We start from the raw sequence: 70984 nt of genomic DNA on the forward strand, positions 1-70984 counted from the left end.
TCGATTTGTTCGATCATTTAAAATTGTGGAAACCATTCTCAGCGTTCTGGGTTCATTAAAAAAACAGGCTGTGGGTCAGGATTGACCAGGGGCCAGAGTTTGTCAACACCACCCTCTCCCAATGCACACGCACCTGTGCACACATTTCAGACTCCAGAAATGGGGCTGAAACTCCTTTTGTTAACTGAAGGCTAGATTAGCTCCAGGGGTGGGGGATGGAAAGACCAATTATTTGTTGAACGCCTAGCACGGTGACTTAGGCCTTCCTGATTTTCTACTGGAACAGTCCTAGGAGACGTTACATACACACGCACACTTTTCCTAGAGGAGGTAGGAGACTCAGAGAGAGGAACTGCTTTGCCTAGATCTGGTTCCCGGCGAGGATTTGAACATGGGTCAGTCTTCAGAAAACCTGTAGTTTTCCAGGAAGGAACGGGGTTGATGGGGAAGGTGGGAAGGGCAAGAGATACTCTGAGAAGAGGGAAAAACACAAGAAGCAGGAGCTTTGGGGTTACAGGGAACAGAGCTGACCTGGGCTGGAGCGTGGACCCAAGAGTGAGCATTTACGGCTCTGCTACGCAGCAGCCCTTGAGACCATCCCTCATCAACCCAAAGTGACTGGATGGTGTGACCCCAGACTGGTGGGGGAGCCAGCAGTCCGAAGCGGACCGCTAAAAATCGAACTTAATTAAGGCCAGACCATACAGCAAGTCACCCGCCAGACAAGAGCTACAGCTCTACCACAGCTGTTCTAAGAGGCAAGTTTAAGTCCATCCAAGTTTCGATCGACTTCTGGCATTTTTCCTCCCCCTTTTAACAAATACGTAATCCCTCTGTAAAGACTTGGGAAAAATACAGATAAGGACTACAAATGAAAAATTGTCCATGCAAATAATCACACTTCACATTCCTGGGGGGATATCCTTTAAGTTTTTCTGGTCTTTTAACTACACGTTTTGAAGCGGGCACTATGCTATTCACCGCTTTTTGCACCAAACATATCTCAGACTTGTTTCTAGGTCATTTCCCAAAGTCAAATCTACAAATCGTCCCCCCCAAAACAAAGCAGAATGACCGTCATCAAAAAGGCTGGTGCAAATCGTCGCTCCGTCCGCGCCCCAGGTGTTAACAATACCCATCCGATCCGAGCGAGGTTTGCAAAGAGCTCCAGTGGGAAAACCTGCTCCCCTTGCCAGGGAATCTCAAATTTATATAATCATGGGATCCTTCCTTAGGAACTTTTATAAACCAAACCACCAAGCCCAGTTTTGCAACTAAATCTTTACAAACACGAATGGTAATTCCTTGGACATACAATTGCTTTGTCAAGGATGCAAACGTTACGGTCTTCTTTTTTCAGAAATGGGTATTGTCGATAAAATTGTCTTGCGTTTGCATGAGAAGGTGAATGCTACATTTCCATTCTAAGTTTACTCCATTAATAATTAACGGAGACACTGAACCAGGCAAGCCTCTCCTAGACGCTTAATATCCCGTTTCTACTCTAACACCGACATGAAAAAGCAGCTGGAACTCTCATATACTCCTGGTGAAAACGAAGTGGTACTTTGCAGAACTGTTGGCAACATCTACTAAAATGAACACAAGCGCACTCCACGTATTCCTTTTCTGTGCCGTACAACCCATCACCACAAACTTAGCGGCTTAAAACAAAACCATAGTCAACTCACAGTTCTGTAGATCAGTCTGACACAGGGTGGCTGGGTTGTCGTCGCCTGTCCAACGCTGAAATCAAGGTGTTCCGAGGACCGAGTCCTTACCTGGAGTCCTCGGGGAGAAATCCACATTCTAGCTCCTTCAGGTTGTTGGCAAAATTCAGGTCCTTGAGGTCCTGTTTCCTTGCCAGTGGGCAGCTGAGAGCCACCCCCAAGCTCAGCTCCCAGAGGGCACCCCGCAGTCCTTGCAGTGGGACCCCGGGTTATGATTCCAGCAACGATGCCGGAAGGATCCCTTACGTCCAGCGTCTCCATCTCTCTCCCCTGCTCCTCACTGCAGAGGAACTCTCTGTATTTAAGGTGGCTGGTGTGATTAGGCCCACCTGGCTGTCTCAGTCTCATAGAGCCCACCTGGATAATATCCCTGTCATTAGGGCATGGAATCGGGTGGCTATTTTGGTATTCTGCCTGCCTCCTCCCATAACTGAGTTCCAGTCCTAGATCCATATCCAGCGGAAATGCTACATAGTTTTCTCCAAAATGCAGACACAGAAGGCTAAGAGAAACACGATTCATAGTAGCCAAAATCTAGAGAAATTCTTTAACAATAATAATGGTATATTTTTATAAATATACAGTGTGGAGTAACCAGGTCAGTATTTCATGGGACTAAGTGAAGGGGACCTAACGGAGCCCAGAAAATCACAGAAAGCTTCCCGGGGAAAGTATAGCTTTGACTGCAAAGAATGAGAGTGAGTGATGGGGTAAGAGTGGGCAGGACTGGCTCTCCAATTGAAATAATAATAGGAAAAGAGGTAACACGCATGTAAAAATTATGAGCAGATGGGTATCATGAATGGACAGCAAAATTGGGGGGGGGGCAATGACATGCCCAGAGAAGTAGACAAGGCTCAGAACATGGAGAACCTTGCAGACCACATTAATACGCCGGACCTCGGGGCGCCTGGGTGTTTCAGTCAGTTGAGTATCTGACTTTTGATTTCAGCTCAGGTCATGATCTCAGGGTCCCGAGAGGGAGCCCTATGTTGGCTCCACACTGGGCATGGAGCCTGCTTAAGATTCTCTCTCCCTCAGCCCCTCCCCCAACTCCTCTCCTGTGCTCTCTAAAAAAACAAAGACTGATGGCTGACCTTAATCCTGCTGCTGATGGCGACAGAGGAGGAAGACCTTGCAAAAGAAAGGATATGGACATATTCATAATCCGGATCATGACACTGCAAAGTGGAAGGTGACATTTCAAGAGGAACATGAGGACACTAGGTCGGTTAGGAGGCTATTCAAGGAGTACAGGTTAAGAGATGGGAACCTGAGTTGTGGGAGTAAAAGGAGCAGGAAAGTTATAAGAAGCCTGGAAGACCTGTATCCACCTCCATGCCCTAAATCTGAGTCCTACGAACGTTTTTGTGGTTTTGAATTCCATTAGCTCTCAGGAAGACATGTGCCAATCCTAATTCGCATTAGCAACATGCCCGTCTCTCCCTGTTCTTGACAGAATGGGTGCTTGAAAAAAAAATGTCACCACTTGCATAGGCAAATAACTGTACCTCATTATTTTATATTGTATTTTTGGTCAAAAGCATTAACATTTTTTAAATGTGCATTGACTGTCATTTTGTAAAGTATCAATTCACATCACTTGCTAGATTGTTCTAAAGGTGTTCGTTTCTTCCTATTGTGAGAAATTATAAATTAAAGATACTAACCCTTTTGAAGTGCATTTCCCCATATCCACACCTTTTGAAGTGCATTTCCCCATATCCATACCTTTGATTTTGATCCATGCCTCTTTGTTGAGGCTAATTTTTTTTTCATTTATAATAGTTTCACGTGATAAGTTAAATCAATTCCTCTATTACTGGTTTCTACCTTGGGATTTAGGCATTTGAGTTCTTCCCCAATCATGATTGGTGAATCTTTACCTATATTTTCTTTAGGTACTTTAGTCATTTTATGTAAATCTTTAATTGATATAGGATTTATTTGGGTATGTATGATACTGTATCTTAATATTTTTCCAGATAATCATTTGGCTAAACAAAATGGGTAATTCATGTTTTTCCTGTTGATTTGGAATGCCACTCTTATATATTAAATTCTTATGTCTTCAAAACAGGCTGTAATTCATGAGCCAAATTCCCCTACATTACTTTTCTTTTCTAAAATATTCTCAACTGTTCTTGCAAATAAGGGTTAAATGAGCTTCCTAGAGTGAACTGAAATGTTTCTCATCATTTTCTATGCTCTATGTTCTAACAGTTTAAAATCTAAAGGAGATATTGGTTCCTTAAAGCTTTGAAAGATCTCGTTTATAAAATTTTCCAGGTGCTGAAATTCTCTGACATTTGTCAACTTCTTTTATAGTTTTTGGTCCATGTAATTGTACCACCCATTAAAAGTGTTCTTTGGGGGGGGCGCCTGGGTGGCTTAGTGGGTTAAAGCCTCTGCCTTCAGCTCAGGTCATGATCCCAGGGTCCTGGGATCGAGCCCTGAGTTGGGCTCTCTGCTTGGCAGGGAGACAGCTTTTCCTCCTTCTCTCTCTGCCTGCCTCTCTGCCCTTTTGTGATCTCTGCCTGTCAAATAAATAAAAATCTTAAAAAAAAAAAAAAGTGTTCTTTGGGGGGTGCCTGGGTGGCTCAGTCCATAGAGCATGTGACTCTTGGTCTCAGGGTGGAGCCCCACACTGGATGTAGAAGTTACTTAAAAATAACATCTTCTGGGGTGCCTGGGTAGCTCAGTGGGTTAAGCGTCTGCCTTCAGCTTGGGTCATGATCTCAGGGTCCTGGGATGGAGGCCCCCCCCCACCCCGTTGGGCTCTCTGCTCTGCAGGGAGCCTGCTTCTCCCTCTCTTTCTGCCTGCCTCTCTGCCTACTTTCTCTGTCAAATAAATAAATAAAATCTTTTAAAAAAAAGTTAACTATTTGTTTAAAAAAATAACATCTTCTAAGAAAAAGGCAAACCTTCTTTAACTAAAAGAGCCATTTAATCAAAATGTCCAAAAATATTAATGTACTATACCTATAGCTAATTTCTTTCTTCATTCATAACATGCATTCAGATTTTCTTTTTCTTGTTTGGCTTTGTCAAAAGTGTCTATTTTATTGGTCTTTTCAAAGATACACTTTTTTGGGTTACCTATCAACCCATTTAAATTTTATTCGTTCCTCATGCTTTTCCTAAAATTTTTTTTCCCCTTATGGCTTCTGAATTGCTTGGTTTATTTTTATTTTGTTCATGGATTTAAGCATGTAAGGCTCTAAGTTTTACTTGAGGTAGAGCTTTGGGATTTTTTTTGGATTTATAATTTCCCCTATTTTTATTGTCTTAAACAGTGATTATAATTTGTATTTTTGTCTTTGACCTATGAATTATCTGACAGCATTTTAATTTCCACTATTTAAAAAAATTATCATTTTGTTATGAATCGCTCACTTTATCGCCTGTGGTCAGAAAATGTAGTCTACAGTGTGTTACTTATAGTCTTACTATATCCTCTATTTTTGTCCAGGTTCCATGGATATTTGAAAAGAACATGCATATTATAAAAATACTCTTTCTCTTCCTTGGGTAAGACGGTGGTTTTCATGGAATCCTCCTGCTGGTTTTTTTTTTTTGCACTTTTTGCTTTGCATATTTTGATGGACTGCGACTAGGCGTGGTTACATTTTCAATCGAGAATGTGCCCAAAGTAATTTTTTCCTGAAATTCTATTTTTTTAAATAAAGATTTTTATTTATTTATTAGACAGAGATCACAAGTAGGCAGAGAGGCAGGCAGGGGGGTGGGGGAAGCAGGCTCCCCGCTGAGCAGAGAGCCTGACACGGGGCTCGATCCCAGGACCCAGAGATCATGACCCGAGCCGAAGGCAGAGGCTTTAACCCGCTGAGCCACCCAGGCGCCCCCTTAAATTCTATTTTTTCCTGATACCATTATGACTACTCTTGCTCTGTGGATTCTTTGCCTCGTTTGTCTTTATCAATCACTCTGTTTCGCCAGTGTCGTTTCATTTTTAGGGGACCCTCTCGTGAAATGCGTGTGCGGGCGTGTGCACGCACACACACGTTTGCAGGTGCACACACAGGCAGGACTTCATTTTTGGATCCAAATTGAAAATCTGACTTTAAATAAGGGCGTTTGGGTGACGCGCGGATTCTGTGTTTCTTCTTATTTTGTCTGTTTCTTGTGTCTCCCTTCTTTTGCTGGGCATCGATCCAGACTAATTTGTTTTCACTTTCTACAGACTGTGCAGGACTTGACTGTCCTTCCCCTTTTAGGTCTTTCGCTTCCCGATTATTCCTGCCCCTACCCAAGCAGATGTCTCTTTTCACCATTCTCATGTAACGGCTCTAATAAGCCACCAATAATTTCAGATTCCTAAATACAGTGAACGCTTCCCTTTTCACGAGCACTGGTCTTACTACACTCTCCTCGTGACATTCAACACATCTGATCACTCTGGCCTCCCCCTCTGCCCCTTAGTCTAAGACCCTGCCCTTTTCTAGATTTTGTCTGCTGTTCATTGCCATCTTTCTGTCCTCCCCTCCCCCTTCTCTCTCCCCCTCCGCCCCCTGCCCACTAGGCGCGAACCCTCCCCTTTCTGTCTATATTCTACCACCGGCGAGTTCCTCCACTTGTGACTTTAGTTACTCTCAAATATGCCTGACTTCCAAATCTCCGGTCCAGATCACTTTTTCGAGCCCCAAACTAATATACGCCATCATTCTCTTGACATTTCTGTGCGATGTCTGATGGACACACCAACCTTGACATGTCCAAACGTGGGTCCCCAGTTTGTCCCTCATGTGGACCCTCTCCTTTCCTCCATCTGATCGAATGACATGAACAGCGACCTTCTTGCTGCTCAGGCCATAGCCTGAGGCTCATTACTGGACCCTTCTATCCTTTACCCCTGACTCCTATCATCACTAAGTGGTTCTGCCTCCAACATATTTTTTGGGAATTATTTGCCTCTTCCTACCTCCACCGCTAACAACCTGGTCCGAATGACCATCGCCTCCTGTCTGGACAAATGTAACAGCCTCCTTGCTAGCCCCCAAGCTCCATTCTTGCCTCCCTAACATCCATCTCCCACCCAGCACCACAAAGAGCTTGCTGGAATCCGTATCTGAATATAGCATTCTTCTGCTTTAAACCATCCCCCGAATCCCTTTGCCCTTAGAATCAAAATCAAATACCGTATAATGATCTGAAGCGCAAAGTCCCCCCCAAAACATGACCTGGCCCTTGCCAGACACCCCACGTTCCCTTTCCTTTCCTTCTGCTTATTTCCAGCCTCCCCATCCTCCTCCGTTTCCTCCAAAGTCCCGATCGCGTTCCTGTCGGATTCCTCCCACTGGCTCTCATTCCTCCACCTTCCGCAGACCTGACTTCTTCATGTCATCCAGACCCCAGCCCAAATATTTAAGGACTCTCAAGGGGGCTCAGGCTCATGTCACCTTCCCCCCACACTTAGGTCATATGACTCTTGTTTTCATCACGTTCTTCTCACGATCTGAAATGATACGGAAAATTTATTTATGTGTTTCCATTCACTGACAGTATAGCCCCCCTGACTGCAGAAAGCTTGTCGGTTTTTCTTCAGCCTTGCGTCCGCAGTGTCAACAGTGCCTGGCGTTAATAGGGGCTCAGCAAAATGGGTCAAAGGAAAATGACTCTTAATAAATCCCACTGACCTGATGCAGGCATAGAATGACAGAGAATTGGATTCAGCAGATCCAGTTGTCTACACCTGTCTACACCACTTACTAGACGTGTCTTTTAGCCAGTTATCTGACCCTCAGTTTCTTCGTCTGAAATAGGAGGATAACAAAGGCCTCTACTAGATGGGGCTGCACAGAGCTACTACGTGGATTAAACGAGAAGAAAGACCTAAACACAGTACATAGTAAGGGCTTAATAAATTGTAGCTAGCTAGTGTGTATCTATAGAAATTACACACACACACACACACACACACACATTTCGTTCACTTCATTTAGTGTAATGGTTCTACCGTCCTGTCTTTGAGACCCCGTCTAGTGTGTTCTTAACAACATTGTATCTCAAGAGCAGAGTCTGAGTCCCTAACGTCCTCCGCCCACTGCCTAGCCCACCCCAGCACAGTTATGAGCTTTTATAAACCTCTTTAAATGATTTAGCTGAAAATATAAACATTTTCCTCCCGTATCATACAGCGGTTTCAAGCAGCCTACATTCCTTCTACTTCCTCAGAGGTCTGTGAACAGTAAATACACACAGGTCTCTACAAATATCACACACGCTGAACGACAGAGTAAAATCATCTTTGGACTTACCGTAACAAATCCTGCGGGCCCACGCGGAAGCGGCAGCCCCGGTCACGGCAAGGCACGCCCCTCTTACAACACACAGCGGCAGGGACAATTCCATCTTTGTCATTTATTCCTTTTATTTGGACAACGTATATACATATGTACAAAATACCTACTGTCAGAATCCTCTTTTATAATTTCATTTGATTTACAAAAACGGAACAACAAAATAACTTAGGTCACTAATACTGTACAAAAATAAAACTGATTAAACAGTTGTAAAGATCAGTATCTTACAGTGTTACAGATCATTCATCTGCGGTGAAAGAACATCTCGGTCTATCCAGAGTGATGAGCGCTGTGCTAAGTCTACCTGCAAAGTGACGAGTAATCAATTTCTGTAACATGACTACCAAACATAATTCTCAAAAGAAGCATGATGTAGAGCCAGACCTTAAAGCCAGGGCGTCATTCCAAAGCGGTGAAGGGCTTTCTTCTTCCCTAACCAAGGAGAGGAGTTACCTTAACTCTAAAACTATTAAATTTTCCAGAATATGACAACTACTTACAGTATTAGATAAAACGACTTGTCTTTCTTTTTAAACACCTGCAAGAGTCTTTCAAAAAAATTCAGTTTGGTTAAAAAAGTAAACAAAAATTACTATCCTGCATTTGGATTTTTACAAGTTAAATCCATGGTCTTTTTAATATAAAAAGTAATTGCTTCATAGTTTTAGTGTTCAATGAACTCTAGTAGTCCTATTTGAACCATATCTTGATAGAGTAAATCTAATTAGAATGCTGGTTCCTGTTTTGTGACATTTGAAAACAGGATTTATCACGAAGAATAAAAAGCCTTGAGTTTATACGTTACGTTACTATAACATATAAGAGAATATCAAATGTGTGTTCTTCAACAACTTGAAAAGGCAAGTAACAACTTTTTTTGGGAAGTTAAATTGTGCATTTTTTTATTTTTTAAACAAGTTGCTGCATTTATATCCATCTAAGTAAGTGCGGGACAAAAGCCACATATAGATTTACTCTTGAAACTACAAAGATTGTCTTTCACTGACTTTGCTTGGTTTTCCTTCATTTCTTTCTGTGAGGGGAAGATGAGTTTGTCCAAGTTGGTGGGTTGCTAGGCAGCCCCAAACTCCTCACTCACTAAAAGGCAGCGTGCAAAGGATCACAAGCAGGACCGTTCCGTGAGCTCAGTAAGAAATAGACAGCCTAACCTATTTCGTATGGAAGAACAGATGTCCTTAAAACTTATTTTGGACACAGAAATTAAAATTTGGTTTAAAATAAGCGTTTCAAAAATCTGAAACAGAGGTAGAAAGTGTTCTTTATTTTTCCTGACATGTTTTCCCGTGAGAAAACACTTTCCTTTTTATCTCAATGGACTGTTCCCAGTCCCTAATGTTAAAAGCAGTTCTCTTTATAGAACTACTGATACAACTACATTGGTTAAACAAACAAAAAAGAAAAACACCGTGCTAGTGATGGCTATTGTATTGGAAGTCGGAGTCAGCCGTGCCCCACGCCTGCTGTAGGAGCCCACACCGGTTCTGAACCTGGCAACGAGCATGTGTTGGGTGAAATCATGAGTTCACTGACGGGGAGGCACCCTAAGTTTACACGACACAGCTTATAGCACATGTATAAACGAGAGTGCACCGTAGCTCCCTGTGTTAAATAGCAGATAAAATTGCCAGAAAGCATTCTTTCTGACAAAAGAAAATGTAAACATTTCTCCCACAGTCACTGCTGACTCCCTGTACTTGAGGTTTCTTTGCTATGAAAACAGTTCATTTTTTTCTGACCACGTGAAGGCCAAAATTAAGTTTTCAGGTAAATGGCATTTTATGGATGTAGTGGTTTAGGCCATTGTAGACACCTGGATACAAGATACATAGTGGTGAGGCTTCTGATGTCAAAGATACAGTGATGTGTCTTCAGTCACACGCATTTCGTGTGCCTTTGTTCTCCAAAAGGGACCATTTTGAAGTCATCTTGATGACTTCACGATGATACCTAATCATCATGGTATTTTCCCTTGGGACTCACTACTTTCGGGGATATATTTTTCTTTTCACATGTCAGCTTCCTCTTCCTTTTTAACATAACTCTTGCACCTGTTAGTGGGAGTTTGTAGCAACACGGAAAGGAGACCAACGCACCTCTTTTTCTTCACAAAATCGGTGTTTCCAGAGAAGTTACTGTTATGCACCCATTCAGATAAAACCCAACAGAGTCAAAACCCTCTCCCTTCGTGGCACTGGAACAGTAAAGTGATGTTAACTAAAAGGATTGGAAAATTTGGAAAAGTTAATAGAGTTAAAATTGTTTGTTCTTTTTGAATTTTTTAAAAAAATACTACCCTCCTTCTCCTTCAGCATCTGTCCTATATATTCTGCCCTCCCATCTCTGCCATGATCTCATAGGGAAATGTGTATACTGTATATATATATATTTTTAAAAAAAGCAGATTATAACGTGGTTCCAAACAGAATGTCTGCTTCTATCCTTAAAGCACATATTTCACTTATTCCTCCTCTGCATTAGAAAATAAAAGTGCAGCTTATGTTCAAAAAGTACAATTCATACAAAGCAAGGTTTAAAAGTTCTGTACTTAGTGTAACCTTTTAGAGGTTTGTCTTGATTAGTATAAATTCAGACTGCTTACCCATTGACTATAAGTAATTTTTTTTGTTGTTGTTTTCAAGTCTTTAGATGACAGATCATGCTGGAGTAGATGTGCTCTTGCTTGCATAAAGACAGCTGTGCTATGGCGTGTTTTTTCTTGGTTTTTGTGTGTTTTTTTTTTTTTAATCTCAAAGGTTAACGTGATTCAAGAGAGTGGTTTTGCTAAAGAAACCGAAGCACACTCGTCATTACATCGAAAAGGTAAGAAAACAATTCTGAGACAGCAAGCACAAAGGGCCCAGAATCACTGTGTGACGCCACAGGTCCGCTCACCGGGTCAGACGTATGTACACCAGTGTTGAATCTTTTTAAAAGTTTACCCCCTCCCCCCGCCCCGTCTTGGCCTTGGCCCCCTCCCCCCCCCCCCACCCCCCCCCCCCAAAAAAAATAAAGGAGAGAGAGGAAAAAAAAACCCAAAACCAAAGCATCCGCCTTCCCTCCAGCAGTCAGAGACGGTTCCGAGCTGCCTCTGCAAGGGGCCCCAGGGTGGGCTTGGATCGCGGGCTGCGCTGTGCTTTTCCGAAACCGCTGCGGGGAGGGGCGCGCGGGGGCGGCGGCGGGCAGGGCCCCGCGCCCCCCGCAGCGCGCCCCCTGGCGGCCAGCCGTGTCCCCGGGCGCCGGCGCGGTAGGGTCCGGCGGGCGCGCGCCCCCGCTCACAAGGGGTGGGCCAGCGCCTTTTTCGAGCGCTTGATCATACTGGGGTGGAACTCGGTGTGGCGCCGCGCGTGCTTGGTGAGGTGGTCGCTCCTCATGAAGCGCTTCTCGCACAGCGGGCAGCGGAACTGCTTCTCGCCCGTGTGCGTCCGGTAGTGGCGCGTCAGCTCGTCCGAGCGCGAGAACTTTTTAAGGCAGTCTGGCCACGTGCAGGGGAAGGGCCGCTCACCTGCGGGGGGGAGGGGGGTCGAGACAGGACGCGGGTGAGACAGCAACGTCGCGGAAGGCGGCAAGCAGCCCCGGGACCCGCGCGACACGGCCCCGCAGGCGAGGCCCGCGGGCCCCTGGCGTGCGCCTCCGCCCCCAGCACCGCCCCCACCCCGGGTCCCCATCGCTGGGCCGGCATCCTGACCCCCGGGACCAGGCACGGGACTGCATGTGGGGACAGAGTCTTCGCAGAGGACCCCGACGGAGGCCTCGGAAGGAAGCAGCGCTGCGGACCCTCCCACACCGAGAGACACATTTCTGTCGCCTAAGCCACCCCCTCAGGGACACCTAACAGACCAATAAATACCCTGAGGACATTACCCTGAATCATGTTCTCCACGCAAAGGAACCTGCTGTGTTATACCCAGGGGACCCCTGAGCGCCTTGGCTGCTACCACCATCATCATCATTATTATTACTACTATTATTTGGGGGAGGGGGCTGGTTATTCTACGTGGCGGCTGGTCGCACAGGTTCTCCCAGGGAGTCAGGAACCTTAGCCCTTCCCTGGATTTGCTGAGGCCGCTAGTCTAACCCACGCCTCCCCTAGAGCTCCTGAGTGCTGTGGTCACCGATCCTCTGTCAGGGCCAGTCTGGGGACAGGGAGGCTGGCACCCGACAAGAAAGCCTGCTTGTTCCTGAGCATCTTGGTAACAAATACTTTTAGAGACCTGGAATGTGCTTCCCTGTGAAGGCCATTATTTTAAGTCATATTGTTTTATTATTATTATTAATCTCTATGCCCCAGTGGGGGCTCAAACTCACAACCCTGACATCGAGAGTCACATACTCTTCAGGGGTGCCTGGGTGGCTCAGTGGGTTTAAAGCCTCTGCCTTGAGCTCAGGTCATGATCCCAGGGTCCTGGGAGCAAACCCCGCATGGGGCTCTCTGCTCAGCGGGGAGCCTGTCTCCCCGGCCCCCCCCCCCCCGCCTGCCTCTCTGCCTACTTGTGATCTCTGTCAAATAAATAAATAAAATCTTAAAAAAAAAAAAAGTCACATCCTCTTCTGATTTAGCCAGCCAGGCGCCCCAAGTCATATTGTCCTATAGAAAAATACATTCGTTCCCTCTGCTGTGTAATAATCCTTTAGCTATCTGAAGACAGCTCTTCTTTCTCTAGTCTCTGTTCAGACTAAGCGGCCCCAGCTTCTTTCATATTCCTCATCAAAGAATTAACATTATTCTAAAACAGTAGGAGCTAAGGGCTTCACATGCATTATCACACTGATTTCTCATAGGACGCCCCTTGGAGGTGGCCCATTTCACAGATGAGGAAACAGGCTCAGCACTTGCTGGTGTTTCCAGCAGCCCCTCCTTCGTGGTGGCTTTCCTCAGATTCACCATATTGTCTCCATGTCCCACTTAATTAAAATGCAGCTAAGCTTCCCCCTCCCGATGTGATCAGGTTAGCCCTGGGGGCCCTCCTGGCCCCTGCTGTGGCAGGAGAGGGCCCGTGGCCATGTTGTCCAGACCCACACACAAGCTGAAAGGCAGAATGGGCCGTTTAAGATGAGAGGGCCTTGGGCGGCCCTCTCTGTGCGTGCCTGCCTGCCTACTTCTCACCTCATTCAAGCACAGCCCAAAGCAGCAGCTTCACAGACCCCGGGCACACAGGCTCCTGCCTTCCGCAGAACTCTCCAGACACTCCTTTGGTAGGTGTGAGGAGTGCATGTTTTCTCACTTCTGTCCCCACCTTCCTGGAACCCAGAGACTCAAAAGGCTGAGGGCTGTCCGGTGCGGTACCTCTGAGTCATGCAAATATTATTCATCCTTCCCCGCTCGGCTTCTCCTACCCTGGGCCAGAGATGTAGAAATACCGATAATAACAACAAAACCAAGCCTGTGTCATCTCGATGACAGTCCACACATGGCTAAGATTTTATTTGCTGTTCTCTCAGCAGAGCAATGGTCATCACGCCCTGGTCAATCTCCTTGTTCTTACGGGAAACTGATATGTGCAAAACAAATCTGTACCAGTAGCTTCGTTACACGTGGGTCTGGGTGTAAACCCTTGCTTCGCCGGGGGCTGGAGAGCCACAGTAGCACAAGGCAACGGGACACCGATGAATGCCAAGTCCTACCCGAGGTGGACGGGTGCTGGGGTTCGGGAGGCGTGAATATGCTCAAAGACTCCAGGAGGGCCAACACCCCCCAAAACAAAACGAAAAGAAACCGTACTTCAAACTGAACCCTCTGAAAAACTCAACAACACAGAACTGGAAACCACACTTTTGCAATTTCTGCCAGATCCAACAGCATTCTACCCGGTTCAGAGCTTGGAACAAAAAGGTGGAATGCAGGTTGTCATAACCCAACAAGGTTGAACCCCCTGGGATGAGGACAACATCAGGTCTGATTATTGTGCTGCTTATACTGCCAAGCATTTAGTTACATCCTAAGTGTGTGTGAGTGTGTGTGAGTGTGTGTGAGCGTGTGTGTGTGTGTGTGTGTACATATAGCTGGGGTCACTCACATGACCAGCCCTACTCAGAAGTTCCCAGATCGCTGGGGAAGACAACTCCAGCCTCTTTCAGAGTTACACAGCTAGGGTCCTCTGAATCCCCGTGAAAGGTTTATGGGAGAAATGTTCTCTTAAACATGTTAAAAAATATAATGAAGAGTTAGAATTCATACAGCGATGAATTATAAAACCAAACCAAACCAAAGCATGCCAAACAAACAACCGTCCCCGCTCCCTCCGTACTGGAACCATCTCTCCCCTGCTTTGTGATTTGGTGGTGAGAAAAGCGACAGAAAGGAAAGGCTTGGTGTTTTCTCGGAGCTTGTTAGGACAAAAACTCGTCAGAGTGATTTTTCTTAGAGGAGTGGTAATGTGGTTTAGCTTACTCACTAGCACATGTTTCTTTCAAGTGAGTCATGAGAGGAGGTTAATTTATTGGAACAGATCTGTGTCCACTGTGGAAAAAATGGATCAGAAGACCACTCTGCTATCCTCTGCACTGGAAAGAGAAAGAAGGTACTCCCTCTGTTTTAGGAAGATGGGTTGATGGAAGAGAGAGTCAATGGAAAATGGTCATGAAGCTTGAATCAGCTGTATGCACGGAACTATTAAGTATTTATGCTTGTGATGTATGTATGTTTCAAGTGTCATCAGGGTCCCTCCCCACTGAATTCACCTTCAGTCTAGCTTATGGCTACACTGTCTTCACTGCCCCTCATGGCTGTCACCCTGTGATTATTCTCTTGCTTCTAACCCAGATGCTGCCTTTGACGTAGCCTCTTTATCCGTTTCAGAGAAGAGAGGGCCACCTACTGAGCCCAGAGCAAATCCGAGCCGACAGCAGCCTTTGTTAGACTCATATAACTTGTATAATTCCACCTTACAGTTTCTAAGCATTTAAAAAAAGATCTACTTGGATGTGAATTCCTAGTGTAGAATCTCCAGGATCATTTTTTATTTTTCTCGGATCCTTTGGGAAAACATTAGGAGCTTTGGGTCAGTGATCTAAATCAGGGGTTTAGCAAGCTATAGCCCACAGGCCAAATCTGACCTGCCATCTATTTTTGTAAAGTCTGTGAGTTAAAATGGTAAAACACCATTTTTACTTTGGTTTTTTACCAAATCGGCTGGGGGAGGGTGGGGAAATCAAAAGAACAATAATATTCTGGGATAGGAGAAAGTTTGATGAAATTCAAATTGCCATGCCCATATCCCAAGTTAATTGGACCACAGCCACATTCGTCTGTTTGGGTATTGTTATCTATGGCGGCTTTCTCACTCCGACAGCGGGGTCAAACAGTGGCTGCAGACACTGTACGGCCGACAAAGCCTAAAAGCTTTGTTAAGGGGTCCTGCGGAGAAAGATGGCCAACCCATGATCTCACCCTGAAGACTTGAACCTGTACCTGGTGTACACCAGAGTTGGCAAGTCCAGATGTCTTCAGGAGCCAGACACATGGTAAAAATGGGTGAAACACCAGGTGCATTCACGGGTTTGTGCTGGATAGGGCTTTATCCCCTCCAAGGCATCGGATTCAACACTTTACAAAGCATTGTGCCAGCCAGACAATGTGTGCGTGCAGGAAGCCTGGGTTCTTCTTGGGGACTTAGGATTTGTAGCCCTTTGAAACCACCCAACTCTTTAACCCGTGAAGGTTCTGCAACCTACTCTGGGATACATTTCGGCATGTTCGCTAATAATAGACACATAATAAGGTATCATCTAAAAAAATGATACATGCTTTGCACCTAAGAAAGTACAGAATGGAGAAATCCTATGCGGAGAAGGAACAGAATTTAAAGGTGAATGGGACCAGAGATCATGGGACAGAGGAGGAAAAGAGAGGTCTTGGAGAAGCTGTGGCTGTTGTCCCATCATCCTACAGCCAAGGGGAAATCAAGTCAGGCCTGGAATTCCGCTCAGTGCTAAGGCCCACAAAAGAACAGTTAAGTTTCTTCACACCGACCAAATCACACAGCATAGCAACTATCAATTAAAGAATCTTTAAATTTGTCATTAGTATTAATGAGAGCGTTACCGTTCTCCAGGGGAGGGGGGCGGGAAGAACAGGCATGTGCTAGTGTTTTATTTCTGGCCTTTACAGGAAAACATACCCAGAGGCAGTGACACAATAAACTCTTGCTTTACCGGAGCAGAGCTCTTAACAGCACAAGCTCCTGCGTTCTCATTATTTACATACCGCTCCCCTCCCCTTTCAGCAGTGAGCTAAGCACCTCTCAGTGACAAGCTCGGCTTGGAGCAGAAAATTAACTGGATCAGAATAGCTACTGATCCAGTATGGCACACGATGTGTAAAAGACTTTTTTGCAGACAAAGGTCAGGCCTCCAGAGGTCTCCTGGGCCTCCAAGGGGTTCGAGAGGAGGGGTAGAGGCTGCTGGCTATGCGCTTGCACGCTTGCCTACTTAGCCCAAAGGACAGCTCGTTGTTTTTAAGAAGGAGCCTCCACTCTGCCTGGGGGTTAGTGGACAACGCCAAGTGGTGAGTTCTCTGTACAAGGGAAGAAAGAGGACAATGTGGGGATTGCCAGCTGGTTATACTCAACTTTGTCCAGGCTCCCTTGGGTTCAGAAAGGCTGCCAGTGAGATATGGGCCCAGGGTCCGGGAGGCCTATGCTTTCAACACACCTGCTTTCCCCCCTGGCTCTTCTCTCCTTCTGTTTCATAGCTCCGTGGAAGAGCCTGAAAGGGGCTGACCTTCATCAAGGCAGGAAGGTTAAAAATACACTCTTCATGAACCTCCCATGCCTTCTACCAAAGGGAACTCCCTCTTGTAAAACAAATCTAAGGGTGTGAGGCCGCCTTTTCAGAACAGAACTCCAAAAATGCCAATTAGGAATCATGGCTTCTTGCAGATGGACAAAATCAGGGCCGCTTCTTGAGGAGAAAATAGTGCGTTTTGATCATAAAAAAGCAACTAGGATTCCAGAGATAAAAGGATAACCTGACATTAGGAAATCACCTTGATATGATTCCCCCTTTAAACCGACTAATACACTCACCCCCACATGTATTTTCCCTTGAAAAATGCAAAATAGTGTTTGGTAAAATTCAACATTCAGCCCTAATAAAAGCTTTTAGGAAAATAGAAGAATTATTCCTTAATGGGGTAGAAAAATATAGATCCAAAACACTTCCCCAGCAAGGTCAACAGGAAGATAAAGGTAGCATTCTATTAGTCGGGCTGGAGGCATGAATGGACACTGTCCCCATCCCTATAGCTACTTAATGTTGTTCAGGAAATGCTGCTGAGTGCCATTAGATAACAAAGGAAGAAGTAAATCGTCAGAAGGGGAAGGTGATAGAAGGATTATTTGCAGTTGATACAACTTTCTATCTGGAAAGTCGAAGAGAAATACCGAGAAAACTAATATAAATTTAAAAAATGTGTTCTCAGGTATAAACATACAAAAGAGCAGTGGTTTTTTTATATGTTAACCACAGCCAGTCAGGATGAGCCTAATGATAAAAGTTCAGGACCTGAATGAAGAAAATCATCAGACCCTGATATAAAAGAAAATGAACAAATGGAACACTTCCCATGCTCTCGGATGATAAGATTCAACGGTAGAATATGGCAATGCTGTACAAATTCGTCTATAAAATTAACACATACCTTAGAAGTTCTTTTTTCTTGAACTTGACAAAATTATTCTAAAGTGAATTTGGAAGAATAAGTACACTCCACTTGCCAAGAAAATTTTGCAATAGAACAACAATAAGTGAACACTAGTGATACCAGTTATTACAATGTATGATTAAAGCTGTAACAATTAAGACAGTGCAAGACCAGCACAGGAAAAGACAGCTCAGTGGAACAGAGTCAAGTCTGAAAATAAACCGAAGACTCATCAGAGATGGGATGTTCCAAATTAGTGACAAAATGAATGTTTAACTCAATAAATGGTAAAAATCTGAAAAGATTAAATCTCGATCCCTACCTTATACCATTCCCTTCAAGAAATTCCAAATGAGCTATATACATAAATGTAAAATATAAAACCACAGAGGTGAGAGAAAGTATAGGTGACTATTTTTAGAATCCTGGAGTGGGGAGAGATTGTCTAAACCATGAAACCAAAGGCAAAATCCTATTGGAAGAGTAGTTGTGAAATACATAAAAATTTTAAACTTCTGCGTGGTAAAAATATACATGAGTGAAAAAACTTGAGTCAGAATGGTGAACGAATAAAGGAAATTGCGGCGTAAGACAAAAGGTTAAAATCCATAATACAAAAGGGACACTTACAAATCAAAACTAATAACCCAATTTAATAAAATGGCACAAGGATGCAAATAAGTAATTTGCAAAATAAATATTAATGGACAATAAATAAATAAATGGAAATATATTTAATCTCAAATAAATAAATGGAAATATATTTAATCTCACAAGTAATCAAAACAATTAAGACATCAATGAAATATTTATCAGGCAGGCAAAAATGTTCAAAAGTATGTGCATATGGGGCATCTGGGTGGCTCAGTTGGTTAAGCATCTGACTTTTGACCTCAAGGTCATGAGTTCAAGCCCTGTGTTGGGCTCCATGCTGGGCATGGTGCCTACTTATCCAAAAAAAAAAAAAAAAGTTTGTACATGGATCCATCATTAGTGGAGGCATGAGGAAACAGACAACTGCAAAAGTGGGACTTATAATTGATCTAGAGCTATCTGGCAATACATTCGTCTAGGAATTATTTCTGGTATTAATTAGAGAGGAACACAAAAGTATACAGGGATACCTGCTTGGTTCATAAGAGCTAAAACTTGGTAACAACTTAACAATAGAGAAACAGTTTGCTACATTGTAGTGTAGCCATCCAGTGGGAAAATGTGTATTTGTTACAAAGGTACTAGGCTGTTACAGAATGAAACTGAAAAGGTTAGTAAGACACCACTAGGTGAAAAGAGCAGTGTGTGACTGGCTATATACGAACGTATGAGCAGCATCTATGGAGGGAGAAAACCCTGGAACAGTATATACAGAATATGGACAGTAGATGTCTACAGGTGGGGGGGTTAAGAGTAACACTTTCTGTTGTATTTTCTGATTTTTTAAAAACAGTTAAGTAGAAGTTTCTTTCATAAGACAAAGTCAGAAAAAAAGTCTTACACAAAACAAAGGAAACGGATGAATTTGAGTTTAAAGTTTTCCATGAATGGACTGATCGTTGATCAAGAATATATTCTACACAGAGAATGGGGGGCGGGCTCAGGTATTTACTTTCTACTGGGAAATAACATTCCAGTGTCCAAGACCAAAGAAAGGAGCATCATTCTGTTTCCTTCTCAAACTGTTAGAACGTAAGAAACTTTCAGAGGGCACTTCACCTGTTTCCTCAGTCCTTCTCTTCTCCCCCCGCCAACTTTTTCTGTACTTGAGAAAAAATCGCCCCACAAGGACAGGCGGGAATCTCCCTTCAGAGTTACATGGACAGAAATGGCAAGGCTGCAACACTGTGGTGTGCGTTCATTGGGAAGCCGGGGAGTGAGTGTATGCAGGGGTGCAAACTCCAGGGTCCCATACAGTGTTCGCAGATGAGGCTGGCGGGACACATACCTGTCCAGACCCGCCCTGACCCTAGGCCTTCGGCTCCCGCATCCCATTGTCCACCATCACTTATCCTCGTTCCTACTGGAAAGCGACGCTATTACAGGTACAGAATGTGAGCCTTTGCTCTGTTCTTTTTCATGTCCTTGACCCTCAAATGCAGCAGGACCATGCACTTGACAGAAGAGGTGGGCAACAGACAATTCCACGTTTCCCTGCATACGTTGCTCCAATTAACTACGACCTCAAAATTCAAGAAATCAAAAGTCAGAAGAAAAACTGGAAGTCTCCCGTTTGCCAGAATTATTGCGACCTGCACATGCAGAGGCTCTGAAAAAATAAAAACACTTCATCGGCTCTGGAAGAATCGTCCTGCCCCATATCTACTGCCATCCCATTATACTGCCATTTGCTCTTGGCCCCTCTCTGAATCCCACTTGTGATCTGGTTTCTTTTTATATTCCACTGGTTGATATAACAGAGTCATTTTAGAGCTTGAATGTGTGATTTTACTTCCTGGCCCCTGTGTTTATCTGTGGAAAGCAACCCGCTCCACTCTCTAGGTTCTGAGCTGGGAAGTGGGGGGTGTGTCTGTAACATCTATCATGGGACGCTTGACGTCGGTGTCTAGGAAGCAAGCCTGTCTGAATATTGTTTGCGTGTCCCCAACCTCAACTGATCTGGGAGTTCACTCGTGTGTGGGGACCTCAGAAGGAGAGACAATGGACACCAGATTCTTGACTCTGGGTTCTCAACCTAGCGAGAGAAATGTCCTCATGTCTCAGTCATATGGCCCCACCGGAGCTGGCAGAGGTGGAGTGACCTTACCCCTACTCCCAAGCACACAGCTAGGTCTGGGCTCAGATTAGCGGACTCCCATGCCCATGGTCTTCCCGCCCATCCCAGACTATGTGGCTTCTGCCCAGTTGTTTGTGGGAAAGAGAAATAATAAATGAACCCACTAAACACTGAGTGGGATATAAATGTTTAATGGGAAAACCATCCTGAGAACATAGATTCTTTGGATCTTTGCATTTTGGATGACTTTGAGAACCATCAGATTCAAACCTGTCAAACCTGACAGATAATGCCAGCTCAGAGGGCAGAGGGCTTGTCCAAGTGTATGCCAGGATGAGAACCGGTTTTCAAACGCCTCCTTCAACTCAGAGCACAAGACAAGATGAGATGGGAAAGAAGAGCAAAGGCTCTAACTCACTGGAGAGCGGGCCTCCTACCACAGGCTTCTCTCGTTCTCTTACTCCTGGGTTCTTCTTCCCAGACGGGCTGACTTCGGGAGGGCATGCACAGTTTCAAGTCTCTTGACTGGACCAATGCTTCCTACTGACACCTGAGCTATAAAGAGGCTGGAGGGGCTGAGTTTACAGAACAGATGTTGATGGTCCCTAAGAAAGGTCCTGTATTCCCTACCGTCTTGTTAGTAATAGGTGTGAGCAGTCCCGGGGAGTGGCCACTGTCACCTGGCCTGGAGCCTGCACCAGCCGCTCTGGGGAAGTCCCCTCCCTCCCGTGCTGGGGCACCCGACGGCTGGAGTTGGGCAGCCACGCCGAGAGGAGGGTCTCGGTGCATGCCTCCTAGCCTACACCCCAACTGTAGGCTGGGGAAAGGGACTGGGTGTTCCTGAGCCCAGGCCCACACAGCTGGGAGAATGTCCCTGGCATCCGGAGTCACAGAGCACAAGGATCTGCCACTCTCCAGAGGCCCTTTCGAGCAGAGGAGGTCAACACATGAGGACTGAGACCTAAGCCGGCGCATGACACCCCAGAGAGGACCATGAAGGTCAAAGCATAGTGTGCAAGATACACAGCCCTCCCAGGATGTCAGAAAGAAAAGAGGGGGACTTCTTGCTTCCCAAATACTAGCTCACTCCCAGGAGAAAGAAAGGCAAAGGGAGAGGGAGAGAGAATGCTGATTTTTGCAAACATTTACCTAAAAAAGAATGCAATTCAATAGAAGTGACACAGAGACACTGAATAGGAGTCAAGATGACATTTCTGCATCAATAGCCCAAAACGGTGGGGGGTGGGGCCGGGGGGGGGGGGCGGACAGGGGGGTGGAGAATATGGGGCAGCGCTCAAGAGCCCAGCTCTGGTTACGGAGTGACATCTTTGCCCACCTCGGGCTTGTGACTGGGAAATTCGTGCCCGATGAACACAGTTGCTTTACAAGCACCAATGAGACGTCTGGCCTCCTTCGCAAATACAAGGATTCCCTTTCCATTTGCGCACTTAGGTCTAATGATATGTAGCATCCGCAGCTCCCAGTCTCAAGCAACCGCGATCCAGGACTAACGCCTTCGGCTCGGATCGAGCAATGGGCAAAAGACAAAAGCCCAGGAGAAAAGACTGCTGTCTGGTTAGAAAAATGCCTGCACTACCTGCCAGCCAGGCAGGGGCCCTCGCGGTGGCTCAGAGGGACTGGTGATGCTTTTCCAGCACATGCAGCCAGCCTTTTCCCTCTGGGCTCAACCTCTGTACGCCGCTGGCCCCACAATAAGGCTGTGATGACCACATGCCACATGGGCCACCGTCAAATCGTTTTTCAAGCTTTAATGGGCTGAGCTACGGATTCCTACGGCCTGGCGTTTGTGACCAAGGACCACAAAGCTTGGCAGGACTGAGCTGTCCGACCTTCCGCAAGCAGCCCCCCACCAGCCCTCCTGCGGCTGGCATTCCCTGAGCAGAGCTTTGCCACGTGAAAGCCAGCAGGACATCGAGAGGACTCAGGCTATAGGGGCAGAGCCCCCGTTTCTTTACACCGGCAACCCCCGCTTCCGACGGATAATGCTCCCTAGACAAACCTTTCGTAGCTGGCCAAGGGGATGATTTGTAACATGACCGCGGAAAAGCCGGCTGTTCAGCTGTCATTCTGCTTTAATGACATTTTCATTAAAACGGCAGAGGTACAAAACTACCGTAGAATTACGGCAGCACAGGAGTTTAAGTCATGTTTATGTGTTTTTTTGTGAGTTATTTTTAAGAGCTAATCTTTGCCTCACTATTTAGTAGGGTGGTGGTGTTGGGCACGACGCATAATGAATTGACTCGTGAACCCCAACGGGAATTGTCGTACAAACAGCCCATCTTTGTGAATTCGAGGCCTTTATCTGTTCACACCCAGGGTGACAAACATTCCTGTAGACACAATTCATTTCTCTGGGCATTAAAATGGATAGACAACCAGAATTAAGAAAATGTGAATGGGGCTGCTTATCACACTGCTGCTGTTAACCTTATTCCATGAGAGGTTTTGGGTACTGGCTTCTAGAACGTCCATGGAAGCGGCATGAAGTATGAGCCTGAACACAAGAAATGCGTGTTGAAATAATCTATTTTCTGCCAAGACCATTTAGTATATGCAGTGGCAGCCTATCTTTAAGGATGAACTCCAGAGATAGCTCTGAGTCCTTTCTCTTCAAAGGAAGGGGTGGGGGGAATGCTGTCATACGGATCTGTCTCTCATTTTGTCAAACCGCTGCTTTTTGGAAAATCCTGTCTATAGTTCTATGTGGGCAGATGGAGGGGGTATCTGCTGGCTCTGCCTGCCTGGCATCCATTGCTTCTTTGGGGTAACAAATAGCATGCCTTGAATTTCCTTGTGGAAACTACCCCTTCCTCACTCTGAGTCTATGTAATTCTCAGGCAGGAGAGGTGACCCCACACCCCAAGCCCAGAGGTTCGATGTGACCTAGCCATGCCACTGTGACTGATCTCAGGGACAGGCGCAAAATTCTAGCTCAGTTATGAAGACTGAAGCCCAAGACTTTTGCTGGGATCATTAGGAAAGGAGAACTTTCTCTCCTTGCTGAATTGGCAGGCTGGGAGAGTGCTACCGCCGGCGGCTACCTTAGCACCCTCCAGAGACAGCCTGCCCACGAATGAAGCCAAAGCACAGGACAGCAGAGCTGAGCCAGGGAGAGAGCCAGACACTGAGTCCCTGAATCCAGAGATACCAGAAACCAGAGCTACCCTGGATGTGTGGGTAATTTGAACCAATAAAGTTCTATTTTTTTTAAGGAGCTGGTCCAAGTCTAGACTCCGTCTCTTGCAACCAAGAGCCCTGACTAATACAGCTGTGGACCCAGGACGGGTGTCTTTTCAATGGGAAGGAAGCAGGTTCTGAATAGCTCTTGGTAAATATAGGATAGGTTTGGTCAGAGTCCAAGATCTCTGTAGATATTCTTAACCAAGGTTCATAAAAACCAGCCATGCGCCAGAGTTAGAACACAAGAGTAGACAGCTAAGGACCTTGGGGCCAAGTCCAGGAGAGGCATGCAAGACAGGGTCTCTTTCCAAGTCCAGGAGAGGCATGCAAGACAGGGTCTCTTTCCATTGGTGAACCCCACAGGGTCCAGGCCAACAACAATTCATGCGTAATTCCAGGTAGTTAGAAACACACTAGGAAAATTCCAGAGTAACAACCTTGGACTAAGATAACTGACACCAAGTCCAATTCCTCCTATAAAACAAGAGTACTTTCCTATCTCATAGGACTTCCGTGAGTTTCAGTGTCACAGTGTATGTAAACAATTTGGCTTAGAAGCTGGCATGTAATAAATGCTGAATGTTATTGCTGTTTCCATTATTACTATAAACATTAATAATTTTCCATTATTACTATTATTCACAATGTTCATAGTGCCTGCTTTCAACATCTAAAACAGCTCTATGCCTGTAACAGTCACTCAATAAATAAATACTCTTTCAACGAATGAGCTGTTGCTGGACATTTTGGAATTGCAAACAAAAATTCTAAGGAACCTCAAGGCCTTCCGGGAAATACCTGTAAATTATTTTTAATTATAATTCTTGGTGTATGGGGACACTGTCCAATATGCTTTAAACACCTGATCTGAATTAGTCTCGGAACACCATCAGTTGAATCACTGAACTCCATTTTACAGATGAGAACACTGAGGCTCAGAGAGTTTGCACCATATGAGTGTGGCAGAGGCAGGACTCAAGCACAGGTGTCAGGGCCCCAAAGCCCATGCTCTGACTGGTCTCTCTACCGAAGCAAAGGCCTGTCCTGGAGATGCCTGCATTCGAGGTCCTTAGAGTGGGCTGGCCTTCCCACCACACACTCTTCTCACTGCCTCTACCTCATCAAAGCTGGGCCCCTGGGAGGGAGAGATGGGGAAACCTCCTTTTCCTTCCCTTTGAACCAAGATGATCTATAAAATTCATTCCGGTTCTGAAGTGTCTGCAAAGCTTTTGTCCGTTGCCTGCCCTACCAGTTCCCACTTTGGTTCCAGTCGACTCTGGGAGGCACTCACTGCCAAAACGACGGAGACTTGCCTTGGAAAATATGTTCACACTTTGTTTGATACAAAATACTGCTGCTTGCATTTCAAATCCTTGTCATTAATTTTGCATGGCTTAAGCTCCCCTCTCTTTATTTTCATCTATGTAAATAATGCCCTTGCTTTTTAAAAAGGCTCAATCAGGGATGCATTCCATTCTCCTGTTCAAATTTGTGATCATTCTCAGTTTTATTAAAAAAAAAAAGAAAAGAAATAGAACACCCAGGGGCGCCGGCCTTAGCCAGAGAGCTAGCTGGTTCTTGCAGCTCTAGAACCCTTGGATTTCATTCCCAGATGTTCATTCGCAGCTCAGGATTCCAGAGGCTAACATAGCTCACGATGCACCCAGATTCCAAAGGAGGCCTGTGGGTGCACCTTCGTAAACATGGGCTTGGAGCGCCAATGGAAATGAATGCCTTGGAGGAACCCAGGCATAAAAAATGGAGACCCCTCACTCCCTTAGTGGGAAAGGCATTCTCTATGCATAATAATGTGAGTCCTATTATTTCCTGAGGGGACTGCTTGTGGCCAGGGTAAGACAAATGTTTACTACTGGCCTTAATGCACCCAAAAGGTATTAAAGTTTCAGGAGGGCTCCAGAAAGGGTGGAGTAGGAAATCTCACTGACACTTGGCCTCGGGCTGGTTCACAGTGTGCAGCTCCCAGAGTAAGAGGGCAGAGGTCCCAGGGCTGTCGCTACCTCTGTCCTTCCACTTGGTTAATTTGGTTAATGCGAAGCCGCTCTTTAAACCGGGATTTAAAAAATGTTAACCGAGGGTTGGAATTTTCGGGAGACCGTGGCGGGGCGGGGGAGAATGCAGATAAAAAAATTGCAAAGAATTCACCATGAGGGAAGGTCTCTAGGTCGGCCTTGCCCAGGCCTTTAGCAGGTCTTTGACAGCCCTTCAGAGTCCAGGGCGCCCTCTTGTGTTGCTGAGGAAACCCGGGCCCCCGGAGGCTGGGCTCTGGGCCCAAAGTCACAGGGCTGTCAGGGCAGCAGGCCAGCCTCCGAACCCTTCAAGAGAACGTGTGTCCAAGGAACAATCCTGGTACCTGAGAGGGTGGCCAGACCCTCCTCTACAGGCAAAATGATGGATGTGATGACCCCTCAAGGTTACTCTCAAGCTCCAAATTTTCTTTTGATACTGACAGCTGCTGCCACCAAAGGACTTTGACCTAGGCCTCTAGGCCTATGACTAGCTTCCCAGCAAAAAGTGGGGCGGAGCAAGAGACAGGATTGCTCAGAGACCACTGCAAAGGATCCCATTTCTTTCCTTTTAACCATCTGTGGGTTTTTTTTTTTCCTTTCCCATCGCCCCTCCTTTTTGCATGTGTTGCATAGAAACAGAAAGTGCCTTTGTACCAATTACGAGGTACTAATTTACGTTCTTCAGTGGGCGTGGGGCTTGCTGGAGAAACATTAGGAGAAGGTGGGAGGGTCGGATGTGGGGGAGGCCTGGAGGGCTGCAAGCTTTTTCTCCAAGCCTGAGAACAGCCAAGGGGAGGGAAAGAACAACCCGAAAAATTTGGAAGTCAAGACTAACGAAAATGACGAAGCTGGTTTTATCTTGTTTGTTTAAATCAAGAATGCCAGTGACCGGTGTGCCTGGGTGGCTCAGTGGATTAAAGCCTTTGCCTTCGGCTCAGGTCCTGATCCCCGAGTCCTGGGATCAAGCCCCACATCGGGCTCTCTGCTCAGTGGGGAGCCTGCATCCCCCTCTCTCTCTGCCTGCCTCTCAGCCTACTTGTGATCTCTATCAAATAAATGAATACAAAAATCTTAAAAAAAAAAAAAAGAAAGAAAAAAAAAAAGAATGCCAGTGACCATAAGGCATTCAGAAATCACCCTGATGGCCTAGAAGGCCATTTCTATCCAGCACACGCCACGTGCTCTCAGGGGCTCCTGGAAGAGTGAATACTGGAACTCATCTGCCCACTTTTCTTCCCAATGAACTTCTCAAAGGAAGACCATTGTCAGCCGCTTTCCCAATATGTCATATGATAGTTCTCCCTGGGAAGTTCGAGCTGGGAATTTCCCACAGAATGACTAGCTCTTGGGATAAATGTCAACAATTGAGACAAGAATGTAAATCTGACCCTTATGTTCAGAATCCACGAATTCATTTCCCTCAGGTTACATCTTTGCGTCTGAAGGTTCTGGGGTGTTGCCATCAAAACAGCTCTGTGTTTGTCCCGAGACCTCCTCCCCGACCCCAGGCCTCACTTGTCCCTTCCCCTCTCCTCACCACTCATCAAAGATCCGAGGGGAAAAGAGGGGAAAAATGTTTTCATCCTATGATTTTAATCCGTGTGTATTTTCTGTCATGAGATAATAACCTCGTCAGCAGTAAAAGCTTTTCTAAGTCAACTCTGCTTTGTTTCTGCAAGGACAGGGGAAGTGAGGAAGAGGAACGGTGGATCCTACCTTGGGGACTGGCAACAAAGCGAAGTTGGGTCCCCCGAAAGGCCTCAATCCCCAGCGGGCTGGGGCTCCGGCGGCCACCTGGGCCATGATTCCTGGGAATAGAGGGGGTTTTAGCCTCTTGTCTGAAACCCAGAAGCAATCCCTTCAGGAGTCCATCCTCGAGATCCTTAGAAACCTTACATCTTCTAGAGCTACGGCCCGTGTGCTGCTATTTGCCTTCTTCTCTCATGTAGATTATCATTTTTTTTTCCTGACAATATGCATAAGGTTGTGTCTAGACAGTCTCACTGGGGAGTGGGGTGGATATGGCCCCAAGGGGGCAAAAATCAGATCTTTGGCAGGTGAGGAAAGTCTTAGCTATCACAGTGGTTTGTGGCCTTTTAAAGGAGTTCAGGACACAAACAGCCCTGCAGTATTCCCGTGGCACTGAAATGTCATGGGAGGGGAGGACGATTACAGGGAAAAAATGTCTAAAGTCTCCTTAGGGGAAAGAAAATGGGGGTGGGGTGGGTAGAAAAACAATTACCTGTGCAAGCAAGCCCCACTCAGGCTAAGCTGTAAATCTATTTTGGATGAAGCGTGTCAGGTTATGAAATACAACAATCCACATCACTGGGGGAGCCCTATGGAGAGAAGGGCAGAGAATGTCTCCTCAGGGACCACACGCAGGGCCTCCCTTCTGCTTCAGAAGAGCAGAGAAAGTGGCAGAGACTGGACACGGGCAAATGAAGAGGCTGCCCCGAGGACACTTGTGCCCTGAGGCTCCCAAGTCTGGGGTCTGCAGCCAAAGCGAGACCTTGCCCTGTCCCTGAGCCCCTGCCTCCCGGGTAATGGAATGGGTCCTTCTTCACACCTCTGATGGGACAAAGCTGTCCTAAACCAAAGGGTTCACTCTAAAGCTTTTTCTGATAATTAAAGGAGACGAGTACAAGAGGCTCAAGCCAGGCCTGGCCCCTGTATTAGCAAAATTTTAAACCTTTGGTCTCAGGAAGAGAACTTCGGGGCTGAACGGACATTCCTAAAGAACCCAGAAAACCCGTTTCCAGGGTTGGAGGAGACCTTCCGCGGCGAGGGTCCTCCAGATCCCTTTTGTCCGGTTTTCTCAGGTATCCCAGGGAAATATGCAAGCAGGAGAGGGAGAAACAGAAGCAATCTCTCTTTTGGGGGTTTTGCAACTCGGTCTCCTTGATTTTACACAAACGTCCTTCTGCTCTATTAAAAAAAAATGTTGCTTTTAAAACTTTTTCTGTAGAACTGGAACGATATACCCAGTGTCCTCAAGCTCAACCTGTCTCGCCACTTGGGGAGAGCTGACTCGAGTCCTTCTGAAAAGAAAGTAAAATGGCACTCGGCCTGGGAGCAAAGCCTACGGTCTCTGTCACCGGGATATCAGCCTCGTCTACACCAGCTGGTTCTGAAGATTTCGATCTGGAATTTGGATGTCCTTGTTTCCTTCCCCCAAAATTACCGCCCCCCCCATATACATAACTATGTAAGGTGACCACAAAGTCAGGAAACAGGATAAACTTTTTTCTTTTTTTTAGTGTTCATGATGGGTGGAGGAGACGGGGATGTGGCAGAGGCCTGTGGTGTGAGTGCATATTTGTGGAGCCGATTTGGGGTATATGCTCTGAGGTGGGGGAGGAATGTATGGGTGCGAATGTGGGGGCTGTGAGGGGACTTCTGCGTATGTGTGTGTGTGTGTGTGTGTGTGTGTGTGTGTGTAGGTGATGGCAGGGACGTGGGTGTGGGTCTGCAGGGGGGGCATGGACAGGATAAACTTCAAATTGCTTGCATTTAAAAAAAAAATATATATATATATATGCTCCATGTGTTATCAGGCAAAGCACTCTAATGGGTCTAATTGTTAAGCTGTATCGTCACCAAAAATACCCTCGAAAGTGTCCCAAAAGTCTGGAAATGAGAAGGAATGTATTTGTGGCATTTTTCAAATTAAACCATGGATCTGCTGCTTAAAGGTTAGAAGCGCATTCCTGGAAAAGAGTATCTGACCCAGGGGCTGAAGGAAAGCAAACTGAGCACAGTATTATAAAACGTAAACTGACGTACTACTTACAAAAAAGTTCATCCTGGTTCCTGATTTGGAGGAATCCCTCTCTATTACACACAAACTCTAAGATCCAGGATTTCTTGAGGTTTTCTGTTTGTGGCCCCCTATGCTAGGTGCTTTGTCTACGTTATTTAATCTTTGCACAAGAGCCTATGAGGAGAGCAGTGGTAACAGCCTATCCAGTGGATTAAGAAACTGAGGTTCAAAGACGGGGGTAGTAAACTTACATGCCAGCAGGCATGATGCAAATGACTAAAACAAAGGACACTGCCCTGCAAAAAATGATCAGTTCAAGCCAATTGTTGCTGGATAGGGATTCAGGCCCCGTACTGCCCGACTGATCGATTTTTCCAGAGAAGCCAGAACTCTGGATTTGGGCCGAATCTTCTGATTTTCAGATGCTGGTGACTAATTCCATTTTTCTATTAACTCTGTGTTGGCCAAGCCAAACGGATTTGCGAAGCAAACCCAGCAGCAGGCCTCTAGTTTGCCAGCTTGGAATTGAAGGAACTTGCTGAAGTTTTCCCCATCTGGGAAACAAGAAGACAGAAGAGAACCGAACTCAAAATCGTCCTTCTCTCTTAGGACAGGACAGCAGTGGCTGCACTGGCTTAAAGGCAATTTTGTTTAAATGACTCAACTTCTCAGGCCACTGGGTCCATGGAAGTGGGAGCTGTAGGAGGTAGGAGGCTCTAGGAGGCGACCACGCAGCAGGAAGGACTCTCATTGGGCCACACGGAGCAGGGGGGTGTGGCTGGAATTTTAGCTGTTAAAATCTTCACCAAATGCAGACTTTCCAAGGGCTAGCTCAGGTCCACCTTCTGGATTTAATACCAGCAAGAAGCAAAACAATAACAACAACAACATTACCTCATTTCCCCCCACCCCAATGCAATCTAACTTGAAGCCGAAACTGCAACTTCCAAATGCACCAGACCTGTAAGTCTCTTATTTAAAGAGGATCCTTGACACACACCTTCTTCAGTAGGAGGGTGCTTCCCACCATATTTACAGACGCTGAGGTTTTTGATCAACCTTGTCCTGGTGTTCCAGAGTCCCCAAACCTAAACAAGACACCTGTTCTCATCCTATCACTAGTTTCAAGAGACCGACTGCAGCACTTAGAATGGGATTAACATTTCACTCGGTCTTCCACTCCTGACTGTGTAAAAGGTTCTCCTGGAACAGCTGAGCTGCCTTGCCTTATGGAGAATTAGAGATCGGCACGAATGCACGCACACATAAGCAGCCATTTCTGTAAATGCCCGAGAAGAAAAATCACTCAGCTGAATGGTTCAGAACTCCAGGAATCTTTTCTTCTAAGACAGAAAGGCTCAGGTAGCTGCCACAGAGACCCTGCAAGGCCTCCCCAGCCCAGCCTCCCGACCGGGCAGCTCCCTGAAGGAGAGCGTGCCTTTGCTCAAGGTGGCAGTGGGTGTCAGTGTGAGCCACGGAACCTCGGGAACATGGCTGACAAGGCCAGGCCCGCCCAACAGCTGCTGGTGAGTAACACCCTCCAGTTAATATACCCCTGCCTCACCCCAGGGGAGTCACGCTAAAGGTCACATCCCCCAATCTGGGCGTACACCTGCCTTCCGACAGCCTTACACATACAAACTTCCAAGTCTGCTGTTTGAGGGCAGCTTTGGGTGACAACCCCAAACAACCTCTTGGGGCATTAACCACGCAGGAAACTCTGTTGCACGCCCGTGCCAGCAGCCACCTCGACAAGAAGCACCGTCCAAAGGAAATAAAATCCGAAATGCAGTTACGTGGCCTTGCTTTTCAAAAGCAAAACCAAACCAAACCAAACCAACCCATGATCATTTTAAAACCACAGGCCCAGGGCCTCGTCTTAAAAGTACCAACAATGACACCCCCAGATGACAATACTTGGCTAAGTAACTCCAACAGCCTCTTCGAGATCGCATCAGAGGGTCGAAGGAACACAGGATCCAAGAAAAGATCAAGTCCTGTGCTTCCTTATCAGAATAGCATCGGCAGAAGAACGTTACTAAAGATGGTGATAGCACGGCCCAACCCTTTCCAACTTTTTCTGAGTTATGTTAAACAGAATCAGCAGAATTGGCTGACCAAGGTCTCTGTACGCCTCCAAAGCCCGTTTTATACTGCATATGTCTTTCTGGCCACATTCCTTCAGCCAGGCCCCTGCCTTTTCAGTCTCTCTGGGGAGAAAGCCTTCCAGGAGGTCTCCAGGCCCACGTTCTCTACTGAGCCTTGACCTCAGGCAAGGACCACACCTGCCCCCTAACTATTCAGGGTAGAGACGGTGCCACGAATCGTGTGGGGGGTGGGTGGGTAGGGGGGTGAGAATCAGCTACCGAATCTCATTAAAAAGGCTATCATTAAAAAGGCTAACTAGTCCTGAAGTTAACCCACCAGCCATCACTTGATCAAACTCCTCTGCCGCCTGAAGCGATGTTATTTTAAACCTCCCTGGGGACTCTTGGCCAAATTTAAAACTACCTCGGCAAGCCCTGAAAAGTGGCAAGCATACAGCGAAACGAGTCCTTAGTCATCCCTAAAAGGTTCCACGTAAAGCGTGCCGCTTCTCCCCAGGTTCTGGGCATTTCGCTGCAATCCCTCAAGAGAATCAAATAAAAGATACGCCATTTGACCTCCCCAGTGCCAGCGCCTGCCCAGGTGGGGTGGCCCCACGGTCGGCCGCGCGGTGCGGGAGTCCTGGGGGCGGGGCGGGCCGGGAGGGGCGGACCACTCCCCTCCAAGCCACGCACAGGGGCTGGCACTCCGCACTCACTCTGCCCGCCAGGTTAAGGCTCTCCATGGCTTCTAGAGACTGGAGACGATTACGGAGAGAGGGAGCTTTTCCGTCTCTACGCGGCTCCAACCTTTAAAGAGTTAAACAGCATCTTATCCAAAATGTGGGCACCCTTGAGGCCGAGCGTGGTGTCCTTAACGCCCGGAAGGACTGCCCGGCCAAAGGTTAACTAACCCCAGAGCTCGGTGGGAGAGGGAGACGCCGCTAACCTGTATGCACTCTGTAATGGGCTTTGAGATGGGAGGATTTTCCATAGACTTTCCCACAGCCACTGTAGGGGCACTTGTGCCTCTTTTCGGAGGCGTGTTTCCCCTTCGCAGCCACTCCAGGGTGGAGGAGGGAGAGCGGGCTGGGCGCGCTGCCAGGATCCTGTCTCTCCTCCGGGCTGTGAGAAGGACTCGACCCAGATTCGGTGGTCACGTCGCTGTCGGATCCCATATCCTCATCCGGACTCTCCAGACTGTCGCTGCACACCGAGGGGGTCTGGATGGGTCGGTACTTGTTCAGGTCCAACAAGCTCTTGGCGATGGTGACCAGCGTGCAGTAATCCTTCCAGGTGTCCCCCGGGTCGCCGTGCTCCTTGGTCACCTCGCGCTCAGGTAGTCGCAGTCGCTCGGCGTCCGGAGCGCCCCCATGCTCCGGCACCGCAGCGCGGTTCGAAATAGAAACCAGACACTGGGCAGCCACGAAGTCCATGTAGGCGGCCGCGGACATGGTGCGGGCGACAGCAGCCCCGGCGGCGCGGCCGAACTTGGCGGTGGCTGCGGAGGTTCGGCTCGCCCTGCCCTGGCCTCGGACGACGAGCGCGGCGCGGCGCGGCGCGGCGCGGCGGCCAAGGGGGCGGGGGCGCGGGGCGCTTCCGACTCGCAGGAGCGCGAGGCGACCTCAGCCCCTCATCTTTACGTAACCGGCAGCGCCTCCGCACGCAGCATCCACGGCCCCGGGCTCCGCCGCGCTGCCGCCGCCGCCGCTCGCCGCCGCCCGCGCCCCGCGCCCGGCGTGATCCCCTCGACGGGCGCGCCGGCCGCTCCGAGCCGGCTCCCTTGGAAAGATGCCACACGTGGCGGCCGCAAGTTTATTCGCTGGAAAACGCCCCCGAGGCGCTGGGAGAGGAAACTGCAAGCGCGGTCCACGCCCTCCGCCGCCTCTCCGTCCAGCCAAAGCCCCAGGACGTTCACCCGACCACCCCGACGCGGGTGGCGAGGGCCGGACGGAGCGCCGCGTCTAAGAGACACTTTTCCTCCCGTCGGCGGACGCCTTCTGAGCCCCTGCTCTGGCCGGTCCGCACAGTTCCGGCATTCTCTCGCTCAGTAACAATTTCGCAGAATCCCATCACGTCACAGTCCAAACCCCCTCCAATTGGCCAGTGGGGAGGGTGATTCAACTCTGTTTACTTTCTCCCCCTGCCAGTCAGAACGGCCTTTCGGTGGAGAGGTGCGTCTAGAACCGAGGCGTGCGGCCAATCCGACTGTTCCGTTTCGCTGCCTCGTGCTACCCCGACAGCCTCGAACGCTGACATTTAAAAGGGTAACAGCCGGGAGGCTGGAAGGGAGCCGCTGCCCTTCCTCGGGAGCGCCTCTCGGTCCGGGAGCGGCGCCGGGGCCTCCGGGCCCGCGGTCCCGCCTGCGGAGCCGCGGGACACGCCTTCCCCAGGCACTTGCGCTCGCTCTCGTGACAAAAGAAAAGTTCAGGTTCGGTTTTCCAGCTTGCAAACAGTTAAGTGACTTCCTGCAAACGCTAGAGTCCCAGCAACCAGCCTTCCAATCAAAAGTAAGTTGGTTGATGTCACTGACATGGGCCCAGCCAATCAGGACGGCGCTCCGAAAGCAGGCGCTCCACACTTGTAAACGCCGAGAGCTGTAGTGAAACCGGACACATCCCCGTGTTTTGGGTGGCTGGTAGTAGAAGTGAGATATGTATGCGAGGGCAGGGTTGATGAGCAAATGCAATGCCGAGTCAAAACTTAAAAAAAAAAAAAAAAACTAAATATGTCAGGCCGAGTTGCCCAAGAATAAATACAAATGAGAAAGCATCATTTCATTTTTTTTTTTTTTTTCAGTTCGGGGATGCAACATACTTGGGGGCAGATTTTTAATAATCATTCGATCTAGTGCATAAATTGACTATGAGTAATTCATCTTAAAACCAAAGTCTTAAACCAAAGTCTTTTTTACTGGCTCACTATTCCTACCTGGAAACACCCCATCTTTGCTTCTGTGATGCCTTTTCATTCCTCTCCTTCCCAATGCAATCTACCCTAGGTAAGTTATTTCAGTTTTGTTTTGAAGCTACTGGAACCCATCTTCAATTAAATGGACGCAAAAATTTGTATGACTTTTTCAAAGACACCATTCTCCTTCGATCAACCCCTGGATGAATTTCAGGGGTTCTCTTCCCCTTAGAAGCAGTGATATGCAGGGACATGACTTGTCTATCTATCAGGTAGATAGTGACAGAGCTCAACTGAAATCATAAATCTAATGATTCCAAGCCCTTTGGGCTATACAAAAACTGAGCTCTTTGATTTTGTGAAATACTAACTGTGCTAAACAGATTCCTAAGAACTGGAACAAGCCAGAGATCCTTAGCTATTGAATACTGTGGCATTACTTGATCAATGATTAGCATGGGTCTTGGAGTCTGATGAACTCAGTTTGCCTCTCCCTCTGAATGAACGATGAGTTGTTTTCCATCATGATAGCTGAGAAAAGAATCTAAGGTTAATGCCTATTGCAGGAGGCAAACTGTTAGCAGGATTGCTTAAAAATACGTTGATTTTCCTAATTGGGTGTGAGAGGTACCTGCCTCTCACTGATACAGATCCACTGAGGTTCAACCATGGGCTCCACTGGCTGTTAGCCTTGGGTTAAGGTTTGGGAAAGTTATACTACTTTCCTGGTCTCAAAAGGAAGAGTTCCAAATGAACCCTCCCAGTTTGAAGGCCAGTATAGTTTTTTTTCTTTTTTTGACTTCGCTTTTGCCGTGGTCCAGGAAGATATAGCAGTAGGTTGATTATATGGAAAAGTGAAGTGTAGAAAGGAAATGGCAGTCAGCCGAAAGGAAGTGGCAGTCACCCTCACTATCATGGTAAAGTAGGTACATCGTGGTATGTGATGGTAAAAGTGGCAAAAAAAAAAAAAAAGGTAGAAGTGAAGCCATCTTAGAGTTCTTATATTCCAATCCCCTTAATTTTAGAAAAGAATTCACTGAAGCCCAGGGGAGTTTGCCTACTTCATAATTTTTCTGGGACAAACTCTGTCCCCAAGGATACATGATCATCTAGAAGTCGCACCTTGGCTTGCTTCTTTAAAGTCCAGCACAAATACCAATGGGATGGCTCCAGGGTCTCTATGATCACTGCCTGCACAGTCTCTTGAACTTGCATTTGCAACAGGCATTGTACTGAGCACCCCCAGATTGCCCTAGAGTTAATTAACATTGGGGTTATTCCAGAAAAGAAGGAAAGTCTGTATCTTTACTTGGACATTGTAATTCAGGAACTTGAATGAATCCATCATCATAGTTTTTTTGCAAAATATAACTCCCCCCTTACTTTTTGCCCTCTTTTCTTTTATTAATTACCTTTAATTTAATTTTGCTTGGACTGGACATAAACCCTGAATTCTTCCAACTCATTCATTTCACAGTTATAGAAGAAAAGTAATAAAAGAAAACCGAGATTTCATGCACACGAGTTTCTCTCATATATTTACAAATGTATCTGCTGCTCGACTTGATTTAGAATAGCTTTTTAAACCCAGAAATTCTAGAATTATAGAATGCTTTCCCCTTTATCTCTTTTTCCACTCATTCCTTCTCCAGATACTTAAGTTTCAGTCACGGAGCTAGGCATGGGCGAGTACAGAAATGAAAAGACAGTCTATCCTCGATGAGACTTATATGTTAAAAACAAATTATATATACCACAAACTAACATATATCACAAGTAATAATTCCTACATCAGGATTGTGTGTGTGTGTGTGTGTGTGTAATTTAACAAGCTTCCCTTGCTCTGTTAGGATATGTGTTATAATAGTTTTGTGATTAAACTCAGCTTACACTGTTTTGCCAGCATGTAGTTGTCCCAATTAAATTCTGGCAAAGTAAATTATCCCAAATTAATATGAATCATTCCTAATTACAATGAATAATTTACTAGTAATGTATATATTATGCCACATAAATATGAGAGGTCTGGTTTCCCCCAATTTAGTCTTTGTAAATACACATTTCAAATCTACACAGACCAACTGAGAGGAGCATGGGAATACAAAGACTCTAACTGTGCTCCTCGTTTATAAGTATGTGTTTTCCTCTCTAAATTCTGTCTAAGGCTTGGCTTTATTATCCCAGTTCTCAAGAACAAGCGTTTATGGGCCTGTAGCTAGAAGTCTTATTTTCTGTGCATCCTAAGATAATTATCAGTATCACCTCTAGAAGAGGTAGTGCCTACCTTGAGCTGATTCTTTGAGCAGGTGTTTGGGCCAGCTTAGGGTAGAGAAGGGGCCTCCTGGGCCCGAGATGAGCAGCATGACCCTAGGCAACCTCTTAGAGTTATTTCCTTATCTGTGAATTAAGAGCATTAAATGAATACATCTCCATAGTCTCTTACAAATTCCAAATAGTCTATGGATCCCGCCCCCCCCCAAAAAAAAATCATAGGGAAAAGTACTGACCAAGACTTGGGTTCTTTAGACACCATCTCATGTGTTATGCATGTACAGACAGGTCTTTATGGCAATGAAGGTCAGAATGTCGTAAATCAGTATTTAACGGGATAGCAGGCACAATACAAACTTGTCCCAAATCCCTTAAATCTTTTCTTCCTTAATTTCATGGTCTTGCTTTTTCTCTCTTCAAGCTAGCTTGTGCAAATTTTCCACCCTAGCCTAGCCCAAGCAGAGGTATTTCCAGGACGAACGCAGCCCTTTCCCAGTCCCCTTCCCTGGAGATTTTAATCCTAATTGAGCCCTGGGCAGAGTTTCCCCAACTCTCTGGTGGAGCTTATCGCCTGGGGCTTAATCTAAAATACATATTGCCCAGTCTCATCTTTGCCCAAGACCCAGGGAGGTTTAGGTTAGAACAGGACTATGTACGTAGTGGGTCCTGCCAACTCTGGCTTTTCTCACTCTTTCCTGCTGGGAAGGGTGGACGGTGCTGGGCAGAGCTGCCAGCCTCCCGGCGGGAAGGAAGGAGAACAGATGGCCCACTGGGGGTAGGGGATCACGTGTCGGACCTCACTCTGGGCTAGATCCAGACTTCTTTCAGGACCCAGGCCCTTTGGCTTCAGCCGTTCCACCTAGGCACACAGCATCTACCTGGGGGCAAACCAGCGTTCATTTTAGTGAAAGATGAGAATTAGGAGGTGGTGGTGAGTTGGGGGAGGGGAAGGCGGGCCGAAGGGATCCGGGTTCCCAGCAAAGGCAGCAGTTCTGGATTTGAAATACAATCAGGTAACGACCTATCTGCCAAAACGCCCGCGACCATAACATCAGTTAACACGCAGGGTCTGGAGAGGGAGGGGGGGCTCCGGCCCGCTCGCAAACTTGCACAACGCCCTACTTTGCTCTCGCTCCACTTAGCAGCCTTCCGCAAACTCCAGGCCTTTCCTTTGCCGAGCAGAAAGGCCACACGTTCATGCATATGCAGGAGGATAAGTTTAGCTAGCAGCCCCCCGCGCGCGGAGAGGCCCTGCGCGGCGCACCGTGCATCACCCGCGCTCGGGGGCGGGCGCTCGGCTCCGGCAGCCGACTGGCGGGCGGCGCAGCCACTTGCGGGCTGCGCGCCCCGGCCTGGCATCGCCCTTTTAAAAAGTCTTCCGCAGGCGGCCGCCGCAGCAGCAGCCGGAGGAGCCTAGTTCATCTGAGGACAGCCCCAGTTCTCAGAAATCCCTTCCCTGCTGGAACATCAAGCTCCCTTTACTGCAGTTGAACAAACTGCCCTACATTGGGGGATGAGGAACCCGCCCCAAACTCGTGCAAGGAGCTCCGGGCGCCCGCGCCCACGTGAGCTAACCTTGAAATTAGTCCCCGCAACCCCGGCGGGAGGTGGGGCAGGCTGGCGGGGGTGAGAGTGGGCGGGGGCCGGCTGTTGGCTCTTCTAGGCCCAAGCCCTTGGGTTTGGGCCGTCAGCTGGCGCGTATCGCGCCCACCACCCTGTTTCATAACTGTCGGGGTGAATATTTTTCTTTTTTAACTCTTCGGGGGAGCATAGGTGCGCGCGCGCGTGTGCATGTGTATGTGTGTGTTGAAGGGGGCTGGAGGGGGCGGGTAGAGGCACCTTCCCCATCCCCCACACCCACGAAGAAGAGGAAAACCTGCCTTGCGGTCTCCCCTGGGAACACTGCGGAGTAGGGTGTCGGGATGACATCAGCTTCTAAACATAGCCCGCACCGCACCCCAACTCTGAGCGCAGCGAGCAGAGCTGGGGCGGGAGCGAGGGGAACGCAGGGAGGCGGGTGCTGCTGTCCGCGGGCGGGGCGCGCCGGCCGGCCGGGCTGTGCGGGAGGACATGACTTTGCAGGAATCCTGCTCGCAAGAGTTTGCAGGCAATCTCTCCCGCGATGGTCGGGCCACGGGGTTAGGAAACATTCTTTCCATTCCGCGCGCTCTCTTGCCCCACAGAAGCCACGGACACACGTGCGCACGCACGCAGTCCTGGAATCTAAGGTGTCTTTATTTATATAAATCAACGCAAACCCCGGCCGTAGCTCCCAGGTTGGGTCCGCCCGGGGGCATCCACGCCCTCCGGCCTCGCGCCTGCCTGGGGGCTAAGCCCGCGAGGGGGTCGGCGCAGCCCTCCCGGTGAGTCAGATGGGCTGTTTCCTGTGGTTGTTGTGGAACAGTTTGTCCTTTTTACCAACCCCCCCCCTCGCCCGGTCTCCACCCCCTTGGTAAATATAGCGCTCACGTTTCATCATCTCTTTGTCCAACGAGCGCCAGACACCCCGGCCCGCGGCCCCCGCCGCCTCCCTCCTCCTCCCGGCTCGCGGTTACCTCGCATAACCCCGCGCGGGCAGGCGGCGGGCAGCAGCTTGCCCCACGGCCCCCGCCAGCCCCGCACCCCACCGCTTCCCGGGCGGTACACTCCCACCCCTGCTGCCAGTTCCCCCGCCAGTTGTGCCCCCAAGCCTCCGTCCCACCCCTGTGGCCCGTTGTCCCGGGGACCGGGCCGGGGTTTGTGTAGGTGTTGGGAGGTAGACTCCCGTTCTTCCCAGCCCCAGGCGTCCCCCCCGCGCTCTGGCCAGTCCTGGGTCCTCCGCTTACCCAACCTCCCCTCTCCCAAGTCCCAGGGCCGCCCCCTGTTCCCCTACTGAGCGCAGGTGACGAGCTGCTGAGACAGTGATTCACAGACCGCTAAACCCGCGACGCTCACTTGGGGGGTGGGCGCTTCGTGAACGTCTCCTTCCCACCCCCTCACCCCAGAGGGGAGTGGGCTGGAGGGGCGGGAAAAGCGGGGTGGGTGGATAGCAGCCGAGAAGCGCGTGCTTACCCTTCCCTCTCCCCCTTCCCCTCCCGCTTTCATTTGCACACATACAGCCACCCACCGGGGACCGGAGGCGGCTGGTGTTCTCTGAACGCCGGGAACTGGCTCTCTCTGTGGTCTCCTGTTTACTTCCCTCCTCGTCTTCCCCCTCCCTCCGCCTCGCCCCCGCCACCCCACGCTGCCTCCCGCCCCGGAGCAGCTGGGAAACCTGCTGCAAAACACGGCAGTCATGAGATTTCCCTGGACCCGAGCTGTGGCCTGGGTTTGCCCTGCCTTGCCCTGCCTTGCCCTGGGTCCACTTGGGGCTCTTGGTCCTGGAAGGAGAGGCTCTTAGGGCTCCCCATCCAGGAACCGGAAGAGGGGACAGCCTCCCCCCTCACTCCTTTATCCTCCCTCCCTCCCTTGGCACCAGATACCATCCTGTGGGGGCCCTGCCTGGCTGCCTTTTTGGCCAGGGCTCTGGGCCTCCCCTAGGAGTGGCCACCTGTCCCGGGAGGGGTAGTGAGAGAACCGGCACTGTGTAAGGACTCCGAATGCAGGATGCTGCGGGGCTGGCTAATTTGCCACCACAGGCTGTCCTGTTCGGGCCAGGGTGCCCGAGGTTCCCTGCTGACTGAGGTTTTCAGGCAGAGCCCCCCAAACCTGCTCCCAGGGACACGCCCTCTCCTTAGGGAGTCTGGCAAAACCTTCCCTTGCAAAGCTTGCTTCTCAGCAGGGAAAAATTCGGTTTCTCTTCCTAAGTAAGCTGAGTGAACAAAGAGCTCCCCGGAGGCCATGAGGGTGCGCTCTGGGGGCCGCCCACCTGAAGCTCACCCCCATTTATAAACCACCTCTTCACCACAGCTCTGGGCGCCACTGTCATGGTTACCCGCTCCCTGTCCTTCAGCAGCAGCACGAATATTGCACAGAGGTGGAAACAAACAGGGGCATTTAACATGTCCTTTTGAATATTCCAAACGCAGCCCTGGAATTTGGGTAGTGGAGAAGAGAACAGAGAAGTCCCCCAGTGGGTCAGTGCTTGCCTTCTGACCCCATGACCTTGAATGAATCCGTCACCCTAATTGGCCCCTCAGCTGCCAGAAGAGGGAAAGGAGCCGGTTGAGATACTACAGAGTGGAGTTCGGAACAGAGGAGGTCCACCTGCGCTGGGGAATCTCACGTCAGTCTTCTGCCCTTTCCACCCAGCCTTACCCCCGAGCTGCTGAACCCCCAGCACGCTACACCACCCCCTTCTGCCGTCTCCTGTGGATACCCTCTCCTTCCCAAGATTCTAGCACCTGACCCACAGTCCTCCACCTTCGCGCCACCCCTGCTAATGTTTCAGGGGAATCTAGCAGCCTTGTGGAATAATGACCTATCAGGAACCCCAGTCCCCCACGGCAACCCTTTTCCCCTCCACCTTGGACCTTCGTCATGTGGATACCCTGAACCTTTTTTACTTCTAAAGAACAGCACCACCTCTGCTCTCTTCATCTCAAGCCAACCGGTGCCTGACCAACACCTCTTCCCCCTCCACCTCATTTACTCTAATAACCCACTTGAACCGTTCTTTGACCTTATTTTGACCTTCAACCTACTCTTTCACTGTTCATCATGGCCCTTACAGTCTCACAACCCTCCTATATCCAGCTTTGATTTCATGGTCTCTGTCCATCACTCTATCATCCATGCACCTCTCTCTGTCTTCTTCCTGGGACCACCCACCCGGCAAGACACTGATTCTGTCCAGCTTAACCCACAGGACAAAACCAACAGTGCCGTCCTCACTAATTCTACGATCATGAATCTCAAGTTCATGCTCAACACCGCCCTTCTGCTTTTCCCTACTCTGTTTGCTCTCTCACACTCTGAAATGACCCTGCACCTTCTGTCCTCGAGTCTCCCACCCCTCTCCCCTTCCTCACTCTGAGCTGAAAACCTCACTCCTTAATCTCTGACAAAATAAACGCAGTTTCGTAAGAACTGCCCTATCTTCCCAGCACCATAGCTTCCATCCCACCTGCCTCTCTGCCCTGGCTTGGCCTTCCCTCCTGCCACAGGGAGGTAGTAGCATCCTGGCCCTTATGTAAACCAGATCTTTCCACTTGGCACCATGGTCCCTCCCTCTCTCAACCACCTAATGACTGCTCCTGGAATTATCCCCTATCTCCTGCTCATCAGCTGTCCCCGTCTCTTAAATAATTCTCGGGGACACAAAAACATGGTGTAGTCCTTCCTATTTTTGAGAGAGAGAGGGAGGCTGAGAAAGAGTGAAAATGTGTGTGTAAGCAGCAGGGGTGGGGCAGAGAGAGAGAGAGAGAGAATGAATCTTAAGCAGTCTCCATGCTCAGCACAGAGACTAATGTGGGGCTCAGTTTCATGACCCTGCGATGGTGACTTGAGCTGACATTGAGAGTCCAATGCTTAACGGACTGAGCCACCCAGGCACCCCTTTCCTTCTTTTCTTTATATGTGTTTGTATGTATCTCCTTAGCCCCCAATTCCCCTCCATTATTACTCTTTTTGCCACTTTTTTCTTGGCTGCAGACATCTCAAAGTTGCCTGTGTGCCTACATCTCCCATTCTCTCTTGATCTCATGCCCATCTGACTTTCACTGTCCTTGCACCACCAAACCGCTCTTGTCAAGGTCACGAAGGAGCTCCATCCTACTGAATCCACTGGCCAGGCATTTCCCTTCATGCAGCTTAGAGCAAAGAAGACTAAGGAGGGCAGTGAAGGAGGAGGAAAACAGGAAAAATATGCCATCTTAGAAGCAAAGGGGAGACAGTGTTTCAGGGAAAAGAATTTAATTCTTCATCTCCTTTGCTGGTTTCATTTCTTCTCTGGACTCTCTGAACATCGCGGTGCCCTGTCCTTTGGCTCTTCTCTATACCTACACTCGCTCTCTTGGTGATAGAATCCTTACCTTCTAGCTGCCAATGACTCTCAAAAATATTTTTTAAAGATTTTATTTCTTTGAGAGAGAGTGAGTGAGCACACGAGCTGGGGAAAGGGGCAGAGGGAGAAGCAAACTCCCTGCTGACCAGGGAGCCCGATGCAGGACTCGATCCCAGGACCCTGGGATCATGACCTGAGCTGAAGGCAGATGCTTAACTGACTGAGCCTCCCATGTGCTCCTGACTCTCAAATTTTTATCTTCAGTCTAGACCTCACTCCTGAATTCCACATTTGACTGTCCATCTGTCAATTCATCATTTCCACTTGATTATCTAGCAGGCATCTCAAACTTAACATATTCTAATGGAACTAGTGGTTATTTCTCCCTACAATGGCTTCATACAAGGCCCTCCCATCTTTGGAAAAGGCATCCCGGTGCTTCTGGTTGCTCAGGCCAGGAACTGAGGAGTTATCCTTCATTCTGTTCCTTAATCTATACCCCTCGGCTAAGCCCTCAGGAATCCCATCAGCTGTGATTTCCAAATATATCCGGAATCTGCACTTGTCAATTTCACGACCACCTTCCTCTCTCGGGTTGCTAACTGCAGGAGCCTTCTAGCTGCTCTCCGTGCTCCCACTGAGTCCTGGCTTCTTTTTTTTCCTCAACACAACTACCACAGTGCTCTCCTTGACCCCCATACCAGGTCAGGTACCTCCTCTGCTCAGATCTCCACAGTGCTCCCCATCTCTCCTTGAGTAACTGTCCAAGTCCTTATCCAGGCTCTTTCTCCTGCCTGGAAACTCCGCTCCACGAGGGTTCTGCATGGGCTGCTGGGGTGGCTCAGTTGGTTGAGTGTCTGCCTTTGGCTCAGGTCGTAATCCCAGGGTCCTGAGATTGAGCTCCACCTGAGCTCCCTACTCAGCGGGGAGCCTGCTTCTCCCTCTCCCTCTATCCCAGCACCGCCCCCCCAACACCGTGCTCTCTATCTCAAATGAATAAATAAAATCTGTAAAAAACAAGAGAGGGTTCTGCATGGCTCACTCCCACAACTTCCTCAAGTCTTTGCTCCCCTGTCCCCCTCTAAAATTGGTCTATCTACCCTGACTGTTGCATTTAGACAATTGCGATTGCTCGCTCCTAAGTTTTCTTTTTTCCTGTGACACTTAGCATATTATGACATGCTACACAATTTGCTTATTTATGAGAGAGAGAGAGAGAGAGTGTGTGTGTGTGTGTGCATGTGCATAAGTGTTGGGGGAGAAGCAGAGAAGGAGAGAATCTTAAGTAGACTGCACATTTACTGCACAGCCCACTGTGGGTCTCGATCTCATGACCCTGAGATCAAAACCTGAGCTGAAATCAAAAGTCAGACCCTTAACTGACTGAGCCACCCAGGGGCCCTGTATCTCTACATTTACAAAAAAACAAAAGTAAGATCAGGCTGTACTTTTCAAAATCTCGTTTTCAGCTAACAATTTTCTGTGAATGTTTTCCATATCCTACATCACATTCTTCTACCTTATTATTTAAAAAGATAATTTCTCTCTTGAATAAGTAAACATTCACATGGTTCAGTTAAAAAAGTATAAAAGGCTATATAATGCAAAATCTCTTTCCCAAACTTGTCCCTTTTCTTGTTACCTTTTTCGGAAGCAACGGAATATTTCTGTCCCGCACAACACCCCCACCCTTTTCGGGAGGTAAGTTCTTCCTCAGGTATTTTATGTACATCCAAGCAAATACATATATCTTGCTTACATTGAACACAAATGGCTAATATCAAATCAATGCTCTGTGGCTTACTTTATTTTTTAAAAAGATAGATTTATTTATTTATTTTAGAAAGAGAAAGCACAAACAGGAGGGACAGAGGGAGAAAAAAATCTCAAGCAGACTCTGCACTGAGCTTGGAGCCCATTGTGGGGTGTCCTCTCATGACCCTGAGATCAGGACCTGAGCAGAAACCCGGAGTCTGACGCTCAACCGACAGGGCCATCCAGGCATCCCTGTACCTTACTTTATGAACATAATAATATATCTTGACAATCACTACAGATCAATTTATGTAGTTCCCTTAAGTTTAAGGGCTTCCATGTAATTCTGATATAAGGGACGCCTGGGTGGCTCAGTTGGTTAAGCATCTGCCTTTGGTTCAGGTCATGATCATGACCCCAGGGGACTGAGCCCGAAATGAACTCCTTGCTTGTCTGGACAGCCTGCTCCTCCCTCCGCCTGCAGCTCTCCCTGCTTGTGCTCTCTCTGGCAAATAAATAAAATCTAAAAAAAAAAAAAAAAAGAATTCTGATATAAATGTACCTTAATTTATTTAACAAGTCCCCTGCTGCTCAGCATTTAGGTTACTTTGAATCTTTTGGAATTTCAAAAATTATTACCATAAATAACCTTCGTTCACACTGGGGCAATGCAGCCGTAGGAGGAAGTTCTTGAAGTGAAATGCCCGATTAAAAGATACCTGCGTTCGTAATTCTGAGAGATGTCAAACTGCTTTCTCCAGACTTTGTACCAGTTTATAGACACCTCCTCCTAAGTCTGCAGGAGCACGTGTTACTCCCATCCCCATCAACAAGTTGGTTAAAAACGTGTTTGATCTTTGCTGATGTGATTAATAAAAATGATATTTTAGGGTGCTTTTAATTTTCCACCTCTTATAGGTGAGGTTGAGTATCTTTTCACATGATTGAGAGCTTTTGATTATATATATATAATATATATTATATATATTATATATTAATACTATATATTATAACTATATTTATATATTATATATATATATATTTTATCCATAGTTATTACCCCTTTTCTTTCAGACCATAAGATTTTTTCCCCACAGGGTCTTTCTATATTAGGACATCAGCCCTCTCTCTGCATGGATCACAAACATTTTCCCCAATGTGTCGCTTGCCTTTTCACTTTACTTATTGTGTTTGTGCCATGCAGGAGTTTTTAATGTTATTATTGTTGTATTTTTCAGTTTTCTGTACTTCCAGATGTTATTTCAGAAAGGTCTTCCATATTCTTATTATGAAATAACTGTCTCATGGCTTCCTCTCATACCTTTATGATCTTATTGATCTATTAAAAATTTTTTCTGAGCTGATAATGCCTTTTTTTTTTTTTTTCTTACCTCATTGTACTTACCAAAATCTCTAGCAAAATGTTGGTGAAAGTAGGGACAGTGGGCATCCTTGCCTTGATCTTGGTCTTACATGGGAGCAAATAGGTAAATGATGGGCTGACTCTGCATTGCCAAATCACTCTCCACAAAGTTGATGCCAATTTGAACTGCTCTGCCTGGCTTGGAGTTGCCTAGGAAACCGTAACCATTAAGTATGATGTTAGCTGTAGGTTGTCGATGTCCTTTATCACATTTAGAAAGTCCCCTTCTATTCCTAGTTTGCTGAGAGTTTTTATCATAAATTTTGACAAGTGCTTTTTCTGTATCTATGGGGATGATCATATGCTGGTTTGTTGGTTTTGTTTTTTTTTTTGCCTTTATCCTGTTAATGTAGTGAATTATATTAATTTATGTTTGACCCTGAAGTCAACCTTGCATTTCTGGAGTAAACCCCACTTGGTGATGCCTTATCCCTTTATATATTGCTTGATTATGTATGGCTAATACTCGGTAATGGAATTTTATATTCTGTTCATAAGGGATATTGGTCTGTAACTGCCTTTCTTATAGCATCCTTGCTATGTATTGATTTAAATTCCTGTTCATTTTTCAGTCCATTTCTGGATTTTATATTATATTCTCTTCCATGAATCATTACCTTTCTTATCTTACTATTGTTAATGGGTGGATTGTTGGATATTTAGGAATTGGGTTATTTCCCGTGTCCTGCTATTACAGACAATGATGCAATGAACAGTATTTCGGCTAGATCTTTTCTGACTCCTTGATTATACCCTTAATATAAATCCTTAGAAGTTGAGTAACTGGGTCAATGGATAGATGGAAGCAGAGTAGTGTACAAATGCTTTCTTCCTTCGTGCCTTCCAGGGGCCCCTCCCATCCCACTCATGCGTCCCATTGAAGGAACCTAAGCGGAAGCAAGATGGCAAAGAAATGTGGAAAAGTCCTTGGCAGGATCCAGCTCCAACTGAGACAGAACAGCAGAGCTGGGATCGAGGACATTGGATCTGCGCAGTTGTAAGGAGCCCTGTCCTTAGAGAAGCCCTTTGCTGTCAGTGTCTTGAAATTCATAATCCTTTCTGAGCAAGGGGTCTTGCATTTTCACATTGCTCTGGCCCTGCAGATGATGTGGTCGGTCCTGCCGAGCAGAGCACGGAGGGACCAGAAGCTGAGAGGAAAATGCCAGGGCTGCTCCATTGCCAAATGGCTCCTCACAAAGTTTATGCCAATTTGAATTACTTGCCAGTGTAGGGAGTTGCCTGGGAAACCACAAATTCGTTATGGTGCTGATAGGGAAGTGCTTAAGGGTCCCCCTTGACAGTCTCCAGCAGTAGCAAAAGCAAGAGCAGAGAAGTCAACGAATTGGTTCCCTGCTCTGCCAACTCAGGGAGTCTGACTAGAAACCCTCCCTGTGCTCCAGTGTGTCACCCCCTCCTTCACCCTTAAAGAAAACAGATCTGACTGGTGAGTATTATTGGTTGTCACAAAATTCATATAGTTTTTTGGGTTTTTTGTTTTTGTGTGGGTTTTTTTTTTTTTTTGTATATCTGGTCTACCATTAAATTTATCTTTTACTGTTCTTTCTATAACTTACTGGTGCAGAGGAAACAGTGGGTCTCTCAGCAGTACTTGGGGGTTGGGCTTTTCTAGACCCGCTTCTGGAAGCAGACACCAGGCCTCACATTGGCTCTGAAGAACCCACCAACAGGAAAGGAATAGGGAAGATGTTCAGAGAAGATTCTGGAGATTTGGGGAGGGTGGTTACAAGGGTCAGAGTGTGGCCCTGCCACTGTGGAGGTAGTGGGGGTGACCTAGAGAGAAAGCAGAGGCACCTCCTAGGGAACCCAGACCTGTGTTCCAACCCTTTAGAGACCAAGAAGAGCCCACTGAGGGATAAGGCACTTTCAGATATACCTCCCCTATGCCTACCACCATTGTCAAAAATGTCCTTCTTAAAGATTTATTTCCCGAGTTAAAGCCTATAGGTAAATTTCTGTAGTTACTCATGAAGGAAGCAATTCATTCATTCATTCATTCATTCATTCTTCAATAGATTGTGCTTCCACAATATGCCAGCACTGGACTTGGTAGTAGGGGTATAATGGTGACTAGAACACCCATGACCCCTGCCTTCCCAGTCCTACAGTCTAAAAGGGGAGGAAACTAATCAGTTGCGGTACAGTGTGATTAACACTGGGTCAGAGCAATCAAAGGGTGCCATAAAAGAAAACGTAACAGGGGCCTCCCACCTTGTCAGAGCATCAGAGAGGGACTGAGAACAAAGCCGAGGGGCAGTTAGGTAAGGAAGGAGGGGAGTGGGGAGGAGGGATGTTGTAGTAGGGGGAAGAGCAAATACAAAGTCCAGAGGTGAGAAATTAAGCTCCTATAAGAAACTGAAAGGAGTTCCGTGTGGGGAGGCCCCAAGAGGGAGAGCTGATGCTGGGAAAGGCAGCTCGAGTCACATCTTCATGGGCTTTGAATCTCCATAGGGCCTTGATCCTAAGGACAAGGGCAAGCCCTTCAGGTCTTTAGCCTGGAAGGAGACAGAGATTTGTACTTTTGGAATACTATTGTGTCTACATTCTGAGGACCGAATGGAGTGGAGCCAAGCTTAGAGGAAGGGAGGTAAGAGCTCAGGGAAGAAAGGACGTGGCTTGGAATGGGGGTGGGGGGGCAAAGGGATGGACAGAAGTTGGCAGTTTCTGAGAAGCTGAGGATGAAACATTATCAGGGCTTGGGAATCAGATCAGGTGGAGCAGGGCAAGGCAGGGCAAGCATGACTCTTCGGTCCAGGAATCAGACAACTGGGGACACAAGTTTGTGGTCAGGACAAAGTTGGCCTTTGGGCGAGTTGAGTTTGAGGTGTCCGTGGAGCTGTCCAGCAGATGGAGGACTCCTCACCTTGAATTACTTTGTTACAGATTAACAACCAAACTTGCAAATTACTAAGGGGATAAGATGCAAGTACCTTTGCTTTGCTCAAGGAGGAAGGACGGTCTCCCACCTTGAAATCATACATCCAATGAGAGATCCCCCTCTCCTGGTTGCGTTAAACTCCCTGCACTTTCTCTAGAGCATTCCTCCCACTGTTACTGCTAAGTTGTCCATTTACCCATCAGTGTTCCTTACTGGATTACAAGCTGGAGGCAGGCTCGGGGTCCAATTCATCTTTGGCTTTCTAGAGTCTCCTAGGGTACCCTGAACACTGTATACTCATCTCCCACTAAGTGACTTTAAAATGGACTAAAAATTCTGCTGCTAAGTGAAAAGCTGTTACATGGGAAAAAAAACAAACAAACCCCTATTCATTTTAGTGAGAAAAACTGTGTTGTATCCCATCCTAAGATACCAAACAATTTCCACAGATAGAACAATATAGCAACTGAACAATGGCAACAAATTAAGTTAAAGACTAAGCACAATTTGGGGCATCTGGCTGGTTCAGTTGGCAGAGCACGTGATTCTTGATATTGGGATCCTGAGTTTGAGCTCCACGTTGGGTGCAGAGATGACTCAATTAAAAAAAAAAAAGAATAAGCACAATTTGAAAGTTCAATCAATACAGTTTCTACAGAAAAGGTAATGTATTAAAACTTTCTTGTAGTTATTCTTTGTTTTTTTTTTTTTTATCCTTTTGGTGACTTCTGCATTCTCACTGGGTTAAAAATAAAATTATGGCCCAGAAAGATATTTCCAGAGTTAAAATAAAAGTTAAACAAGCACGTGCTTGGAAATACATGGAAATAGTGTGGGCACACCAAAGGTCACAGAGTCATAGATGTTGCAATTCCTCAGTCCTCTCCTGGAGCATGTGTACACACACTAAGATGTTTTGGGTTCATACCAGCATGACTTACAATTCAAATTTGTTCCAAGCAATAAACTGTGTGTCAAGAAAATTGGTGAGTGGTCTTCGTTTGAAACCCCAATGAAGAAATAGTACTTGTTCATTGTTTAGTGAGTTTTTGAGTAAAAGAGTTATTATACATATGTATATAAGAGAAAGAAGTGGTATGACTTCCAAGAGGTGTTATAGTGAAAAATTGCTAATGCATAAAATAAAGATGAATGAAGGTTCAATGAACGGATAGACATCTGGTAAGGCCCTCTGGGAAGGTCAGAAGGAGCCCTTGTTATCTGAGAGAAGCCTGAGAACACTGGGGAGCCTGCAGTGATGGCAGAGCTGATGGGGAACCCAAGCAGAAGCCAGTGCAAAAACCAATATTCTGGAAGAATGCTAGCTACCCGTTAGCGATCGTTTGGTATATGCTATGTGTAATGACAGAAGATCTCTCCTGGAGACTTAGGCTCTGCCGAGAGCACCTTGCTTTGCACGCCAGCCCAGAAGGCCTTCATTTGGTCTGGGTGGCAAACTTAAGCGTGGAGTCCCTTCAAGTTTCCAGTCCACTCTGTGGAAAGATCCTCATTTGTGTTGACCATTGGGAATTCTCTCTTCTTCCTCAAGTTGAGACCATGGCCTCTACTCCCTTGGGACTTGGACACCAGCCATGCTGCCATGTTGATTCTAGTCTGTCAAGTGGACCAGGACGGCTGCAGTTTCCTTGTTCTAGGGCTGTTAGCCCTAGACAGCATATGGTAGGTATGACTTTCCTCTTCCCTGCACCCCCCAAAGCTATCCGCCTTCACCTCTACTCCTACTGCCTCAACTTAAACCAATCTGAAATAGAGAACTGTTTCTTGCATTTACCATCTACCTGGCATATGCATTCCTTGAAATGTAGGTGTCTTGTTCTTCCTCTCTTCTCCGTCCTTCTCAGTTTTTGCATTTGCTTCTCTGGTTTCCATACATGACTTTATGGTTTCACAGTGTGTCCATTTCACTCTCTCTGGCCTGTCCCAGTGCTCTATTTGCTCTGATCTCTCTTTCTTTCCCCTATATTTCTGCATACTTGTTCTCTCTGTGGCTTCCCACTAACGTATGTGAAGATCAGTGAGAGCTTTCTGCCCCACAGACCAATGGAAAAGCCATAAGGAGCTCTGAGCGTGAGCATTATGTGCAGGGAAGAAGATCATAATAAATTACAAAAAATTTTCAGCATTATCAGTTCTTAAATCTCAGGAGATGGTGGCCATTGAAATCCCATACAACCATTTTAAATTTTACTCCAGTCTTTCTTAAGCTTTCAGTTCTAAGGCATTCAACTGAATGAGTCTATGTTTCTAGCAGCTCGTAGATTAGCAGGAGTTGGGGCAAGGATGGTATAGGAAGCGAGCCTAAGTGTTCCCCAAGGGGTCTGCGCTGATTATAGGAACCTTCCTTTGGATCCCCAAGCAACTGTCTTCAGCCAGCTCTCAGTTTTCAGCTTCCTGAGTCTGGTGTTTATTGTTGAAAAGGTGTGTGACTTCTCCCACGGAGGTCCCTTCCGTGTTGCAAGGTCTATTAACACAGTTTTGGATTTGACTGGAGACTAAGAGAAATCAGCGGACCAGAGAAAGTTGCATCTTGGCATTAGGCTGATTTCAATAAATTATAAATGGAACTAGCCACACTGAGTGAGGCCACCCATTCAGCCCAAGTTATATGAACAGGGGTTTAAGATGTCAGCGCTCTCATAGTTCACATTACCGTGTGGATCTCGGTGGAAATTTTACTCAGCACAACCACTTCAGGGGGAATATCATGTCTGAGTTGTTTGGAAAAGGCAACGTGTCTTCTCTTAACACTTTTATACTTTCAGTGCTTTCTAAGCAGCTTTGTCACCTGAAATGGAGGCAAACATTATTGCTCTCATGTCATGGGTGAAAAGAGGGTGCACGGCACAAATCGACCTTCACCTCGCAGGGCAACGGCTGAGTCATTCAGGGTCACAGGTCTGCTTTCTGCGGCTTATTCTATAGGACAGCCTCACCTCGTGGTCAGTGCGTTCAAAGTCCTGGGCTCCCCTACGGTTGGAGGCAGGCTGTTGGTGACCTTGAGTGACTTTCACAGTCTTTCTGGCTGCCTGTTTTCTTGCTGGAAGTCTAGATAACACACCCATACATCTGACTGTATCTTTTTTTTTTTTTTTTTTTAGATTAGGAATGATGGATTGCCAGGGAATCAGAGGTGAGGGAGTTCTTATTATACATAAGCACAGAATCAGGTTAGAAAGGACCTAGAAAGGACGGCTGGCTTAATGGTCCTGAAATTTTGCCTTACAGGGGAACTCGTGAAGGAGTCCAAGACTACAGCTTTCTGAGGCCCAGCCTCCTGAAATGGAAAATACCAACAATGGAAAACACCAGGATTCTGTATTTAACAAAATCACAGCGGGTCGCCTGGTGCTGGTTTAGAAACCATGGCTTACGTGGAACCCCTCCAAGAGCACGGAGCAGGAGGCACGCACAGCAGCTGCTGAGGGGACAGATGTGCACTGTAAATAAATGGGCCACGGATGAGAAAAGCAGCCCCCCTCAGAGCAGTTGAGCTGGGAGGAAGTGCTGGGAAAGCCTGGAGTCTGTTTTTGCCAGTAAGTCCTTGAGTTTAAGTATGGAAGCTGGAAAAAGCCCTGACTGGAGCAGGCTCATTGTGAGCCAGCTGTGTGACCTTGGGCAAGCTGTGCCCCATCTCCTGGCCTCAGTTTCCCATCTGTAAAATGGGAGTGCAGGCTGGTTGATCTCTAAGGTGCTTCTACGACACCTGGGCACTTACCTACCATCCTTTTTGATGCAGACGTGCTGCAATTCTAAGTGCTCTCCTTTATCTTAATGTTTTAATAGAATGCTTTACAGACCCAGTGCTTGTCGCATGGAACCTGCTCTCAGTCACATCCTCCCCCATCCCGCCCCCGAGCAGTGTGACTGCCCACAGCACTCAGAGCATTCCGAAATGATTCTTGGGCTGGAAAAGCAACTTCCAAGAAGGTGAGATTTAGGGAAGAGAGAAGTCTAGATGGCAGAGGCTTGCGGAAGGAGAGGTGGTTTGGTTGGGAGGGAGGGACATCTCCTACCGGACATCTCTGTTCCAGGTGAGGGTAATTCTACCTGCTGCCCGCTACTGTGGAAGGTGACCAGAGAAGGCTCGTTCGCCGGCAAAGACGGAAGGTTTTCCAGTGACCGTGCTCACCTGGCCCTGGGTCGTGGCCGCTGTTGGCAGGTGAGGCAGGTAACGGCCATCATAGTTGGCACCGGCGTGGGCTGCTCAGGCCCCAGGCTGACCCGTGGACAGGAGGCCCGCAAGGCAAGGCTGCAGGAGAAGCAGCAGCATCTCATGGGCCAGAAGTGATCAAGTGTTCACCACGGCTGGAAAGGAACCAAAAGAGAACAGTTTCGGTAAAAGAGCCAATGCTGAGGAGCCAAGGAAAAGGTTTAATTGACCCTAACAACAACAAGGCTGTTGTTAGGGCCAATTAAATTCAGTGGAGGGACGGTTACTGAGTACCTTCTACAGGTCAGAAACTGAGCCCAGCTTTAGGAATTCAAAGATAAACACGGCACGGTCCATTCTTTAGGTGTTTATAATCTGGTAAAGAAGTTCTCCGGAGGATGGGATATCCTGTGTCTTTCCAGCTGGGACAGCACAGCGTGGGGCCGGGGGAGCTTACAGGGTCTCGGGCAGTAGTAGAGGAAGGTAGAGAAGGTGACGTGAGTAGGACTTTGCTAGGAGAAGAAGGGAGTGGACAGGCCTTTCCGGCAGAAGAGACACAATTAGCAAAGATAAGGAGGTGTGTAGAAACGTGGTGCCTTTGGGAACCGAGAGCAGGTTGGAGGCATGAAGGATAATAGGTACACAGCAGGGAGAGGGGGTTAGAGGGGTACAGTTTCAGATTTCAGACCTAGCTAGGGAGCTGGGCTCTGTGTGTGTGTGTGTGTAAGGGCTTTAGCACATGGAGTCTCTTGTTAAATACTCACATTTGTGTTTGAGAAATACCGTCCTAGAGAAAACACGGAGGACGAGTGGGCAGAGGGCAGGAATGGAGCTGGGACCATATTAGGAAGTTAGGGGGGAGAAGGGTGGTGGTCGAAAGGCCAGGTCACCCTGTGTCTGGATGTGGCCAGTTGTGAAAGGGAGGTGTGAAAAATCATTCTTGGTTTTCTGGCTGGATCAAGGGACTCCAGAGCTGCCGCCCCTGCCCCGCCACCCCTGATCCCTCACCCTTCACCCCCTCCCGCCCCTTCCTCTAAGTCTGTATTAGTTGGGCTGGTGGCACCCTGCTCTCTGCTTCTCCAACAGTCATGCCAGATGACTTGGAAACAGGTAGCTGAGTGGCACACTTGAAGGAACAGAGAGTTCTGAGGGGCGCCCATCAGAGGAAAGTACTTAAAAATAAACTTTGGCAAAACTCTTTTCAGAACTGTGTATTATTTAGGACTATTCATCTGGAAAACAAGTACATATATATAAAGGTGAACCGTTACCCACATACTGAAATGTACAACGAAACTCTGTGATAGATCCCAGAGCACACCTCGCTGTGACCATCATGCCGTGCTAGAAATGTGGGCAACGTTGCCAGCACCCCGGAAGGAAGCCCCCTTCCCGTTCAGACCCCCCTTCCCTCCATTGCCCCCACCCTCCCCCTGCCCCCAGGAGAACCACATCCTCACGAAAGCACTTGAAAAGAAACCGCTCATTTGGAAATTGCGTCAATTAAAAAAAAAAGTAACAAAAGCCCATCTTCCTTATTCTCCTTTTTCCAATTTTAGCTTAGTTTCTCCTCATCTTAGTCTGACTGACTTTGGCGGGGGTGGGGGTGGGGGGGGTGTCCTGAAATGGTCATTTGGTTCAGTGCCTACGGTAGTCACAGAACCGCGGTCCGGGCTGTCCTCCTGTATCTATATGACTGAGCTTCTGTCTTCGTCCCTTCATCATCTCTGTGACTTTCTGTGGCTTCTGCAGCTGTGTCTACAGAAAGGCCATGCATCCTGCCAGCGGCATTTGCTTGTGTCCACAGTGGTGAGTACAGCCCGGACCATTTATAGGGACGGAGCGAGGAGAAGAAAGGGTGAACGTGGTGCCCGGACTCCTCACATTTACTTATTTTAGGATCTCGGTGTCTTTACGGGCGTGAGGAGCTGCGTACCCATCACACTTTCTAGAGAGGCTCCTTCTTCAACCGGCCCGTTGGCTTGCAGGCTTCCACCCGTACTGGAAGCTACGCGTCCATTCATCACAGCGGGAAGTTGTGTGTGGAAAGAGGGTCTACCTAGAAGAAAGGGTGGATGGCCCAGATGTCTGATCCCCTGGGGTGAGCCACCTCAGAAGAGGCCAACGGGGCCAGGCATGGGGGGCATTTGGAAAGACCCACCAATTGCCGAGGAGCCCTCAGCCTCCTTCCCTGCTTTGTCATCCAGAAGGCCGGGTGGGCCAGCCTCTCCAAGTTCACCTCAAGGTTTACGAGGGTCAGCGTGTTTGTGCTGGCCTTGACATTTTCACAGATTGCTCGTGGTTGTTTTTATTAGTTTTATTCCAGCTGCTGTGCCAAGGCCCTTTGAGCAACCTGGCCTTCCAGGCCTGCTTGGGCGTGGAGTCCCTCCTTAATTGACTCGAGTCAGGAAAAGGCGCCATGTGCTTTGAACTCTTGCCTGTTCCAATGCCGGACAAAATCCCAGGCAGGCACCATAGGAAAACCAGTAATGAGGCTCACACCTCCAAGCTGACATCACCCCCAGACTCGGACTCTGGTCAGGTGTTAAGTGCCAAGGTGAAGTGCAAGCCCAAGGGGGGGCAGGTCTGACGAGTAAACAGGGCCCGAGAATGTGCTTCCTCCTGGGTCCTAAGTGACGCTAGCCTTGGGAGGAGATCTCACAGCAATCCTGTCAAAACCCCGCAGCTAATAGCATCACGATGACCTAAATAAATTCACAGATATCAGTGACTGCCTGTGTTTTCACTTCACACCGACTCTCCCCAGATGTGCCTCGGCTGGGGAAGTACTTGGGAAAAGGCCTCAGGGAGAATTTTCCTGAGAAGCTATTAGTTTTATCCCACTTCCTAGAGAGAAAATAAGAAAAAAACAAAAACAAAAACCGAAGGAGGGTTAGGAAGAAGGGCCCTGGTCACCATGATATAGCGGATGTGTACTGCTGTTGAAACGCTTTCTCGTTTCATATTTATTATTTAAAAGAGATACCAAGGGCAGTGTCAATGGAGCAAAATATTTATTGACTTTCGTGAACCGTCCCCCAATAGTGACTTTTTAAAAAACTAATATCAACTCTAGTGTGAAATTGACTTCTATCTCCTCCAGTATAGTGTGTAATCAGAGTGTCTTTCTTTGATAAATTTTGATACTTGAAAATGGACCCAAGATCAAGAATACCTCAAAAAGTGATATCTCAAAGAGGGGCTCCCGTAGGCTGCCATTTGTTTATCTGGAGAGATGAGTCACCACTGGGAATCAGAAAGCAGTGGCCTGTTTACTAGAGCTTGGAAAGACGGTCTCAACATGTACCACTAGTGCAGGGTGTGGTAGATGGGGAGTGGTGGGAGAGGGAGGGAGAGGCAATAAATTAAAACAGATTTAAGAGCTCTATCAACCAAAGGCAATGGAAGACCTTGCTTGGATCCTGCCTTGGACAAACCGACTGACTTTAAAACAAACACACAGGGAAACAGAACCTGCGACAATTGGGGGAAATAAGACACTGACTGGATATTTGATGACATTAAGAAATTATTTTTTTCTTAAATGGCATTGCAGTTATGCTTTTTTTTTTTTTTTTTTTTTAAAGTTCTCAGGACACCTGGGTGGCTCAATCGGTTAAGTGGCTGCCTTCAGCTCAGGTCATTATCCTGGGGTCCTGGGATCGAGCCCTGCATCGGGCTCTCTGCTCAGTGTGGAGCCTGTTTCTCCCTCTCCCTCTGCCTGCTGGTCTCTGCAAGTCCTGCCTGCTTGTGCACTCTCTCTGAAAAATAAATAAAATCTTAAAAAAAAAAGTTCTCATCTTCTTATATTTTAGAAATAGGTACTGAAGTATTTACAGATGAAATGATATAATGTCTGAAATTTGTTTCAAAATAACCCAAAGGGTCAGGATGGGGGTTAAGTGTATGGCAAGGGAGGGAAGGCAAGAGATGAAATAAAATTGGCCTTGAACTGGTAAGTGTTGACGATGAGAGAGGCTTACGAGAGTTCTGATTTATTGTATTATTGTCTCTGCTTCTCCATGATGAACATTTCTGTGATGAAAAGTTACAAATGAAAGACCTCTTTGACTCTTGTCTCTGTTTTTTCTTTGTAAGGGAAGGAAAAGGTAGTAAGGATCCCCTCTCCAATGGGGCATACAATTGTTACCCTGGTTCAATTTATAATCAAAGAAATCTCAATGGGGTCTTTCTAATCTTATGAATCTTTGATTATATGATTCTGTAAAATTGTGATGAAGCGACACTGGGCTTGGGGAGAGGCAGGAAAGCAAGGGACTCCATCCACTGGGAAGTGGTTGGTTTTTTTTTTTTTACTTACACAAAGTCAGGGATCGGTCTGATTGGTTATAAGGGGGTGGGGTAATGCGGGACAAGACAATGCTAGGCTTCAGGCACTCTTATAAATGCGGGTGGGGAAAGTAGTTACGGTTTGTGTGATACAGCTTATTTAAATTTAAAATTTTTTAAAAGATTTTATCTATTTTTTGAGAGAAAGAGAGCTTGAGTTGGGGGGAGGGGCAGAGACAGAGGGAGAAACTGACTCTCCTGTTGAGCTTGGAGCCCCACTCTGGGCTGGACCCCAGAACCCAGAGATCATGACCCGAGCCGAACTGACGGAGCCACCCACACATAACCACCCCTCTCTCCCCTTTTTTAAAGATTCGATAAAGCTCATTTTAAAGAAACTCTGTCCTGGACTCAGAAATAACTTATACCTTAGCGTGGATTTCCAGCACTATCACCACTGTATTCATTATCTGTGCCGTGTAACAAATACGCCCACGTTCAGTGGCTGAAAACCACTAACATTTATTATCTTACGGTTTCTCTGGAAGGTGGTTCTGGCTCTCAGTCTCCCTGGAGGCTGCAGGCAGGCATTGGTGTGGCTGTCAAATTCACATCTGTGGGTCCCTCCACAAGGCTGCCTCCTGACCCCGTGGCCAGCTTCTCTTAGAGCAAGTGAACCATGAGAGCATGAGAGAGAGCCTCACATAGAAGCCACAGTCTTTTGGTAACATAATCGTGGAAGTGGTAGCTCATCACTTCTGCTGCATTCTGTTCTTGATGAGTGAGTCGCTAAACCCAGTGACGGTGACCGGCTCCTCCTCGTTTGCCTGGGAGCTTTCCTACGTTAGCACTGAAAGGCCCACATCTTGGGCATCCCCTTGGTGCTGGGCAAACCAGGAGAACTTGTCACCCTGAATCCAGCCAACACTCAAACGGAGGGACTTCCATAAGGGCATGAAGACCAAGGGGTGGGGATTACAGAGGGTCACCTTGCAGCCTGGCTACCATAGCAACCTTTTTAAGATTTACTTCTCTTCATACTGAAGAGTCAAGCCCATGAGCCACTGGTGATTTATAAAATAAATGTTGCAGTTTGTAAATGACGTAATGAATCATGTCAAAGTGAATTGAATAAATATATAAACCCACTCTAGAAACAAAACTTCATTTGAATGGGTTAATGAGATTTATTATATTCATATATATATATATATTTTTTTTTTTTCCTACCTAGTCATCATTTCAAGGCAAAAATTGAAGTGGATATACCATTTCCATCTTTTGCTTTGATTTCTAGAATTTCTGGCTAGATTTATGACATAATTTTTAAAGAAAAGTTAACTTTTGAACTATAGAAGTATCATGCTTTATTCTAGGCTTTATTCTAGACTATTTGGAATCTATAGAAGAGTGATATGAAACAGAAAAAACATCTAAAGGTTTTTGCTTATTTCTGTATATGTTGATGCTTTGTGTTTAACTTTGTAGTATACTTTCTATCTTTTCACAAACTTCTTCATTTATGTGCTTTTTAGGGGCCCATAGTTTTCCAATTAAGGGGCTATGCCATGATATTCTTTACATTTCCCTATGGGTGGATATTTTAATTAGTTTGAGTTTTGGAGCATTCTCTAAAAATTTTAACCCACGTTTGACCATTTTGACTCTGACTCAGAAGAAAAGTCAAATCATTCATTCATTCATTCATTCAAGAGACCATTATTTACAAAGTACCTACTGTGCATCACGGGGAGGACTGGTGACCTTATAGGATGAGGAGTCAAGGGAGAGGGGACTGACCTGGTAGCAGAGAGCCCCCATTCCCCTCTGCTAAGGCATCCTCTCTATAGGAGAGGCAGGCTTTGCCTTTGTCGAGGGCCTTGTCATCATTCGGTGCTGCCCATCTATGGGTGGGGAGGTCTGCCCTATTCTGGAATTCAGTATTAGAAAGTTCATTATTCCTGTACCCCTAAGCCGCATCTTCCCTCCCAGTCTTTATGACTCATGTGTTAGTTCAGGCTGCTGTAACAAAAATATCATAAACTCGGTGGCTTAAACAACATCTATGTCTTATAGGTCTGGAGGCCAAGGGCAGGGTCCAGCACAGTTGCGCTCTGGTGAGGGGCCCCGTCCTGGTTTGCAGAGGGCCGTCCTCTCACTGTATTCTCACATGGTGGAGAGCAGGGAGCGGTCTTGTACCTCTTCTTCTAAAGGCACCAAACCCTCGTGAAGGCTCCACTCCCATGACTTAATCCCCTTCCAAAGGCCTCATCTCCAAATACCACCCCACTGGGAATTAGAGTTCCAACATGTGAATTTTGGGGACACACATTTGGTCCACAGCATTGTAATAAAGATGGTACTTTTGTCTTCTTCCGCTGGACTCCTGTGACTTTTTCCTTAGCCGGTTCTGAACTTGGGTGAGGAAGGGACTTCCTCAAGTGCCAATAGCTAAGGTCAAGTGTTTGGGGGTGGGGTGAGGCTGACCCGGCTGTAGGGCCCAGGGAGAAGCAGATTGTTTCCTTGGTTCAGCCCTTAACCAGTTTTCACGGAACAAATAATTTCCTTCCTTTGAGGCCCTGCACCCAAGCCCACCCTGGCCCTCTTCTGGGGGTGGGGGATGCCGCTCCCTTCCCCGCAGGAGGTGTAACCCTCTCCTGTTTTGAGGCAGCTGCTGACAGACCCTTTTTTCCAGGCTCCTCCATCTGATAACTCGAGGGGGAGGAGAACTTTGGGAATGGAGAGCAGGGAGAGGCAGTGCCCGGCCTCACGCTTCTCAAACGCAAACTGACCCTTTTCAACCAAGCGGACGCCCTGGGATGCAAGTTTCAGTAGGAGGAAACCTCTCTCAGGGGGCCCCTTGGCTCCTCAGGCGAGTAGAACTCTTCAAGAGCCAACCCCAACAGCTGACCAGGCCATGTCTGAATACATAATACATACATACATGCTAACTAAATGCAATAAAGATATATAGAATATATATGATAATACACAATAATATTATGCTTACACACATCTTAGGATTTAACGTTACAGATGGATACGTATACGTATATGCAGAACAAAACACATGTATACACACACGTTTGCTACATAGAACAGACCCCCCCCCCCACCCCCCAAGGCTTTAAGTTCAAAGCCAATAAACACAAGGAAGGCATTGTTTGCATACTTCTGCTGTCCTCAGGGTTAGCTCTTTGAATCACGCCTCTCCTCCAACTCGGGATTTAAATTTGTTGGGAAGACGGTATATGGAGGATGAGAAGTCAAGAACCTGGGCCTGCTTCCGACCCTCTCGCTGCCTGTGTGACCTGGAGAGACGTGACCTCCTGCTTAGCTGCCTGAGTCTCACTGCAGTTGGTGGGGTAGAGGCTGTGCTGTATGGGCTTTCTAGCTCCTACCGTAGGTGTATATTCTGAATGAACAGCCAATGACTTGTCAGCGGCCAGAGGAAGATGTGATGGGAGAGAGAAGGTGGTGAGCTTTGAAGAGACAGGAAAGAGGGCTGCCCTCACCCACTGGAGAGTGGTATGGTACGCTACTGGGAAAGGATGGAGATCCAGACATTTCGGCTGAATGCAGGCCTATCTTATCAATGGTTTCAAGAATGACGTAGATGACTATAGTCCATTTTTGCACCCTTTAAAAGTGTTTATACGTGTCACAGGGCTGGGCCCTTCATTGAGTGACACAAGGAACACAGTGGTGGACCAGCCACGGACCCTTCCACGTTGCTTGCCAACAGGCTCGCCTAAACCGCTGTAAGGGGCACCAGCCAGATGCTATGGAACTTGATAAACTGGAAAATGCTATGTCCCCCTTTCTGTTTAAGTCATGAACTATTTATCAGACACATTCCTTCAGGAAAGCTCCCATAGGATTCACGTTTGGTTCTCTCACTGGCCTCTCCCACCGAAGGCATGATACATATTTATTGAATGTATTGGCACAAGTTATTTACAAAACCTTCGCTTGGATTGTAGTTAGGTAGGTAGGGACATATTAGGGAACCTTTTGTGCTTGCTGAAACTCTGGGCTAGAAAGGCGTGGTTCGAGATGTTTCCTCTGGGTTTCTCAAGTATTTACCTGGATCCCCTGTATTTTTTGTTTTCTAGTTCCTCCTCACTCAAGCACTTCCCCTCCCTTTTCCCTCCAAGCCCACCTGCTTTGGAAGCCCCAGAGATCGGCCCATCGGCGTTTGTCCTGAAACAAACAGAAGGATTTCTGCGCTAGATACTGACTTTTTGGTATTTCCTGCTGGAGCTCTGTCTGGGTGGAGTTCCCACTGAAGTGCCAGAGTTTTCCTGTTTGTGCAGTTGATTTTTCAAAACCTTAAATAAACTCTGTTGTGATGTGTTCAGAATTGTAACAACTCAACAGCTGTTTATTGAGCACCTACTATGAGGCCGGCCCTGTTCCAGGGGCTGAGTGGATGGTGGTGACCTCAGAAGACACCCCGTTCAGCGAGCTCTCAGTCAGGTCCAGGACACTGATTAGTAAACAGGCACTTGCCCTCCACGTGGTAAGGGCCGTGAAGGATAAAGTCCAGGGTGCTGGGATGAGAGGTGGGGGGGTGGGGGCAAATAGCAGGGGCAGCGAACCCAGGCTCAGGCCTGGCAGGGCTTTGGGTCAGGGGTGTGGATGTGCCAACAGAGAACCAAATCCCGCTAAACTGCCCCCAAAACATGAGAAACTAAAGTTTGTAGAATCTGTTCTCATTTATCTGCAAGTCAATGACTCCCCTTCCTTTGCAAGGAAACTTTTCCAAGCCTTTTTTTTTTTTTTTTCTCAATAGCTTGAGTCTCCCAATTCCTTCTGCATCTGCTGCGAGCTACCCTAGAGGCACAAGTCTCCTGAAGTCGGAGACACCTACAGAGGGACGGAGGGAGACAGCCTGCGGGAGGGAAGGCCTGGGACTGGGTGAAACGTTGCATTTCCTGCTCGGAAGGAGCAGGGAGAGGTGGGGTCAGGCGGGGAAAGTGAAGGGCTCCCAAGCTTCCAACAACTCGGGTCTTTAGAGGGAATTTCATGATTTCATGTGAAGTGAATTTTAGGCATGTCCAGCAGGCCCATCTCTAGTCAAACACCAGGGAGGCACACAAAAGTATATTCCAGAGCGGCTGGATGTAAGTGACTTGTGTATTTTCTCCTTTTTAGAGTTCTCTGGGTCATTGTTCCCCTCCATTTGTGCAAATAATAAAGACCAACTTCTTGCCAAAAGGAAAAAGAAAAAAAAAAAAAAGGGTGTGGGATGGGAAACAAAACAAAGGATTCTGTGTGTCTGGCCAGACAGAGTTCCCTGTGATTAGGCTTGGATCTACTTTTGATCTCTTGGTCAGGCAATAAAATGCCTATTTATTTAGTTTCAAAATAACTTTTTAAAGGTGTAATTTACACGCAATAAAACGCACCCGTTTTAAGTATACTGTTCTGCGAGTTCCGACAAATGTGTGTGTGGGCGCCACTTTCTCCACAACCAAGACGGGAACGTGTGTGACCCCCCGAAGTCCCCTTAGGGCTTCCTCTGGTTCCCCCAGCCCCAGGCAACCACCGACCCACTTTCTGTCACCAGAGATCCATTTGGCCTGTTTCAGAACTTCCACTAAATGGAATCCCACCGTGGTGGTCTGTTGTGTCTAGCTCTCTCCCCTGGGATCACGTTCTTGAGACAGATTCCTGTTGTTTGTGTATTCTCGGTCCATTCCTTTATTTAAAATGCTGATTTTTTTAAAAGATTTTATTTATTTATTTGAGAGAGTGATCACAAGTAGGCAGAGGGAGAGAGAGAGAGGAGGAAGCAGGCTCCCTGCTGAGCAGAAAGCCCGATGTGGGGCCCGATCCCAGGACCCCGAGACCATGACCTGAGCTGAAGGTAGATGCTCAACCCACTGAGCCACCCAGGCGCCCTAAAATGCTGATTTTTTAAGGAGCCAGCAGACGTTTGGTTTTCACACTCAGGAAGAGGAGGGGATCGAGGAGTTCCCTCCGTTCTACAATCCCATTTAAGCAGCAGCCAGACCCACGGATTTCTGAGGGGCGAGAGCCCAGGAGGACCAGGAGCGACGAGGCACTGTGATGATAGGACACATGACAGAGGACGACTGGGTTATTTGTCTGGCTCTAAGTTCAGCAAAATGGGACGATCTGGGAAACAGAAAATATACTGCCGTATTTACATGTGCGCCTGCCTCGGGAGACCCGGCAGGAAGCGGACGGTGGCAGAGCGGGGTCCTGCAGGGCTGGGGTGGGCAGAGATTACCAGGTCAGGGGACGACCACGTCAGTTTACATGAATCCTCCTCTCACGGTCTGCTTCAGGGGACCCCGGACTTAGACAAAGTAGTGTGGCCACAGTCGTTTTACAAATAAGAAACCTGAGACACACACACACACACACACACACTCTCTCTCTCTCTCTCACACACACACACACACACACACACACCCCTAGCTAGACTGTACTCATCCTTTAGACACAATAATTGCTCAATAAATTTTTACCGAACAAATGATTTGAAGCTCCTTTAATTCTCTCGCAGGTGCTCACTAGCAGACCTCTCAGCCTCTGCATGGGCCAGAAATGCATAATGTATAACCCCCAGGGGTGACACGAGGCCTCCCGCCCACCTCCGTACTTCTGGGTATTTAGGGCAAGGTGACATTACTTTGCTCCGGGGGACCAAAACTTAGCATCAGCTGTGGAGCTGAATCCAGAGGTGAGCCTGGAAGGCTGGGTGAAATTTGAATGGATTATTCGCAGGAAATTTGAATATTATTTTAATGAAATCTGATGCCATCTAAGCACATATACATTGCGAACTACAGACACGTTCTTGGATCCCTGTCCTTCTCATCAAAAGCACACTTAGTCCCGAGTTCTCATTAGGAAGCTGAGAAGCATCCTGTTTCCTTCTATTCCAACAATGATGATTCCCCAACTATATAGAATTTACAAACTGCTTTGGAAGCATCTGTAGAGAAAGGTGCCGTATGAATGTATGAGATTATTGAAATAAATGCTGATTTAGAGATTTCCCAGGTGGATAGCTAAAATATACCCAGTCTCACACATAACGCTCATACCCCACACTCAGGGTACTTTCCGCTCTGATCAGCAGGGATAAATTTTCCTACTTGACAGTTGACCGTAAATCAAAAGTGTGTTCTAATAGTCACCAGCTTTCTGCTGCTGTGTGCTGCTGTTTTCGGCAATCCTTCACCTCCCGGGACACGGGACCTGAAGGATCTTGGCACTTTCTCTCCACTGCACATGGAGAGTGGTGCTTAGCAGCAAAGCAAATATGAGTGGAGAATATAAATAAGTCAGGATAGCCTTAGAAAAGTTGACCTCTGGATCCACCATTTTTTCCCCAATAGGTAACAGAATAAGAAATCATGAGTTTCCCAGGTTTTTACCAATGCAAAAGAAAATACTTGTGTAACAGTATAAAAGCTGGAGAGTATTTGACCATCAATAAATACTGAGTAAATAATTCTGAAAGTAAACACAAGCCCTTATTTCCATAAACCCTGATTACTGGGCTAAATTAACTGAACTTGCTCCTTCTGATTTTATCCCTCATAATCCTGCCCATCCATGTTTGCTTGGAGGAGCTCAAATAAACCAGGCTCTTCCACACCCCAGTACCTTTGCACATGCTATCTTTTGTGCCTGGACCAGAATGCTCCCTGTTAATCCAGGTGGGCTGGGGTCACTTTCTGATATTTTAATACCCAGTTGCAGGATAACCTTTCATTTCCTTTATGAAGTTTTTCTTGACACATTTTCCCACTCTTAGAACTGCCACTTTATCCAGTGCAAATGCACCTATCTATTTAACACAAACATGGCTGGGCTCTCTTGGGAAGTCCTCTGCTGCCCCCTGTACACTTTGAGGTCATAATCAATACTCCATTGCTACCCAGTTGCCTCCTCGTGATCTCTCAAGCCTCTTCCCAAAGCATTTTGAGTAATGGATATTTTACTGAAATGTTCACAAGGGAGGTCAGTGGAAGGCTTACACGGAACACCACATGGGCAAACTTTGTAAAATCACCCCCATTCCCAAAGCCTCTTCTCTCATTAGCAGCAGGCTTCTCTCTGCTGTCTCCTTCATTCTCCACTCCCCTCTGACCTCCTCCCGCCTGCCTGCCTCGTTGTCACCCCAATCCCATTTAGCATTTCAGTGCTTTCAACCCTTCCCCGTTGGTAAAGGAGAAAGCCTCAAAATCCCTGAAGTTTCAGGGCCTTTCATCGAACAAGCCATCTCTTTGAGGTTCCTCCTAAAAGGCCAGGGTAACAACACCAAATACATTTCTTCTCTTCCTGCTAAAGACTCGAGCACCTTGAGGGTAGGAATCAAGCCTACACACCTTGGTGTCTCCCATGCAAAATATTTAAAATATTTGTGAAACGTAAGGATAAGAGAATCTAGCCAGAGAATAAAATCTCTGAAGTTCCACTGTGACCATGGCTTTCTTCTGCTCAAACACCTTCCGTACCTTCTCCACTCCTGCTCTGGCCAACTGCCCCTTCTCCCTGACTCCAGCTCTCTGCTCAGCTATGATGGGCCCTCTCCCCTCAAGGCCACCGTGCATAATGTTGCCTTCAGGTGCCCATTTGTGTCATCTCTCCAGGCCTGGAATAACTTGTGTCACTCAAGAGAGTGGCTGGTGGTGGGGTGCCATAACCCCATGGAAGGCCACCGTGGATGCAACTGGTCTGGTCTTGTGGTCCATTCAAGTCCTGACCATTCTTCAAGGCTCAATGCCTCGCCGACCTCTGGAGAGGTTCCTGAGGGCTCCAGTCCGGACATAATTCACTCTCTTGAGTCCTCAGGTTATAAGCCTCGAATGCAGCCACTCTTACGCCCCTGAATTATCCGGACTTACATTATCATGCAGTTGGGGGGTATGAGGTTTTGAGGTCATTCCTCTTCCCAGAATGTGCTCGTGATTAGACCTATTGATGGAAATTTTCAGGCCTTTTGCCCATTTCCAGACTTGCGGTATGCTGGTGCTTCTCTTATCCCTTGAAGTGATGTGGTCATGTGTGTCCCTTTAATTTGCTTTGCCCAATAAAAGGTAAGCAGAACAGACATGAGCCCCTTTGGAGAAGAAGCTTTCAGAGGGAGAAGCATGACGAGCGGGTGAGTGGTTGATTATGTTGTGTGTCCCCGTGACCCAGTGACTGGCAGTGTGAGAGCTGTCTGGGGGATCGGTCACCGTCCGGGGTCTTGAGGAAAAGCCCAGGTGATTCACAATGGGCACATGGTGTGAGCAAGCAGTCAGCTGTGGTCGTGTTATATCGGCTTGATCCAGAGGTTATTTGAATAATTAATAATAATAATTAATAACATTAATTAATAACAAAGTTACACTTGCACAACCAGTCCTATCCAGACAGACTGTAAGTTCCTTGCGGAGCCCAGGCAAAGCTGACCTTTCTATCCCCCAGAGAACATAGCACAATGCCCCCGGGGCATCTGATAACTTTTGCTGAATGACTCTATATACTAAGATAAGGTGTGTATAGGAGACTGGAGAGTAGGACTTGGTGTCAGGACTTCAGCCGGAGGCTTTGGCCTTGGGAAATCCTAAAGAAGTGTATCAGATGATTCTAGCAGTATTCTAATAAGATTCTCACATGCGAGGAGGCAGGAGAGCGTAAGGCTAGGAACCTGGGCTCTCACGCCGGACTGGCCTGGGTGTAAGGGCAAAGCTCTGCCAGGCACTGGGCAGCACGACCTGTGGGCCCATTACTACAGTTGAGTTGGAAATGACATCACGACCTGCTGTATAGGATTACTGCAGGGATTAAATGAGAGAACGTATGTAAAGCTTCTGGCACATAATGAATGGCAACCAACGTCATTCTCTTAGGCTCTCCTCCCATCAAATGTGTGTGGGTTGTACGAAATCTTGCTTAATTCTCTGGGAACGACTTCCCTTCGGTTACTCCCTCTGAGATCTTGGTCACTTGCCTAGTCCTTGAATTTATTTAGCTTGGTCTACCTCAGATCCCTGGGGTTTTGCTTTTACTGCCCCATGCACACTCTGGCATTCTGAGAAATTCCATCTGCAACTGACTGGAATTGGCAGTAGCCCTTGGCAAAGGACGTCAGGGAGGGGGGGAGGGGGAAGCATTTTTTGCAACTGGCTGTCTGCAGCCAAAATCTTAAACAGGGCCCTGCACGTGGTGGGTGTAGTCAGCGAGGTGATCTTCGTGGGGCAGAAAAAATTGAGGAAGTCATGGTGACCAGGTCCAAGGAAGCCCTACCTTGGCCTGGGCCCTGGCTCACGGAGCCGATGATCCTTCTACTGAACCCTGGGATCCTATCGGTGATGGTGACGGCAGCAGGGACACCTGTGAATTTGTCAACGACTGACTCGTTCTGTAGTCTGGGGCTCAGTATGGCGCCTGAGGGCTTGTGTTTCCCTGAACTCCCAGCCTAGCGAGCCCTGTGTTCTCAGGTTCATGCATTGTCCGTGACTGAGTCATGGAGGCTACCTCTGTCCATGTCCCCCGACCCCGCCCCCTGGGGAGGCAGTAGCCATGAGGTAGCTGGTCCAATCTCTCCAAAGGTGCTTGTGTAACTTGTTTTTCAAAGTCTTGGCAGGAGCTCCAGGGCTGAAGTGAGAAAGGCTGTTTACATTCTAGAAGAGCAGTCCCGAGCAGTGTCTGACAACGGGCTGTCCCCAGTCAATCCCTGCTCCCCCGCAGCTTCTTCTCTCTGGGATGGCTTGTGACCCAGAAGGAAGGAGCCTGAGCATGAAGAAGACAGGCTGTGGCGAAGCCTTCACTGAGCCCCAGGGCTTCGTGGCCGCCTTGTGTAAACCCTAGAGGCGAGGAAGCACCTTGAGAACAAGGCTTTTGTCACCTCAGTGTTTGGTGCAGTGGCTCGCACTGAGCGCAGTGCATGGTGGCCACGATCAGTGGCCATCCACTAAGTCAATAACGGGGCAAACGCATGGACAAGAAAACATGTGAGAGGACACAGTGGTGGCGGTTCTCAACTGACACGTTAACGGCTTTCTCTGAATGGTGGTACTTCCATTACTAATGCTCATGACTCTTTATTATCTAGTCGATGCCATGCAAAGGCATATGTGATTTCCTTACATTCTACGATAGTCAATAGTTCTACAGAATGGTAGCCCTTGTTCCCCTTAATAGCCAAAGAGGCCACAGAGACTCATGGGCCCAAGGTCTGGGATCTTGCCTGAGGTTTACAGACAGCAAAGCAGGACTCAAACGCTCCAGCCAGCACCCAAGCCCCTGCTTTTCCACTTTCCATTTTTCCCACGCTGACCCTCACCCCTGCTGGCCTCTGCCTCCTGCAGCAGCACAAGAAAGAGGGACCTCCAAGGAGGAGGGAGGGGGGCCGAGGAGGCAGCACGGCCACTCCCCGGCGGTGGGCAGCCTGCATTCTTGTTGTCATTCCTTCCTCTATCAAATGGGCTTGAATTCAGCATGAAAAGCGCAGTGGCGCAGCAGCCCCATTCCAGAGGTCAGCACTTAATACTGAAAGCACTCACCCATATTCAGGCCTTCTGGTACCTAGGTCTCCAGACCCTCCCCCCAAAACGTCCTTCCCTCCCTTGACACCTTCCCAGTGTGGATGCACACAATTTCCCTCTTTTCCTCCTCTTCTGATTGGCTTCAAGGCTAGGATTTCCCTTCCCCAGAACCATCCTGCTACAGCTACTACCCCATACATAGACCGTCTCTGGCATCATAGATGCACTCATCAAATATTTACTGAAGTGCATGCTAACTTCCAGAAGAAAGAAGACGAAAACACGAATCCAGAAGAAAATGGAAAAGCCCAGAGGGTGGGGGAGGGGCTGCAGGCGCCCACTCTCCTCTCTCCCCGCCTCCCGCTGCCCCAGGACCCATGCAGCCTGGCGGAGGTCTTTTGATGACGGTAACATCTGAACCCGCAGAAAAGCTCCAGTCAAAGCCAGAGCAGAAGTGACCACGCAGGGGTTTGTTTCCTTGGAAATGTTTCAGCTGTAATTACTCTCCCCGAAGAAATATCCAAACAACTTCCTCGACCCGCTGGAGGCAAGAAGCAACCACAGGATGGAGAAGCGCTTCTGCGACCTCGGGGCTCCCGGGGCGGGTGTGAGCGCGCGCGCGCGCGGGCGGGCGGCTGCGGTGCGTGTGTCCGCGTGTGCGCGCGGTGGCAGCTCGGGGACCGGCCGCGGGGCGCCTTTGACAGCCGCTCTATTCAAACGCCCGGGCCGTGGGCTGGCGGCGCGGTGCCTGCCGCCGCCGCGGCTGAGATCATGCTGTTGATTTTGTTTTACAGAGAGCGGCCCAGCCTGTTGTGCAGAGTACAGAATGTTCTCTTCTGTGAACTGAGCTTGAACTTCTCCAACCCACTTTTTCTGAGGAATCACACAGACGCAGAGGGGAAAAGGCAGGGAAGATAACCCCCAAATTGTTGAAATCGTTGTGTTCTCTCTGGTTTTGGCCCAGATCGGTTGCTTTTCACTACGCACAATGAAAAATCCCAAGCATTACAGTTCTTGGAAGAACTAAATGCCTGTGATGTCCTTTGTCTCAGCCAGGGCATGGGGCTTCAACTTTGGAAATGTACAGGTCCGTCACTCTTTCTCCTTGATTTTTTTTTCTTTCCCCTTTTTTTTCTTTCTTCCTTTTTTCTTCCTTCCTTCTCTCTTCTCTTCCTTCCCATTCCCCCTCCCTCCCTCTAACCCATCTCTCTCTCTTTCTCTCTCTTTCTTTCTTCCCTTTAAGGCACTAAAGGGACAAGGACAACAAAAGCCATTTTTCCTGTAAGAGAGAGAGAAAGGCTTCCAGTGCCTGTGACTTCTCTTTCAGTTGTTCAGGCTATCATGATTTTAAAAGAGTGTTCCCCAATTTGTTGTATGGCCCAAGAGAACGGACAGGGAGGGCTTTGGGTTGCTGGCCTTGATTAAATCACCCACTTGAGAAGCTGCCCATGCTTGGTAAAAGCGGTTTGAAATTTCTCTTTGAAAACAACCTTTGCCTAGTCTTAGGGCCCAGTCTCCAGTTTGGAGTCACTCTGATAAACAGTTTGGGGGTCTGCTTGGAGGTTCTGAGTGTGAGACCTCTCTAGGACAGACAGCAGTAGCTTTCCAACTTAATATTTTTAATAGCAGTGGATTCCTTTCCTTGTACTCATATTTACCCCAAACTCACTGGTAAGGCAGAAGAGCACAACTTCGTGTGAGTCATGGATTGGAAGTGTGAGCTGTGGGTCTGAGTCTCCTACTTGTGAGTGTACATAAGTTATTGGACAAGTCAATGTGTGAGAGGGACACAAAGCTTGTCTTTTGTATGTGTACACTCATTTACAAGCGCATTGAGTGCTATGCTGGGACACCAGTAAAAGGATCTTCTCTGGAATTTGCTCTCTACCATGTGCCTCATAACTGGGGGCCCACTGGCTGATGGACCTTGCTCACTGCTGGAAACTGGGAGATTCCTATAAGAGGGTCTACTGAGATGATTCCATTTCCCTGGACAGTCCATGTGACTTTCTTTCTTTTATAGGTTAACATGCCACCAGAATATTGGCTCATTCATTCATTCATTCCTTCCATAAAATATTACTGAATTCTTGTTGTGTTTAAGTTACTGGATGGGACCTAGGGGTTGGGAGATAAGGAAGCTATGTTCATTGCCTTTAAAGAGGTTATTGTCCAGTGGGAGCAGCGGAAATACACACGTACATACACATGCACCCATTCACACATAATATTTATGTATTCCTTGTAATACAAATGAGGTCAATACACGTTCAATAGAGGGACAAGTTATAAAATGTGAAGGT

The 70984-nt window shown here is 47.4% G+C and overlaps 3 protein-coding genes across 3 annotated transcripts; 1 reads left to right on the forward strand and 2 right to left on the reverse strand.

Moving 5' to 3' along the window:
• Nucleotides 1–11080: 11080 nt before the first annotated feature.
• On the reverse strand, nucleotides 11081–33091 carry KLF9 (Kruppel like factor 9). Its single transcript, XM_032866598.1, has 2 exons — nucleotides 32473–33091; nucleotides 11081–11576 (listed from the first exon to the last, which is right to left on the reverse strand). Exons 1-2 carry the CDS (start codon nucleotides 32975–32977, stop codon nucleotides 11347–11349), a joined length of 735 nt encoding a protein of 244 aa, XP_032722489.1. The 5' UTR covers nucleotides 32978–33091; the 3' UTR covers nucleotides 11081–11346.
• A 488-nt stretch (nucleotides 33092–33579) lies between these two features.
• Nucleotides 33580–38063, reverse strand: LOC116873070. Its single transcript, XM_032866720.1, has 4 exons — nucleotides 37827–38063; nucleotides 37394–37563; nucleotides 36718–36774; nucleotides 33580–34225 (listed from the first exon to the last, which is right to left on the reverse strand). The coding sequence occupies exons 1-4, from the start codon at nucleotides 38061–38063 to the stop codon at nucleotides 33601–33603; spliced, it is 1089 nt and encodes a 362-aa protein (XP_032722611.1). The 3' UTR covers nucleotides 33580–33600.
• Nucleotides 38064–38557: 494 nt separating this feature from the next.
• On the forward strand, nucleotides 38558–42650 carry LOC116873010. The gene is given in 4 exon segments (XM_032866599.1): nucleotides 38558–39067; nucleotides 40823–40900; nucleotides 42320–42354; nucleotides 42357–42650. Coding segments are annotated over 4 exon segments (693 nt in total). The 5' UTR covers nucleotides 38558–38774; the 3' UTR covers nucleotides 42644–42650.
• Nucleotides 42651–70984: the final 28334 nt, after the last annotated feature.

Source organism: Lontra canadensis, unplaced genomic scaffold, assembly GCF_010015895.1.
Source record: "Lontra canadensis isolate GAN:19392208 unplaced genomic scaffold, GSC_riverotter_1.0 scaffold31, whole genome shotgun sequence".
Lineage (NCBI taxonomy): Eukaryota > Metazoa > Chordata > Mammalia > Carnivora > Mustelidae > Lontra > Lontra canadensis.

Coding starts and splice junctions, on each gene's coding strand:
- KLF9 (XM_032866598.1), bottom strand. CDS start 32,977: ATGTCCGCGGCCGCCTACATGGACTTCGTGGCTGCCCAGTGTCTGGTT. Junction 11,577..32,472: donor CCATTACAGAGTGCATACAG/GTTAGCGGCGTC, acceptor TCCCCCCCGCAG/GTGAGCGGCCCTTCCCCTGC.
- LOC116873070 (XM_032866720.1), bottom strand. CDS start 38,063: ATGCCAGGCCGGGGCGCGCAGCCCGCAAGTGGCTGCGCCGCCCGCCAG. Junction 37,564..37,826: donor CTAAGTGGAGCGAGAGCAAA/GTAGGGCGTTGT, acceptor CTGTGTGCCTAG/GTGGAACGGCTGAAGCCAAA. Junction 36,775..37,393: donor ACCCTTCCCAGCAGGAAAGA/GTGAGAAAAGCC, acceptor TCTCGGGCCCAG/GAGGCCCCTTCTCTACCCTA.